This window comes from Epinephelus lanceolatus, chromosome 10 (genome assembly GCF_041903045.1).
Source record: "Epinephelus lanceolatus isolate andai-2023 chromosome 10, ASM4190304v1, whole genome shotgun sequence".
NCBI lineage: Eukaryota > Metazoa > Chordata > Actinopteri > Perciformes > Serranidae > Epinephelus > Epinephelus lanceolatus.
This window is the reverse complement of record NC_135743.1, coordinates 27,750,945-27,814,893: the sequence shown is the minus strand read 5'-3', so window position 1 is coordinate 27,814,893 and position 63,949 is coordinate 27,750,945. Positions and strand designations below refer to the sequence as shown.

General features: G+C 39.9%; 2 protein-coding genes across 3 annotated transcripts; both read right to left on the bottom strand.

The window, feature by feature from the left end:
* Nucleotides 1-12,460: 12,460 nt before the first annotated feature.
* Nucleotides 12,461-18,808, bottom strand: LOC117266161 (uncharacterized). Of its 2 annotated transcripts, none has more exons than XM_078171905.1 (9): nt 18,729-18,808; nt 16,047-16,114; nt 15,585-15,649; nt 15,124-15,406; nt 14,826-14,971; nt 14,386-14,668; nt 14,019-14,164; nt 13,595-13,877; nt 12,461-13,439 (listed from the first exon to the last, which is right to left on the bottom strand). In XM_078171905.1, the coding sequence occupies exons 2-9, from the start codon at nt 16,052-16,054 to the stop codon at nt 13,295-13,297; spliced, it is 1,359 nt and encodes a 452-aa protein (XP_078028031.1). In that variant the 5' UTR covers nt 16,055-16,114; nt 18,729-18,808; the 3' UTR covers nt 12,461-13,294. The 2 variants fall into 2 exon arrangements, with proteins under 2 accessions (XP_078028031.1, XP_078028030.1); XM_078171904.1 differs by having other exon boundaries at nt 16,047-16,117; nt 18,729-18,795.
* Nucleotides 18,809-21,114: 2,306 nt separating this feature from the next.
* On the bottom strand, nt 21,115-63,667 carry LOC144464523 (fucolectin-like). The gene is made up of 6 exons (XM_078171907.1): nt 63,401-63,667; nt 31,740-31,865; nt 24,876-24,893; nt 23,786-23,850; nt 23,383-23,665; nt 21,115-21,576 (listed from the first exon to the last, which is right to left on the bottom strand). The coding sequence occupies exons 1-6, from the start codon at nt 63,421-63,423 to the stop codon at nt 21,402-21,404; spliced, it is 690 nt and encodes a 229-aa protein (XP_078028033.1). The 5' UTR covers nt 63,424-63,667; the 3' UTR covers nt 21,115-21,401.
* Between the last annotated feature and the right edge of the window lie 282 nt (nt 63,668-63,949).

The following is a 63,949-nucleotide window of genomic DNA, read 5'->3' as shown; positions in this document are numbered from 1 at the left end:
CTATTTTGGATTACCTGTGTTAAACAAAAGGAAAACATATATTCACAGCTAATAACAATTACTCAAATAATTATGAATCTCTACTGCACCTGCACATTGCGAAACTCTTCAACCAGCAATCAGTCTGTATCCACCTATAAATGATGCCACCTCTGTGCTGCTATTGGCAAGCATGGATCAAAGAGGAAAAAGGGATGTAATGAGATGAAGAATAGAATAGAATAGAAAGAACTTTATTAATCCCCGAAGGGAAATTCAGCTGCCAGGCAGCGCACAGTAAAATAGACATAAAATAAAATACGTTAAAATAAATGCACAAATACACATTAAATTAATATAAAATTGTCCATTAAGAGAGCATTATTTTGCATTTCTGAGTTTGAAAAGTATGAAAACAAGACTTTGTCAAAACCTGTATGGCTGTAGTGGTCAAAGCAAAACAAGGAATACAATTTTTTTTTTCCAGATGTTTCTGAATATTTCTTAGTTTGGGTGACAGTCTTTACTGGTTATTTTGTGAAATAAGAATGCAGCACGAAAGCTTTGCCATAATGAATGATAACTGTCGTGCAACACGGGTCCTACTCTTGGTGCTTACAATAGGTCTCATATCATTTCAACGACAGTTGATGGGCACAGAAAAACACAAGAAGGAATGAATGAAGAAAACTAGAGTTTAGAATCTCTTGTAAAATCATCTTTGGAGAAGAGCTTACAGATTACCCTGTGATACGCTCACTTGCCATTTTTGGCACCTGCTATGACTATGCAAAGTATCCACAAATGGTGCAGGCATGTAGCATACATTTCTACAAGGTCAGCTGTATGTTTTATTTTATTGCACAGTGTGCAATGATTGACTGAAAGAATGTATTCAATAGACCACAAGTTGTGTCGATTGATGGAAACATTTGCTTTTGTTGTGTGTTTTAATGTTTTGTGAGTGTTCTGAACGGACAAATGTGTTTCAGCAAATGAGACAAACTCTAATGTTGGTATCTTTTTGTTTCTTTGTTAGGTTTTTCCAATAAGTATTTTTTAAGACTGTTAGTAATTCCTCTCTATCTCATTTCCTCTTCTTTCTCTCTTTATCTCCCTCCCACCGAGAGCATTTTCAACCAATTTATTTAACTGACACATATTTAGATTTAACTTGTCCTTGTAGACATCAAGATCTACACATCAAGGTTCTGAATATGAATTAAAAAACATCAAAAAGAAAGAAACAGACATGAGCACAAGAACAAAAACTGTACTAACATAAACACATGTAACATCAACATTACTATCACTTGATTTTCAGTATTTCTTGGTCCCACAGTATTTTTTATCACTATTTTAACAGTTACCAAGCTGTAATCTGCAATGTTTACCTGATTTAGTTTTGCTGACCAAAAAATTACATATGGCAGAGAATAAAACAATAATGGTCAGTAATTCTACCAATGACCTACCTGGAAGCTGCTGGGCTCTTGGAAGCAGCTGTGATCTGCACAGAGAGCAACAGGTTATATACTATTGTGCAGAGTGTGTCATATGACTGTTTGATAACTCATCCCATTGTTTAAACACGTGTTGTTTTTTAACATCTTTAAAAGTCAATTTGCTTGTCTCACCATTTGACAATGGCATTCATTCCATCCTTTATTTAGGATGCACACCCCGTGAAGTTTGTGCAAGGTAACAGAGAGAAAGCGTAACTTTATACATTGCCTGACTTCTGACTCACACTTCTGGCTTCTGGTCTGCATTTGAGAATCAAACTGCAGGCACTGAGTACTACTAAGGTTGTAGTTTATGGTGGTGTTGATTTGTATTACAAACCAAAAAGATTAGATTAATAAATGGTGAAAATGATTTGCAGATTAATCCATAATGAAATTCTCATCAATTAATAATTGAAAATGGGCTCCAACTCAAACAACTACAATTTCTGTTTTTACATTAATAATAAGTAATAATAAGCTGATCATATCTGTAATACCACTCCATAACAGTCAAATGGGACATTTTTTCTGAGTACATTACTTTAACTTTTAGTACTTTAAGTACATTTGCCTGATTATACTTACATATTTTTATTTAAGTAACATATGAGTGCACAGCTTTTACTTGTAATAAAATATTTTAACAGTGTGGTCGTTGTGTTTTAGCAGGGTAATGGATTTATGTACTTCCTGTCATGCTCCAAGCCCTGCTGAATGGTCAGAGTGAAAGACACTTAGCTCATGTAACACACCTGCAAGAGAAACAAGACGTGTTAGAGGAAAATATCACAATCTCATGCAGGTGCACACAGCAAGTGCAAATACATACACGCTCACACACAGTGAACTTATGTTGGGAGAGCAGGCAAACTTGTTACGCACTATGGTAGTATTCAAACCTCCTACAAACTAGATAGAAGAGAACCTGAGCATATGACAGCAGGCAGTGCATGTATCAGCTCTCTACAGTGGTGACTGTTTGTGCGTAACGAGCCCAGAGCTGACAGCGTGTTGCTGGTTGCTGAGCACGTTAAGGGGTTAATGAGTTACTGAAAACGTAACTCACATGTATAATGAAGAAAGAATGACATAAAAGGACACGGTGAAGCTTATGATGCAGCTGTACATACTGCCATTCTGTGAGGAGAGCTGTGCAGGAGGAGAGAGCTCTTGTTCAGAGGGCACCATTATCCTCACCCGCAATGACATATGTGCTGTCATATTTCAGAAACAAAATGGAACTTCTCAATATCTAGTCTCAAATCATTAATACCAAGTCAAAGTCGTGTCTTTCGGCGGTGTAAAGTAAGTTTCAAGTCTCCAAATTTGCGACTCGAGTCAAGTCATGTAACTCAAGTCCCCCACCTCTGGTTGTATTAGACTGCATTAGTTTTAGCTATAGCTGTAGCTAATAAACTGGTAATTTAGAACATGTGTCCTTTATTTACTGCATGTCTGTGTATTTGGTTAGGTTTTTTGTATTTGATTGGGTTGTCTGTGTTTGGTTGTATATTTTGTGTTTACTAAGTATTTTATTATTTTGCATATGTGCTGTCAAAGGGAATAAGATGGTTCTTTATTTGCATTTCTTTTGCCTATTTTCGTGTTTACTATGTAGTTTGTGAACTCTCACGGCCACACCATACTGGTGGCGGTTAGCCCCGAAGTTAGTGACAATGTCAGCCACTCCTAAACACATAGTGGGGAAATGTCTGCTGCTGAGTCTTTCCCAGTTTTGCTATTGACTCTCATTTTGTACTTTTTTTTTTTTAAATTCTCAAATATAGATTCAGGCACAGTTTAGGAATCCGTGTACCCTTTGTTCTTTCGCTTTTCTGTTTCGAAACCAAATCAGAAAAACAGGAAAACAATCTCATTTTTCTGTTTTTCCATTTTAAAATCGGAACAGAAAAACGGGAAAACAAAAGTGGACGGCCACAAGTCCTGTGCGGGCAAAGCTCAGATTTTACGACCGCGCGGACTATGCTCCGCGCACCAGTGTCACTCAAAAAACTGCTCGGCATGTATTTTTCACATCGCCATGACAGAAACGTGCAAGAATTGGGGGTAATGACATTTTTACAGGAAACTACAATGCGGAAGTGCGCTCGACTATGGAAGCCCGAATGACTGCGGACATTCCTCACGGAGTCCGCTCCGCTTATAGTGCGCCTGAGTCTGTGAGCACCTTAAATTAAAACCCTTGGCGCACATTGCAGCACAATCAAACAGATGCGCAACTCAGAGCATCAGAAGTGTCTCTGACACCAGACTCAGAGCGGCTCTGAGTGCGCTCGGGGTTAGTGTTGCTTTTAAGGCCTCCCCCCCAATAAATGAAAAAAAAAAAGCGCAGAAGCTTCGAATGTTTTTTTTTTCACAATCGAATCCCGTGCCATCGAACGAAGCTTCGAAGCTTTGAATTTTTTGGGTCAGCCCTAATATTTGCCCACCTGAGAAAATTGATATAGCCAGGCATGTATGGGAGCCCAGTGGTTTAGTGGTAATATTGGTGCATGGAGAGCTTTAAAGTATAAAGCGTACCGTCACGGCTCAGACTGGTTTAGTTTTGAAAGTTGCAATAGTTTTTCGTCAGGGCAGTAGAAGCCTAGCAGCCTTCAAATCGGTCTCTCTCCACCTCTACTACACTTAAATCCGAAGTTTGATGATTGACATGTGGCTTAAAAGTGGATAAACAAGTATGACAATTGCAAAGGAGCTTCTGACAAACAAACACAATGCTGACACGTGTTTCTCCTCTGGCTGAGGAACTAGATGACAACTTGTGACTGCGATGAGAAATTGAAAGGATAAGAGAATGTCATTTGAACAGAAAAAAAAGAAGAAAAAAAAGCACCATTGCATTGATGGCATTGCGCCTCATAGCCTTTGCAGGTTAACCATCATCACAAGGTGAATTTTGTTTGTCTATTCATGATACACCATTGATTTTATCATTTGACCTCAACTATTTCTGTGTCTAGCTCATTTCTGTTTTAGTACTCCATATATTTATGGAGCCGTAGAAGCCACTGCATTATCAGCAACATGGCGCTGTGAATATTTCACAATAAAAAGCCTTGTGTTAACAAAAGAAGGTATTTTGTCCACATAAACATTGTCAGGGGACCTTTATTTTGAAATGGAAACAGCAAGTGTTGAGTCAATATACCTATAGGTTTTTTCATGTCTGTGACTGATATAAACATTAAAACTGTAGTGAAGGGCAGTACAATGTCAATATGAGTATCAAAAGACTGTTTTCATTGCCAACTTGTTGCTGAAAACACGTGTGGCCGTATAAAAAAAAAAAAAAAAAATCGGAAAGTCACAAGACTCCTGTTGTCTAGAAGTTCCGCAGTTGAGCAGCAACCAAGCCTACCTGTGGTCCAGGTGTTAGCTGTCTATCTGTGAAGTCTAAGGCTAATGTTACCTTTTTCAAAGCACCTACTGGATATCTCATTACCACTGATTCCCAAGTAGTCTGCCATTATTATTGTTTCCAGCTAATTGTTTGGGAATTGCAGAAAGCATCAATAAGCATGCACCATCTGAGAAGATTACGTCATCAGTTTCCAAACACTCTGTTTTACATGTCTACAAAGATAAACTGTAAACAGACTTTTGAGAAATCTCCAAAGTTGAGATGAGAGGCCCAAATGTCGAAGAAAATACCTGTTTTAAAAAATATCTGGATATATAAAGACAGGGCCTTAGATACTGATGATGCTATTTTTGTAAGAATTACAGGTTTTTGTGAGGACATTATGTAGATTATGATGATGGTGACAGTGTCAGTTTTATGCTTCTTCAGGAGGTCCAGTCTCCACCATGGTTTTGTATGTCTGTTTGTGCAGATGCAAGATCCTTGTCCTCACCCAGATAGCACATATACATCTGGCTGACGTCGGCCTAAGGACGACACATCCCTTAATTTGTAACATTTGACAAGCATCGGCCGCATGGGCTGATATCTTTAAATTTAATACTCTTTTGTCCCAGCTCATCAAACGTCTCTGTTACGTCAGCTTTGGGTCGGCCCATACCTGCCCACATACGGAAGTCGCCACGGAAGGTGGAATTTCATATCCGAGGTCTTTGTTTGGAACTGAGCTTGCAGTTTGCAGCATCATCATCATCATCATCATCGCAGTTGGTTTCAGGTAAGCTAACTGGAATAAATTGGCAGAAAATAGGTATGTTGTTTATTCTGTGACCGTTAAAAGAGGTTCCTGGTAAGTGGTGATGCACGACTGGGTGTTTATAGCACAGGTCCCCACCAGCTAACGTTAGCTAGTTTAGCTCATGTTAGCTAACACGCTACAACTGTGGTGTTTTCATTTTATTTCCTCTAGTTGACGTCATCTGCTTATCTGGTTATCGTGAGCACTCGTTTTGGGTTAAAGTAGAAGTGCCTGGAGCTCCCACCCGTGGTCCCGGGCAGGGCTCGAGACTTGGGATCCACTCATCCAACCTGATCTCACAGAAATACGTGAAATGACCACGACCTCTTAACACCGCATTCTGTGGTGGCAGCACGTAATGGGTTGAAATTACGTGCTGCCACCACGAAAACAATGCCAATGTAAAGTCAATTAGGATCCTCTCCCGTGGTGGACACACGGATTCCCTGATTCAATCACGTCACGTCAACCTCGTTTTCCTCAATGATATCTTTAACATTCCTGTATACACACAAAAATGCGGAAGTGTTCTTGATATTAAAACGGCAAATATATTCCTCTGTTATAATTTCCCACCAATAATAATAATAATGATAATAATGTGATAGTTCGGCTGTTCTAGATATTTGTTATAGCCTATTCAAATATTCAATCCCAAAAACGCTGTTTCTAGAGAACTTGCTAAAATATCTGAAATGAACCATCATGCCTACTTTTTCTGAACATATTTCATCTAGGTGCAGTGTCATTACTAGTTCAGCTTTACTAGACATTTGATATACTCGTAGATGTATCTTTTTACGACCCTGTTTTACAACAAGCCGCAAAAAAACCTACCGTCCCAAAAACGCCGTTTTTAGAGTACTATCTAAAATAACTACGATTAGCCAACATCCTTGCTTTTTTTCTTAACATAGTTCATCTAGGTGCAGTGTAATAACTACTTCGGCTTTACTAGATATTAGATTTATTCAGTAGATCTATCTTTTTACGACCTATTTTACAGCAAGCTGCAAACGAACCTACTGTCCCAAAAACGCCGTTTCTAGTGTATTAGCTAGAATATCGAAAATTAGCCGACATCTTTACTTTTTCTTACCATAGTTCATCTAAGTGCAGTGTAATAACTTGTTCGGCTTTACTTGATATTAGATATATTCAGTAGATATATCTTTTTACAACCCTATTTAGAGCCCTACTTTGCAAATCAGAAGAACTACAACTATGTTGCTGATATGTATCAAACTGCATGGTGCGGTACCAGGAAATTGTAGTTTTTTAAAAATCTAAGTGTTTTTCCCAGATTTGGAAGTTGTAAATACTGAATTGAGAGTACACTGTGGACTTTAAGGGGATGGTAAACACATTTGTGAAATCAGATTTTAAATATCTAATTTCTAAATGGGTGAAAATTAATTTTATCCTTTTTTTTATCCATATCTGACAGCACCCTCAGTTGTTGACTACACTCACATGATAGCTGAGGTCAAGAGCTCTCTATAACAGTTGGTCCCATGTCTGTACCCCCTTTAGTTGCTGAGTTATAAGTCCTCAAACATGCACTGAGGTCAAGGTTCAAAGGTCAATGGCTGAAAGCAAGAGCCATGTAGAATCTTCATACTGACATATGTTACTCTCCAGGTTGAGACCTTTCCAATGATGTATTTGGTTTAGCTCTACGACAAAGTTTAGATTTTTTCATTTTTTGGACACAAGCCATGCCAGGTGTAGTTTCAGAGAGCACTTTGAAGGCCCCGTGTATAAAATGAGTTTTGTTTGTTTCTTTGCTTGTTTTTTTCTTTTTTACTATAGATAGTTACTAACATGAGTAATCCTCAGACAATACAATACTACTAAAAAGTAAAACCAATAATAACAATAATGAAATAAGCAAAAATAATATTAAAATTATATTGAAATTTTAAAATCTATTTACAGAGTGGAATGGTAGCCTAATAGATAACTTAGATAATATTTATTATTGTTTAGACACTTTGTTATTGCTTAGATACTATTTAGCCTATTATTGTATTTACTTTCAGCATGTTCTACTTTTGAGTAATTTTCAAGAAGTTATGATAAAAAAAAAAAAAATTACAGACTATAGGAGACAACCTCTTCAATGTCTCACGTCAATTAATTAACACTATTTGTCGGCTTTTTATAATGCCTTTTTTTTTTTTTTTTGTTTTGCTGCTGTCTCCAGTTGAGAGTGGTGATTTGCTAAATACATTCTACAATAATAATTAGATTAACATTTGGTCTATAATATTGTTGGCTATATTACGCATTTTAATTTAAAAAAAAACGGAAGAATAAAAGAAATAAACACCAAAATAATTACTTTTTTTTTTATTGATACTCCTCTCTGACACACACACACACACACACACACACACACACACTCATTGAACACTTGATTGAATGAATGAATGAATGAATGAACATTGGAAGTGGTTCAGCCACAGTCCCGCCCACTAACAAAATGTTTTATATTGACCGTATGAATGGTTTCGTTTTCAAATAAATATTTGGAAACGAAAATGGCTTGGGGTCCACTCTCCCCTGGTGGAGTGGAGGGTGGCCGGGTTGCCAGGGGCAGACAGTTTCCTCTCTGGTACTTCCGTGCTCAGCCTTATTTTTATCTTATTATTGATTAATTTATTAGTGGCGTTTGGATTCAGTTACGGCAGACGGATGGCAATCTGAAATGGAATGAAGCCCACAGATGGCAGACAGCAGCTATGAAACTGTAGTGGAACGCGCCCCATCCGCCCACAGCACAATGCTCTTAAAGCCCTACGCCCTCCTATCAAGGACGCTTCCGCGTTTTTGTGTGTATACAGGAATGTTAAAGATATCATTGAGGAAAACGAGGCGTCAATATAGACGTGACGTGATTGAATCAGGGAATCCGTGTGTCCACCACGGGAGAGGATCCTAACTGACTTTACATTGGCATTGTTTTCGTGGTGGCAGCACGTAATTTCAACCCATTACGTGCTGCCACCACCTCTTACGTGCTGTTAAGAGGTCGTGGTCATTTCACGTATTTCTTTGAGATCAGGTTGCACTCATTTATGGTCCCACCCGGCCTGACCTCCACAGCCCTCCCTGGACGGATGCACAAGCTTGGGGGAGAGGAGCGGAGAGGACCGCGGAGGGCAGGCCGGTCAGGCCGCGCGGGCCGACACTGTGTATCCCAGAACGGGTGTTTAGGTGTGTGTGAGAGGAGCGGAGAGGATTGGAAATGGTAATGTATAGTTACCTGGGCTTCATCAATCAAATCATGCATTACTGCCCAACACTGATTATAACTATAAAGATATAAGAAAGTAGTATTTGCGTATAGCAAAAAAATAAAAATAAAATTCAGGTTGCAGCCTCCGCTAGGAAAATTAAACGGTCCTAAAACTGTGGTCCTGAAACTGCAGCCTCCAGTACTACAGCTTTACCTTAATCGATTTTGCGGCTCCGTGTGAACAGAGATCGTTTCAATAACGTCGTCATATACAGTACAGGCCAAAAGTTTGGACACACCTTCTCATTCAATGCGTTTTCTTTATTTTCATGACTATTTACATTGTAGATTCTCACTGAAGGCATCAAAACTATGAACGAACACATGTGGAGTTATGTACTTAACAAAAAAAGGTGAAATAACTGAAAACATGTTTTATATTCTAGTTTCTTCAAAATAGCCACCCTTTGCTCTGATTACTGCTTTGCACACTCTTGGCATTCTCTCCATGAGCTTCAAGAGGTAGTCACCTGAAATGGTTTCCACTTCACAGGTGTGCCTTATCAGGGTTAATTAGTGGAATTTCTTGCTTTATCAATGGGGTTGGGACCATCAGTTGTGTTGTGCAGAAGTCAGGTTAATACACAGCCGACAGCCCTATTGGACAACTGTTAAAATTCATATTATGGCAAGAACCAATCAGCTAACTAAAGAAAAACGAGTGGCCATCATTACTTTAAGAAATGAAGGTCAGTCAGTCCGGAAAATTGCAAAAACTTTAAATGTGTCCCCAAGTGGAGTCGCAAAAACCATCAAGCGCTACAACCAAACTGGCACACATGAGGACCGACCCAGGAAAGGAAGACCAAGAGTCACCTCTGCTTCTGAGGATAAGTTCATCCGAGTCACCAGCCTCAGAAATCGCAAGTTAACAGCAGCTCAGATCAGAGACCAGATGAATGCCACACAGAGTTCTAGCAGCAGACCCATCTCTAGAACAACTGTTAAGAGGAGACTGCGCCAATCAGGCCTTCATGGTCAAATAGCTGCTAGGAAACCACTGCTAAGGAGAGGCAACAAGCAGAAGAGATTTGTTTGGGCCAAGAAACACAAGGAATGGACATTAGACCAGTGGAAATCTGTGCTTTGGTCTGATGAGTCCAAATTTGAGATCTTTGGTTCCAACCGCCGTGTCTTTGTGAGACGCAGAAAAGGTGAACGGATGGATTCCACATGCCTGGTTCCCACTGTGAAGCATGGAGGAGGAGGTGTGATGGTGTGGGGGTGTTTTGCTGGTGACACTGTTGGGGATTTATTCAAAATTGAAGGCACACTGAACCAGCATGGCTACCACAGCATCCTGCAGCGACATGCCATCCCATCCGGTTTGCGTTTAGTTGGACGATCATTTATTTTTCAACAGGACAATGACCCCAAACACACCTCCAGGCTGTGTAAGGGCTATTTGACCAAGAAGGAGAGTGATGGAGTGCTGCGGCAGATGACCTGGCCTCCACAGTCACCGGACCTGAACCCAATCCAGATGGTTTGGGGTGAGCTGGACCGCAGAGTGAAGGCAAAGGGGCCAACAAGTGCTAAACACCTCTGGGAACTCCTTCAAAACTGTTGGAAAACCATTTCAGGTGACTACCTCTTGAAGCTCATGGAGAGAATGCCAAGAGTGTGCAAAGCAGTAATCAGAGCAAAGGGTGGCTATTTTGAAGAAACTAGAATATAAAACATGTTTTCAGTTATTTCACCTTTTTTTGTTAAGTACATAACTCCACATGTGTTCATTCATAGTTTTGATGCCTTCAGTGAGAATCTACAATGTAAATAGTCATGAAAATAAAGAAAACGCATTGAATGAGAAGGTGTGTCCAAACTTTTGGCCTGTACTGTAAACGTGGAAGTTTTTTCATTGTGCACACTTACACACGGAACAGGGTAACAGTTAGCTATTTTTGAATGTTAGCATCGATTTCTCACATTGGATTGTGAAATATTTGTAGTTTGAAAGGTCCAACCTAAATGAATAAAGGTCGTAGTTAACGAAGCATAAATATTAATATAGAAGGAGCGCCCACTGAGTGCAGCTTCTTTTATTGATCGTTTGCACATTGTGTGGTGGTCATTTTAGATTAAAGGCCGACGTCTCAGTGATGTATTGGCAATGAGCAAACGCTCTCCCTGTGTCTTAACGATCTAAACTTGATACATCGGGCCGACGTCGGCCAGATGTATGTGTGCTATCTGGGCAGATGCTTGCACGATTTTAATCAACGGCCTTTTCAGGGATGCCATCAAATGTCAGGGAGGACTGTAAATTAAAAGTTAAACCTTTGTTTTAAAGGTAGTCAGAGGGAGATGCAGAAGTATTAGATCTTTTGATCTGACCAAAGCCACAAAAACAGGCAGTCAGCATACCAGATAGTTTATATGGTACAAATCACCAGTTGGAGAAGTGTTTCATGAAAGCTGACCAGCTACATGCAACAGTTTTGGTCTCTGTAGCTAATTCTCCCTTTATGACAACTGTACCAGTGGTCGATGTTTTCACATCCCACTCATTTACATTTTGTTAAAGCTTAATGTTATACATAATTAAAGGTGAGATGCTTTGAGTGACAGGCTGTCTGCTGATAGTGTCATCAGCTTTTCAGTCAGATCCACCCCTTGCTCCTCCCCAGTGCCACCCTCATGCCCAAATATGGTCACTTGTGCTTCCAAAAACCAAGATGGCTACTGCTGAAATGCCAAACTTGAGGCTTTGAAATGTGATTCTACAAACCAGTGGGTTGGAGGGGAGAAGGGAAATGAGGATAATTGAAAGTAAAGTATTACAGACTCTAAAGACTCAAGATTTGTTTTTGTCCTACTAACTTTTTCTTAACGCCCTTAGTATTGCCACAACTCTACTGTCACTCTTCTGTACTGTATCATGGCTGTATATTGATATGTCATTTTGCAGGTATGAATTGACAGAATAAAGCAACACTATTCGTGACCAAGATGAGCATGATATTATCAGGTTATCTTTTATTTTTTCCCTCCTGATAAGACCTTTTTTTCTGTTCCTCCCCACCGTCTCTCTCTCTCTGCTGCTCCACACACACAAGCCTGTTGGCAGCAATCAGTGATCCAAATCTGAAGCCTAAATTCCTCTGTTTAGATGGTACAATGATACAAGACAATACTATCAACACATCTCTGATTAAGTCTAGCAGATAATACTGTATGCTAAAAAAGACAGTTTCTTGCTTTTTCTTATTCTCGCACCTCTCTACACCTGGTCAGGATGCCTGAGTTGTTGCATGATTCCAACTGACTGCCCTGTAATAATAGAATAGGCACCCAGTAGTTAAAAAATAACAATGGTACAACCAAAAATGTATAAGCATTTGTAATCAGCTACTGTATATGCTGTTTTTTGTATCTGTTTGTATGTTGTGCTTTAAATACCCTACAATGATACCCATTTAAATAAAGAGCCAACCTGGGACACACACACACACACACACACACACAAAAAACCAAACAAAACAGATGAATGACTTTTAAAAAGTCATTTTTATTTTGCAAGTGCAGTACATAGTGAATCAAAATTATGAAACAAGTAAAAGATTAATGACAATACATGATGCCAGACAAGAGTGCTATTGTGCTCTCTATCCTCAAGAGGACAGTGGCACAGACTCAGGAAATGAATCATTTAAGACTGAGGAGTGCCTGTAAAGTCAACTGATTTCCCCATTGACATTGATTTTATGCAAAAATACAAAACTTTCATTAAAGTAAATGTGTCAAATTTTACAGAAATTGTCCAGAATCCTTTTTAAAATTATGTAGTTGTTTGAGCTGAAGAGTATGAAAACACTTTCTAAACGTTTTGAAACAGTCATTAAATTAATAATTATCCATGCCTCTGTGTAAATTCTGTAAATGTAATATACTAAGTTATTTCTTTCTTTATATTAACAAATATTTTGTCAATTACTTTCCATCATGTTGCTGTAGGGGAGTGTATACTACTCAGTAAACAAACAGTAAGATTGTATTCATTTGAACGGAGCCAGATTCACTATTTCCCTCTGTGTACAGTCTTCATGCTAAATTAGGATGAAGGTGACAGGTATAGCAATCACTGAACTACACAAACAGCAAACAGTGGAAGGTAAGAGTTGATGTCATATGAAAGGACCTTGCAGAACGGTCCAAACTACATTGACATCCATGTACATTTGCTATGATGGACAATCAAACATTGGCACAAATATTTATTGGAAAAGAAGCAGAAACAAGCATAGATTAGCATGAAAAATTAATGGATATGAAAATGAATGATCATTTCAGACTCAGGTGCAGACATATTCATTACAATCATCTCATTCTGTCCCGGTGACTTCCACCTCACACAGTGTCAAATACTTTCTTCTTCCAGGAATCACAATGTTCACATACTGGCCCTCCATTCCATTACACACAAAAGTTTGTGAGGCTCCAGCTGGGATAGACTGGATAACAGCACACCTGAAGAAAAGAAAAATGAAACAGTTACAGATGATGCCTTTGCGCTGAAAACTCTGTTTTCCTAATAAGAATATATGTAGATATACAGTGCACTGATTTCCTGTAACATACACACCAGTGTAAAATGTTCAAACCAAATAAGAAAGTGCTGTTACCTGGGATTAGCATTGCCATTGTCATTGAGGGAGTTTCCAATGTGGATCTCAGCACCATTAAGCCGATCATGGCAACAATCTCCTCTGTTGGTGATGGTGACAGTGTTAATCTTATATGTTCTCAGGAGGTCCAGTCTCCACCATGGTCTGCTTTCGCAGTTTGTGTGGGTGCAGGATCCGTGATTCCAGATGCTTGCCCGATCTCCATCAATGGCCCTTTCAGCGACCCCACCATGCAACACGGAGGACTGAGTCACTTGTCCAAATTGAGCAATATTAGAAGCTGGACAAAGTCAAAAAATGTTATTAAAGGCAATCTGGGGAAGTTGCAGGAGTATATGATCTGATGATCTGACCAAAGCCACCAAAAACAGGCAATCAGCATATTATTGTATAGTTATATCACCAGCTGGAGGAGGGTTACCTGCAACCTGACCAGTGACTTCCACCTCACACAGTGTCAGATATTCTGGTCTTCCAGGAATCACAATGTTAACATACTGGCCCTCCATTCCATTACACACAAAAGTTTTGGAGATCCCAGCTGGGATAGAATGGATAACAGCACACCTGAAGAAAAGGAAAATGAAACACAAGTATGAGTAAATGATGTTACCAGATCAAAACTATGCATCTTGCACATTAATTTTTGGATACAGATGATGCTTTTGCCCCTAAAACTCTGTCTTTCTATTAGGAATATATGTGGATATCTAGTGCACTGATTTCCTGTGACATACACAACCAGTGTAAAATGTTCAAACCAAATATAAGATAGAAAGTGCTGTTACCTGGGATTAGCATTGCCATTGTCATTGAGGGAGTTTCCAATGTGGATCTCAGCACCATTAAGCCGATCATGGCAACAATCTCCTCTGTTGGTGATGGTGACAGTGTTAATCTTGTATGTCCTCAGGAGGTCCAGTCTCCACCATGGTCTGCTTTCATGGTTTGTGTGGGTACAGGATCCTTGATTCCAGTCGCTTGCCTGATTTCCATCAATGGCCCTTTTAGGGACCCCACCAAACGCCACTGAGGACTGAGTCACTTGTCCAAATTGAGCAATATTAGAAACTGGACAACGTAAGAAAAAAAAAATGTTATTAAAGGTAATCTGGGGAAGTTGCAGGAGTATTAGGTCTGTTGACCTGACCAAAACTACCAAAAACAGGCAATCAGCATATTATTGTATAGTTAAGGTGGTACATATTACCAGTAGGAGGAGGGTTACCTGCAAGCTGACCAGTGACTTCCACCTTACACAGTGACAGATATTCTGGTCTTCCAGGAATCACAATGTTTACATACTGGCCCTCCATTCCATTACACACAAAAGTTGTGAAGGTCCCAGCTGGGATAGAATTGATAGATTGACACCTGAAAAAAATTAACATGAAACAGAAAAATTAGTAAATTATGTTAGTCGATGAAACTGTGAATATATGTAGATAACCAGTGCCCTAATTTCCTGTAACATACACACCAATGTAAAATGTTCAAACCAAATATAAGATAGAAAGTGCTGTTACCTGGGATTAACATTGCCATTGTCATTGAGGGAGTTTCCAATGCGGATCTCAGCACCATTAAGCCGATCATGGCAACAATCTCCTCTGTTGGTGATGGTGACAGTGTTAATTCTATATGTTCTCAGGAGGTCCAGTCTCCACCATGGTCTTCTTTCAAGGTTTGTGTGGGTACAGGATCCTTGTTCATAGATTCTTGCCTGATTTCCATCAATGGCCCTTTCAGGGACCCCACCAAACGCCACAGAGGACTGAGTCACTCGTCCACCTCGAGCAATATTAGAACCTGGACAAAGTCAAAAAATGTTATTAAAGGTAATCTGGGGAAGTTGCAGTTTTAGATCTGTTGATCTGACCAAAAGCAACCAAAATCAGAAAACTATTCATCATTAATAATTTCATTGAACCAGTTAAATAATATAGTATAGTATAGTATAGTATAGTATAGTATAGTATAATCTCACCAGAATGACCACTTGTCTGTCCTAAAACAGCCAACAAGACAAAGACCACAGCTGGAGTCATCATCCTGTGAAGCAAGTTGACACTCATACAATCATATCAAACCTCCATTTTAAAGCCTCTACATATATTTCTACACATGCATAAACATTCATATACATAATGTGCACATACATTCTTAACACAAACTAACCTGATCAGGAAAAAAGCCACACCTGACCACCACCTTTACATATAATTTCCATCTTTACACACTCATGTCCAAATCTACCTGTTGCAAATGTGTTCACACTTTTTTAATTGGTTTCACACATTTTCAATCCCCTCTTTAAAAAAAACCCCAAAACAGTTAACACAGATCTCCTAGACTCTAAACTATTTTGGATTACCTGTGTTAAACAAAAGGAAAACATATATTCACAGCTAATAACAATTACTCAAATAATTATGAATCTCTACTGCACCTGCACATTGCGAAACTCTTCAACCAGCAATCAGTCTGTATCCACCTATAAATGATGCCACCTCTGTGCTGCTATTGGCAAGCATGGATCAAAGAGGAAAAAGGGATGTAATGAGATGAAGAATAGAATAGAATAGAAAGAACTTTATTAATCCCCAAAGGGAAATTCAGCTGCCAGGCAGCGCACAGTAAAATAGACATAAAATAAAATACGTTAAAATAAATGCACAAATACACATTAAATTAATATAAAATTGTCCATTAAGAGAGCATTATTTTGCATTTCTGAGTTTGAAAAGTATGAAAACAAGACTTTGTCAAAACCTGTATGGCTGTAGTGGTCAAAGCAAAACACGGAATACAATTTTTTTTTTCCAGATGTTTCTGAATATTTCTTAGTTTGGGTGACAGTCTTTACTGGTTATTTTGTGAAATAAGAATGCAGCACAAAAGCTTTGCCATAATGAATGATAACTGTCGTGCAACACGGGTCCTACTCTTGGTGCTTACAATAGGTCTCATATCATTTCAACGACAGTTGATGGGCACAGAAAAACACAAGAAGGAATGAATGAAGAAAACTAGGGTTTAGTATCTCTTGTAAAATCATCTTTGGAGAAGAGCTTACAGATTACCCTGTGATATGCTTACTTGCCATTTTTGGCACCTGCTATGACTATGCAAAGTATCCACAAATGGTGCAGGCATGTAGCATACATTTCTACAAGGTCAGCTGTATGTTGCTTTTTTTGCGCATTGTGTAATGATTGACTGAAAGAATGTATTCAATTGACCACAAATTGTGTCGATTGATAGAAACATTTGCTTTTGTTGTGTGTTTTATTGTTTTGTGAGTGTTCTGAACGGACAAATATGTTTCAGCAAATGAGACAAACTCTAATGTTGGTATCTTTTTGTTTCTTTGTTAGGTTTTTCCAATAAGTATTTTTTAAGACTGTTAAAAATATGAATAGCAATTCCTCTCTGTCTCATTTCCTCTTCTTTCTCTCTTTATCTCCCTCCCACCTACAGCATTTTCAGACAAGACAAGTAACTGAAACATATTTACTAGGGTTGGGAACGATTAACCGATACGACCAGATATCCGTTTTAACAAGCGAGAGATACGGCTGCGTCGGTAGCAGCCTCCTCAATCGACATGAATCAGCCATGAATCCTTAGATGAATCGATTGTACAGTCATGGATCAGGTATCGCGAGACTAGCAATTGGTTGACTGGCTTTAACAGTTTGCATCGCTAAAACAACGTGAGAGCTGGCAGCATGCTCTGTAGCAGGCATTACTGACAACGATAATGGATGTAAACATCAGCGCCAGCTTGACCGGTGGAGATGAGGAACAGAAGCTAATGCTGGTTGGATAAACCAGGGAGCAGCCAAGCCGCAGCAGAAACTAAAGGCGAATCCTTCCGGTTGTGGGTTGAACGGGGCTCACAGACACAGACAGAAATATGTATTCCTGTCAAATACGGCAGCCATAGTGCCCACACATTTCCACAAACTTCACCGCACTTCAGGGACTGTTCTTTACTTGTCAGGGGAGGAGGGTGGCTGGTTGATTTTTATTTTAGTTATTTATTTTATTTTGATCCCCCCTATGTTAATCACTTATTCATGCTGTTTTTGAAGTATGAATAAGTCAATAAGTAATTTATTCCATTGAAATATCATTGATGTATTATAGAAAAGTGATTGATCTTTTCATAAATGACAAACAGAGTGTAGCAAACACAGAGAAATAGTCTGACATGCTGTCAGTGATAAGCTGCTAGTCATCACAGTCCATGATATCAACTAATAACAGGAGATGTCAGATTTTGCCCCTACATTGCATGTTATTATTTTATTCTGCTTTATGTTTATATTGTACAGCGTTATAATAAACTTTATTCCAGACTCAAGTCCATATAAGATACATACAAAAACACAGACAATACCATAAAAACAACACAACAAGTAGGTTTAAAACACTTAAATTTGACTTAAAGTTCACTTCACTTAAAGTTAAAAACTTCTTCTCATTTTTATATTGATCCCATCCAACAAAATGATGTTCATTCAGCAAGACTTTTTTTGGTCCATGTCTAAAAATAAATACATTTGACATGTGATTTTGTTGTTGTTTGACTTTTTATTTTATTTTTGCCAGTGCCATACAGCAACAATGCTTGGGGATGTGGTCTTTTACAAATTTGAAAATACTGTAAGAATGTCACTTTTATAGAATTGGCTTCTTTATTTTATAATGTATGATTAATGTCTACATCAACAAATGTTAACCATAAAATCGTATCGAATTGCATCGAATCGTATTGTTCCTACACTGTATCGAATCGTTCTGTATTAAAAATATATCGTTTTTGAATCGTATCGTAACCCGTGTATCTAGATACGTATCGAATTGTCTATCACAGAGAGATTCCCAACCCTAATATTTACACACATAACTTGTCCTTGTAGACATCAAGATCTACACATCAAGATTCCAAATAGGAATTAAAAAACATCAAAAAGAGAAAATGGGGCATGACCACAAAAACAAAAAACTGTTGTTTTTGCTGATTTAGCTTTTGATTTTTATTTATTTTTGACCAAAAATTCCATATGGTAGAAAAAACAACAACAAAAAAACAGAATGATCAGTAATTCTGCCAATGACCTACCTGGAAGCTGTTGGGCTCTTGGACACCCTGGAAGCAGCTGTGATCTGCACAGAGAGCAATGGTTTATATACTATTGTGCAGTGTGACATGCAACTGTTTAATTATCCAAATATTCAAACAAGTGTTGTTTTTGCTATTTAAATATCAATTTGCCTGCCTCACCATGTGATACAAGTGTTCATGTCATCTTTTTCTGACAGGGTACACCCTGTCTTTCTCAAATAATGATTTATGTTTGTGCCTGGTAGCAGAGACAACACACAACTTCATACAGTTTATTATTTATGGCTGACATTTGATACTAATGTTCATGTCATCCTTTTCTCACAGGGCACACCCTGTGTTACTCAAATAATGTCTGAAGTTTGTGCCAGGTAGTAGAGAACACACAACTTCATACAATGCAAGACACACAGGCCTCAAAACTTTACTCTAGTGAGAATCAAGCAAGGGAAGTCCTTGCCATTAGTCAAACATGTTGAGGCAAGTTATGGCTCAGGTCATGGCAAACTCAAAATAACATAAGCTGTGGTGGTATGTAGTGGTGGTATTTAACTAAATACATTTACTCGGATACTGTAAATACAGACGTGAGTCTTCACTTCTCATGCTACTTTTTTACTAAGCTGTAGTTATGAGTTAAATTACAAATTAAAACTTTGCACACAAAAAATATGAAAATTTACAATCACAGCTAGAACTATTAGTCAGTTTTTTTAGAAAAATAGACTTGGACTGTTGGTTGGACAAAGCAAACACTGTCAGTCATTTTGGGCTTTTGGTCATTGTGACTTCTTATTATTTCCAGAATTTTTACAAACCAAACAATCAATTAATGGAGAAATGAAGCTCTAGCAAAAGTTAAGTCAGGAAGACAATACTTTTCATGCTGTGTAAGTTTTCTTTCTTACCCTGCCATACACTCCTTGCACCCATGCTCACTTACTTTGTCTATATGTCACTATTGCCATAGTTCTTTCTTGCTGCCTAGTCTATACGGATTCATCAGCCTCATACGCCTCAGCAGTCAGCAGTCTCAGGGCCAGCAGCCACCACTTTTAACGTTAAGTGTTAATGTATTGTTTAATTTTACATTCAAATATGCCCTGGTGATAAAATGAAAAAAAAAAAAGCCAGTTTTGTCATTGACTCATTTTTTTAGACACAATTTAGGCAACTTTACAATTTCAAAAGTATTGTTTTGGCACTGGTATTGGCAAAAACCCAAGCTATAACCAACCCTTGTATTTGACCCTTCGCTAAGCTCTTCCCCTTTGGTCCTTAAAACTGTTGGAGCTAGCATGGAGCCCACACTGTCAATGACTGCACTCCCTGAATCACACATAAAGCAACAGTTTACTATTGTCATTACCTCTGATATGATCGTACTGATGGCAGTACTGTCTCAGCCTCTGTACTCGCTGCTCCTCCAAGTGGCTAGATGATGCATTGCAGCTGGTTTTCGCATGTGCTTAAGGGAAATTGTAATCACTTTGGTGATCTCCCTGTATTTTCATTTAGAGTCACCACTACACACACACGTAAAATTACCTTTTACTAATGCCATGCCCATCAACCTCAGATGCTGTTTTTTTCTTATACTAATTAGCAGATGCTAGCATGCTAATATGCTTAACTAAGATGCATATGTCAGCTAAGCATGCTAGCTGCCGACCAGTTAGTCGATAACTGTATCTGTCTGAGCTGCTGAGCAGATGGGTTTAGTGGGTCTGAAGAGCTTTTTCGCTGAAACAGCAGCCTGTTGTGGCCAAAAACGATGCTGTAAGAACAGTCAGAGAGAACAAACAGTAAAGCTGTGGGGTGTAAAGCAAACCATGAGTTGAAACTCATTATGATGCTCTGTAGGGGAGCTGCAGATTCTGGTGCTAATTCATTGAAGGTTCATATCACACATTACACATGTCATTTGATACATTGTTCATATAAATATTCAAAAAAGTTTTTACTTTTCAAACTGTTTTACAGAGTAGTGTTGCTTTCTAAAGCATACCTACCGATGCCACTTTGGGGAAATATGCTTAATTGCTGTCTTGCTAAGAGCTAGATGAGAAGATGCTAATTGTGAGAGTTCAGGCCACGCACAGGTCAAAGATTGAGATCTGAACTCAGCCTGCACCTGCACCTTTAAAAAGACCAGGCCCAACTGAACCTGCCTGGTGCTGCTGAATTTAAAACCCAGAGTTACGATTACATTGTTTGTAAATTCTTCTTCAAGGTTACATGTGCTTTGAATAGGCTTTCTCGCTATTAAAAACTTACTCTTCTGACAATGGCAACTGGCCAACACAAATAATACAAAACCGAGGCCAAAGTTTTACACAAAAAAGTGTTCCAACACACAATCCTGTTTGGTTGGGGTCAGGTTGTTTAATAAACACAGGACACTTGGATACAGAAGAGTTTATTATTATCATATTAAAGGACCTCAAACAACTGTTGTAAATTCGGTGCAAGTTATGTTAAATTCTTTGTACTGTAAAGCAATGAAATCTCTTGCAGAAAGTGTCTTAACATTGTGTGAAATTGACAATTAAACTTTGCTATAATGGTCATTGACCATAAATATAAATATTTAATTGAAGGAAAAGAAGCAGAAACATGGATAAACCCCCTTATCCAATCTATACATGACTATGAAGAATTAGTTCAGACTCAACCACAGGGATTTTCAATGGAATCATTTGATTCTATCCCAGTGACCTCCACCTCACACAATGTCAGGTACTTTTTGCTTCCAGGGATCACAATGTTCACATATTGGCCTTCCATGAGATCACACATAAAGGTTTTCGAGGTCCCAGCTGCGATGGAAGAAATGACAGCACATCTATGGAGGAAAAAAAACAAACAGAATTCTTAGTAAAACCATGTTATCTGACAAAAACTTTCCATAGAACCCACCCGTAGAACTATTTAGGCCCTGCCTCTACATATCCAGATATTTTTGTAAACCAATATTTTCCCCCTCCATTTTGAAAAAAAAAAAATTCTGTCCACTTGACCTCTTTTTACAAAATACATGCATCTATACTGGAACGCTAAAATGACTCCAAACGCTCTCGTGTGCGGTGTTTACATAGACAGTGGTGCTGCTGCAGAGCTGCCTGCTGCTGCTGTAACTACTGTATTTTTACAACTGAAAACCAGTACTCCACATATTTATGTAGCTTTGCAAGCCACTCCATTAACAACAACATGGTCTGCAAATATTTCACAATAAAAAGCCTTGTGTTAATGAATGATGGGATCCTGTCCACAGAAAAATTGTCGGGGGACTTTTATTTTGAAATGGAAGCAGAAATTGTTGAGTCAAACATAAATACTTAAAGATGTCTTCATTTCTGTGACTGATATAAAAATTATTACTGTAGTGAAAGGCAGTACAATGTCAATATGAGTATCAAAAGACCATTTTTATTGCCTATTTATTGCTGAAAAGGCACGTGCATGTGTCAAAAAATGGGCAAGCCACAAGACTTCTATTAGGCTCCTAGATAATTCGGCAGCCAAGCACTAACCAAGCCTGCCTGTGGTCCAGGTGTTAGCTGTCTATCTGTGAAGCGTACAGGCTAACATTAGCTTTTTCAAAACACCTACTGGAGATCTCATCTTACTATATAATGACGAAACTCTGTCTCTGGGTGTGTCTGTGTGTCTGTTCCACGTTTTTCTCCTCACTGACTTGGTCAATCCATGTGAAATTTGGCACAGTGGATCAGAATGAAGCAATATTACATCAATTGGCCAAAGGGGGGCGCTATAGCAACTGATTGAAATTGCAAACTTTGAATTTCAATGGGTATGGACCAGTGTTGTGTGTAACGCGTTACAAAGTAACGTAACTACTTTTATTGGGTAAAAAGTAGTGTAACGCGTTACTACTGAAAATATGGTAAAGGAACGTAGTTACTTTGTCAGTTGGGCACAACATTACTTTTCCCGGGGACAGATTTGACGGTGACACTGCCTGTCTGCCTCAGCTGCGCACTAGGCAGGAACTGTGACAGTTGCCATGTCAACAGTACAGACAGGAGCGCCAAAATCAAGAATCGTATGAGGAATATGGAAGATACAAACGCCTCCTTGGATTATTTTAACGGTTTGTCAACCGAAGACAGGTTAGCTTATTGTAATAAGCTAACAATTAGCAACGGAGTGAGGTTTCCGACCCAACGAAATGGCCGCAAAGCTACAGTGGCCGGACATTTTTTTATATCTTGTGGAGGAAGCCAGCATTTATACGCATGAAAAACTCAAGGCATATAAATCCCTTGATGTGTATAATTTTGTACTTTGCGGTCATGTCCAAGATATTGAATACCGGGATTTATCTGATGGTTTTTGTGCTCTACGGACCGAAGTACTGCCGAGCCAGCGACAAGGACACAAAACAGTAACGTTAACTAATGTACAAGACCTGGGCGATTCTGAACAAGTCGACCAACTATATACCAACTATATAAAATATCTGGATATGTATAGACAGGACCACAGATACTGATGATGCTCTTGTTGTTAAAAATACAGGTTTTTGTGAGGACATTATGTAGATATCCAGTGCACTGATTTCCTCTGACTTGCAAAGATTAATGTAAAACCTTCAAAACTAACATAGCACATAAGGTGCTGTTACCTGGGATTAGCATTGCCATTGTCATTGAGGGAGTTTCCGATGCGGATCTCGGCACCATTGATTCTTTTGTGGCAACAATCTTTTCTGTTGGTGATGGTGACCGTGTCGATTTTATACTTCTTCAGGAGGTCCAGTCTCCACCATGGTTTTGTTTGTCTGCTTGTGTGGGTACAGGATCTCTTTCCCCAGTTGCTTGCACGATTTCCATCAATGGCCCTTTCAGGAACACCTTGCCACCCCAGGGAGGACTGAGTCACTTTTCCATCTCTAGCAATATTAGGACCTGTACAAATTTATGAAATGTCATATTGATGCTGAGATTAAGAAAGGCATACATACTACGTGTCATTTAAAACTAAGGAAATCAATAATTTGATTGAACCAGTTATGAGAATAATCTCACCAAAATGGCCACTTGTCTGTCCCAGGACAGCTAACAAGACAAAGACCCCAGCTAGAGTCATCATCCTGTGGAGCAAGTTCACATCCATGTCATGCCATTTAACCATAATTTAACGACTTTTTCACACGCACATGCAAACACGCACACATGCACGCATGCGCGCACACACACACACACACACACACACACTCACACATAATACTAGAAGTGGGTGTGGTTTACATTAGAAGATGTTGGACATTTTGCAGTAAGCTATATTTTCTGAATTGCCATTTATACTCCTGATACAAATGTCTATATGTTGAGCTGCCAACAAAATTATGTTATATTTTAACCATGCCCCCAAATTAATCAAATAATAAAACATAATTTGTATTTGAACCCTACTGTCAATGAAGGAAATGTGAGTTTAGGGGTGAAGTCACTAGTGATAGTAGACTGGAAGGTTAGTTATGATTTTATTTAAAAAGTGTATGGGAGAGGGCCCCAATGATTTAAAATTGAAATGTCTATGATTGAAAAATAATATTATAATTATTATTAATGATTAATCAATTAATTAATAATTAAAGAAACACAAATAATAATAATAAAAAATAAGTGGTGGTGGGGTGGAATATTAACACAAAAATTTTAATATTTTTCATATCTGTTCAGAGCACATCATTTGTGCATGTATGTTGAATGTATTTGGTGACTCTACTAGTGGGGATTCTAAATGAATAACTAAGTCAGAGCCAAGTGGTTATCCCTACCGCGTTCCTTCTACATTCCCAATCCTAAAAACTTAAAGTTGTGCTTGTAAATAGTATATTGTTTTCAGTAGTTAGTGGTGGGGGCTTCATTGTACAAAATTGAAATGCGCATAGGCATAGCCTACCCTACATGGGGATGTGAACACATTCTGTCTCCTGCCAACAATTTATGTTGGTTCCTTTTTGTTTGTTAGTTTTGCAATACATTAAAGACAGTTAAAACTACTGAGAGCAATCCCCCCCATTCATCAAAGTTTTTACCCTCTGCAGTAATATCACTCCCACCAATAGTTCCAAACAAAACATTTAACCCACATTTATTAGATTGAACGTACCCTAATTCGATCCCTGTCCTGATTTAGACATCAAGGTCCCAAATATGAACACACAAACAAAGAAAAGAAAAGGACATGACCACAGCAACAAAGAAAAAGTAATTACATAAACATTAGTAATGTGAAAGTAAACCTCTATCACTTGATCATTGGTATCTTTTGATCACATTGTATTTATGTAACTGTTAACAAAAGTTGAAATTAAACTTGTTTTGTGCTGAGATGTGCAAAGCAGAATCTCCTGGAAACTTGAATGTAAAGTATCGTCTTATTAAACTCTGCCCGACCTCTGTTGCATATTAAGACCTTCAAATCTTTTATGATCATTACTTTGTCATAACCAAGCTGTAGTGTAAAGATAAACCTGATTTAGTTCACTTTTTTTCCTGACAACATTACTTATGGAAGATAAAATGAAGAATGTATTTGATCAATTATTCTAGCAGAGACCTACCTTAAAGCTCTCTCGTGTCTAGGAAGCAGCTGTGATCTCCATGTGTGCATAGAGAGAAATCATTTTTATACTTTCGTACAAAGCATGATTGACAACTGCTGGATTAATAAACACCCTGATCAAATAATGTGTTGTTTTTGTATCCCATTCAGAGGTCAATGTGACTGTCTGACCATGCAGTGTTGGTGTCTCAGAGGGCACACCCTGTGCTTGCTTAAATTAAGTTTGTGAAAAGTGGTAAAAAATAATGTACAATTACGTATAATACATGAATATTGTGTCCAATGTCTAACTTGCATTATGATTTATCCAGTGCCATAATATTATATCATCTGTGCCCTCAGTTCGGACTGGAGTGGGTTTACTCAAAAGCTTTGTGCTTTGTCTCGTCATGACGTTTCACATTGCTGCTTTTAATAATCCCCACATTTTGGAAATGGTACTGATTTGTACAGGGATATGTGTCTATTATTTACCCCACTTCCACTGATACGAATGGGGTGGACAAAATAATAAAAACACCCGTCAGTGTGACACGATACAATTCAATATCCAAGATGATCATTTGGTTGAATCAAAACCTCTCTAAAACTTCTTCACCATATACTGTACACAATATCCTTTGTATGTTACACAATACACACCTAGTGTTTATGGGTTGTAATTCATTTAAATGGATTTAGTTGCATAATGATAGCTTAACAGGCTGGCTACCCAACTTTTTTGTGTTATCTTCAGTTGTTAGTTCCCCCTTTTGTAACTAGCAGCATACTGCACTCTTCTGTTTACAGCGTGTTTATGTATTTCATTGTGTTGTCTCTATTTGGCTGTATTTTCCATATTTGCAGCATGTCTTATTACATTGCATATGTTATGTAAGCTGTCAGGGCCACACCGTACTGTAGTTTTTGTTACCCTAATCCTTTTTAACTCTACATTAACCCTAGTGTACAAGAACCATAATCTTTTTTCTAAACTTAACCACACCTATGTATGCACAGATATAATAATAAGGTTTTTTTTGTTGTTTTTTTTTAAAAAAGAACTGTAACAGGCCCTGAGTGTGATGCCTGTGTCAAATTCTAATTTTGTTTTGTGGAGATCAGGGAAATAATAAGACAGGTGAGAGGCAGTGTTCTTCTGCCAGACTTTCTTATACACCTGCTTTTAATGCATTTTTTAAACGCACATTCTTCTGTATAGACGTCACTGAGTTACACAATCTCAAAAACAGTATAAGTTCTCAATACATAGCTGCCTTTTGTTTTTGCTCCCATTTTTCACAAGTTTCAGTTAAAAATCTAAGACTTTTAATACACTCAATAGGTAGTTTCCATTAATTTGGTAGTAGATCCAGCCGGCCTCACAGCCGCAGAGCACATGTAGCCACACTAAGTCGGAACCTCCACATTTAGTGTCTTCACTTGGGAGACCAGCCAACAGAACAGTGGATGATGCTCATCAGTATGCTTGTCATCCCCACCAGGATCTTGACCTGACAGCAGCTCATCATTGTAACTGACTTTTGTGGTTGTGAGGCTGGTTGGATGTACTGCCAAATTAACATAAATGACATTTGAGACGTCTTATGGTAGTGAAATGGACATTCAGGTCACAGGCAACTGCTCTGAAAGGCATTCCTGCAGTCAGCATATCAATGGCACGCTCCAAACAGTGTGACATCTCTGGCATTGTGTTGTGAGATTAAAATGCTCATTTCAGGGGCTATCCACACCAACCCGGGTATTTATAAAACCGTGACTTTTTGCTCACGGTTTGGCCTTTCATCCACACGTAACCGCAGTTTTGGGCCCCTGTAACCGGAGTTATTTGTAACCGGAGTCCAGGGTGAACTTTTTGGAAAAGTCCGATGTCAGCAGTCATGTGTGGACAGGATAACTGGAGTTATTTTGTCTCGTCTCCATTGTATAACGTCACAGTGTGCGACGTAAACAGAAAACAGCTGTGTTATTACCCGATCCAGTGTGTGCGAGGATGGACCTCAACAAAATACTGCTGCTATTTAGCAGCATATCAGCACTTTGTGGCTGTAGCATCATGGACGTCGGAACTATTTTCTGAGGGGAAGCGGGATTTTTGTTGGGAGGGGTGGGGGAAGCACGCACACTTATCAGTGATTAAGGATTTGATTTGAAATTATTTTATAATAACATGCAGTTATAAGAGAACTAGAATGGATGAACACGGCATCTTTATTGTTAAGAAAATGAAACTTTGATAACTAAATCAAGCCATTTAAGGAACATAACAGCATTATTTGTAACCTTGGATGAAAAAAAAGAAGAGTCTGCGCTCCTGACTCAGGGCTTTCATGCATTTCCAAAAGTGGACCTTCTCTCATGTTGACCTCCTGCTGAAGATTTTAAGCTCTCTCTGCACAGAAGAGATACATTTATTTATAGTAAACACATTTTATAGTGAGCAGCATACATATGTCCCCTACAAATCCCAACCGTGTTTACAAAGTTTGAATGAACAAGACGGACGCAATCAGAAAGGAGGATTTCAGCACCACGGGCAGCGTGCGTAAAAATACTTGACAAGCGTCTCCTTTAAATGTGTGTAAAAACTTTTGTAGTACAACGAATTTCAGAATTGTGCGAGTGTGGACGGAGAGTGGGCAGCAGTGTTTGATGCAGAAATCTCGATATGGACTTGAAAATCAATTTCGGAGTGGGGGGGTTTCGGAATGGAGGGCTGTCCCCTGTTGGAACATTGTGCGCGCACAGCCCTTCACCACCTGGATCCTAAAATAAACACCTGTTTTATTACATAATCATGCTTCCGTGTTGCGCCATTCATTAAGATCCTATATTTCTGTCATTCAGATAACAAGAATTGTGGTTTAATACTCTTAATTATAACAGCCAGCGTATAGAAAAATGTCGGGTTTAAATTGGGCTCGGGCCCATAATTACAGTTAACTGGACAGGCCAGATGGGAGGGGGTCCGGTATTGACGTTTTACTACCTTCTGATTGGCTACAGTGGCCTTACAGTTAAGAGTTATATCGCCACCTAGTGCTTTGGATGTGTATTACATTGCTTGATAGTGGAATTTGCGGTGTCATGTGGACAGAGGTATTTTTATTACACCGCTCGTGTGGACGCAGATTTTTTTAAAACTGGAGGCCAAAAAAGTTCGGTTTTAAAAATACCCGTGCTCGTGTGGACTAGGCCTTAGAGTGCCCATTACCTGTGACCATCCCATGGCACACCAGTGTAGTAATCATGCTGTTAAATGATGCCACACCTCTCATGTGGATGGATTATCTTGGAAAAGGAGAAATGCTGACTTACATGGATTTCAACAAATTTGTGAGCAGATTTTTCTTTAAAGAAATATATCTGTTGAGCAACTGAAACCTGTGAAAAATAGGAGCAAAAATAAAAGTTGAGTAGAATGGGAAATCCCATTAGCAACATTGCACAGTTGGCAAGACATTTCACATGAACATACAAAACAGCATTTAAGAATACAAACTCTAAATTAAATCACATATTGTGATTGTCACATTTCCATGAACCTGTCAAATTATTGCATCATGCTGTCCTTTCAAGCTCAACGCTTTTGTATTTGATTGAAATTAAAAGCTCCTAATTGTTCCAGTAGAGAGAATACCTTTTTTTTTTTCAAAAAAGGCTTTTATTGTGAAACGTTTGCAATCGAACTTTAGGCCGTAAGGTGAATCAGAAAAAGTCTCACAGAAACTGATTTCCGCTCCGACATCTGGGGACTACACGATCTTTACTTCATAAAAAAGATCGATACATGTTCAGCTAATCTGCGGGAGTTCATAGCTCATAACCCCGCAAGAGGCCTGTGATCGGGGTCGTAATTCGGCACTTGTTCCGTCTGACCGCAATGATCTGTTTCGCCTGAGCGTAATGAGATTTGGTACGCAAGTGGTGGCACGGCCGTCACGTGATCGCGCTACACCAATAAGGTACCCGCATTTGGTGTCGCCATGGTTTCATTCAGCAGAGGAAAACAGACCCGGAAGTCCTCAAAAGTGAGCAGAAATGAGCTGAAACAGCGCTATTCACATAAGACATGGGTCTTATAAGAGTGGGCTACAATGAGTACCGGGCCATCAAATCACAGCATCCGCGGTGAGAGGACACGGAATTGTGTGCGCTTTTGCGCACGTGGATGTAGGTGATCACGGATATTTGATGTGGGAAAGATGTAGCCAGATGTATTACCTGTTTTAGATACGTGGTTGTCTGTCCATCCGTCCGTAGCACAAGTCATGTGCGCCACTTCACCACCGACCCGTACGTAAAAGCGCAAACAGTCCCTCAGCCCTGTCCCTCCTTGAGGCAATGAATGAGGAAATAATTGCCTCGGCGTTTAATACGCAAAATGGGGTCAAACCCCCTAATAACAGTAGAAGTGTGACTAATGATAACAGCAGGAGGCATCTGGCAGGACCACGGCAGCTCTTGTAGGCTGAAATCAAGACGATCACATTAAACAGTGCGCAATCATCAGACTTGACAATTATCACCGGAAAACAATCTTTGTTATATCGAGATAACGAGATAATTAATTCGTTATCACGAGAAAACAGTCTTTGTTATATCGAGATAGCGAAATAATAAGTCATTATCACGAGATAACAGTGCACAAAAAAAAAAAAAAACATGGCCGTTCTCGTATTCTGTACTGCACAGCTATGTTGTCTATGTAATAATACGTCGGTTATGCCCAGGTATTGAATCAAATGTGTTTTAAGACATTTTTGCTTAGTTCATCTTATTGTCTATTTGTCTCATCGTGTTTCATGGACACGGTGATGTGAATAGCGCTGTTTCAGCTCATTTCTGCTCACTTTTGAGGACTTCCGGGTCTGTTTCAAGACTATTCAAGAGAAGGCTGAGACACGGGGTCAAACATGGGGGGATTCCACATGCGCAGTGTAACTTGAGCTGCGATGCTGGAGGGTGACAGCAGGGGCGCTAGATAAAAAGCGCAGGATCCGCTCAGGCAATCAAGGAGTGCGGTCTGCTTGGACTTCTGGACGGCGGCTGCCTGAAGTTGTCGGAATTGCATCTCTGTCATTCTCACCCACAATACAGGCCACCAGTGACAGTCCAATAATAAGCTGTGAAAATGACATGCATGCACATCCCCCTTATTCCGCGGTTTCACCCCATCTACTGAGCCTTTGAGGAAGTGCACACCAGATTTTACTGCGCATGTGCAGTCCCCCCATGTTTGACCCCGTGTCTCAGCCTTCTATTGAATAGCCTTGGTCTGTTTACCCATAGACATATATACATAGACACCGCATCGAGTGCCTGAGCGCGTCCTCGCTGGCCGCCATCTTGGATGGGTCTCCCTTCACCTCCACAGTGCATTCACTTCTATTGAGGAAGGATCTGTATGCACAAGTAAAATAGAATAACTCACTGAATTTTCAACTGATTTTCACGGGGTTTGGTTTGTTACAAACGGCACACATGTAGTTATGATACAGGATGCTTTCGTACATTAAAAATATGGGATTTCATGCTTTAATACTTTCTGCAGATAGCAACAGCATGTTATTTAGGTCAGGCCTGCTTTCCTAATGATGCCATGGTCTACTGACCTGACTTGCCTACCCTACGTCTGATGTCTGATTTTGTGTGTGTGTTCATGTGTGTTGGAATGTGTGTGCCCATATGTGTGTGCATGTGCATGTGTGTGTGTTTTCATACTGGTGTTAGTCTGTGTAAATTTGTCTTGTTGTGTGTTGAGTCTCTAATGTCATGTTTGCCTGACAGTGTATCAAATATGATTCCTGTTCATTTTCTAAGTGTTTGCCCAGCTACACACTGTAATAATAAGGACCTCAATTTCCTGGTGACACATTGACATAGTACCTTGTTAGAGAGCAGTCAAATCAGCCGGACATTATTCCGGCCACAGACTGCCTGACAGTCTGCCATAAGGGACACACTCCAGAGTGACTGCTCTCTCTAAGTACTTAACCTCTTGTTACAAGAGGGGACAGTCATAAAACGGTGTGTGATATGGTTAATGTACGCACCATCTGGTCCCTGGTCAAAAGGTCCTTGATCATTTGGAGACAATATTAAACAGGAATTATTATGTGACATTGGAAATTGATGGCAATGTATGTATTTGGACATGTAACTTAAACTTCAGTTAGGGATAACTATGCTCACTAAAGTAGAATGCAGTAATTTTATTTGATGTGACAGGTTTGTTAGGAAAAGATACAAAATGCTTTATAGGGCTGTATGAAAAAAAGTCTTGATTTTTAACTGTGTAGTTAACAAGATAGACAGTTTGATGGTTCATATGGTAGCAGTTAATATGATGATAACAAGATGTCTTGCAATAAGATGGTGTATAAATTTGCAGAAATCAGGATTAACCCTGCATCCTCGGTATGAAGACAACTGGATTCTGTGCTCCAAGACTGCACTCCATTTATTTCAGTCCTGCTCACGGTTTCTCCAGACTTTAGCTTCGGCCAGTGTGTGACTGAGTTGGCCGAATTCCTGCACACAAAAAGTATATAAAAAACAAACAAACATTAAATTCTTAGTAGATTCAAAATGTAACAGTAATTCATTTCTGAATATGTAAGGATCTTTTTTTCTCTTTCTTGTGCAACTGTTGGTTTTGTAATGGCTATTTCATGGAATAAAGTAATTCAGAGGCTGAGCATATCATGTAACCTTCGAATTGGCACACAACAAGGTGCTGTTCCTGAGAAATTGGGAGTATCTTGTGGCATGCAGGTACCTTAGAAGCAAAACAGGAGCAAGTGCCAAAATAAACCTTGCTTATCGTGTCCGCCTTTGCTGCTGTGTAAGCACTCACATGGCTTTGTGCTGGCACGAAATGTAAGGGTCCAATGGAAACTTCTCGTGTAGTTACACTTTGGGGTAAATACCATCTATAAGCAAGGATCAAGTACTGCTGAGCAACGAAGTACTGCTCTGTTGCAGAACCCTCAGGAATATTTTTTTTATTTTCAAACTCATCACACTGTATTATTTGTCAACCAAAAGATTAAAGTATTATTTTGGATTAGTCGGTATTTTACTCTATTCAGAACAATTAGACAGTCATGGTCGCATTCAATGACATATAATGATGAAAAAAATGACTACATACAGTATGCTATAGCATAAGCATGTATGGTGTCCCATCATTATATACTGCAAGTGTTTATTCCACACATTTGATAATTTAGCACTTTTAATCTTACAGGAGTGCAATCAACATAATCTTCTCCCCAGCAAAAGAGCCTCAGTTTAGAAAAGGTAGTTTTGCAGTATGAATTAAAGGTCCATCATGAATGATGCTGTGGCATCTAGCAGTGAGGTTGCAGTACTGAAACTTCTCGTGCACAGAACGTGTAGGAGAACTACGTTGGCCTAAGCAAAAACACCTATCTAGAGCCAGAGTTTGGTTTGGCTGTTCTGGGCTACCGTAGAAACAACATGGAGAACTCTGTAGAGGAGGACCCGCTCCGTGTGTAGATATAAACAGCTCATTCTAAGATTAAAAAAAAAAAAAAGAAACACGACTCTTATTTTTTGATGAAGATAAACAAATGAAAACATAACTATGAATATACCATTTCTGCCAATAGATGCCCCGGAATCCTACACACTGGACTGCTAAAATGTATTTGTTAATATTTGTGAAGACATCATGTATTTGACATGAGCGAGCAAGGAATAAAAAAAAGAATAAAGAGGGGTGTTAAGAGGGAATCTCAGTGAAAGAACAGACTCTACACCGGCTCTCCAGGGAAGCACTCTCTGCTCAATCGCTTGCTCTTAGGTCCCATCTAATGACATCTCTAGCACCAGATTGCCTCCCCGGCTTGAGTACTTGTTTCAGTCTATTGTCCCAGAGAGATGTTCCTAACATGGGGTGTTGAGCATGTGGAGGTGGGGGGGAGGCAGTCTATCAGACAATCAAATGATAGGATTTTCTCTTCCAATCATTTTTGATAGCGTGTCTCTTTCCTCTCCTCTGGCTTTTCGTGCTATAAATACAAGGAAAGGATTGCGATTAAAAAAAGAAAAAACTGTAGTCGTCCTTTTGTCCTTTGCCATCAGGTCCACGAACATCATTTGTCCCGTGTTTTTTTTCTTGGATAATAATTTTCAAGTTGCTTGTCTTTCATTTCTCCTTTCCACAGATCCGAACCACAATGCTCTCTGATTCCTCGTATCCACAACCAGCAAAGCCTGGTGACTCAGCTGACTGTAGCATTAGTGCTATTTTAAGTACAAGGTTGCTCCTCCAGCTTTCCTGTAATTCCTTTAAAAGAACTTTTAAAAATGAAACATAAAAAAGTCTGTGTATCTACCTTCGGGTGAGAAGAATTTTCTCATATCTGATGTTTCTTAATGCGTTCAGGATGCAACAGCAGAAAACGGTAAGAGAGCGTTCCCAATCCTGAAGCTTAGTCGCTCCTCCCTCCACTCTAAGAGTGCTGTAAAAGTGATGCTGCCTCGAAAACGTGGCAGAATGCCGCAGTGCCTGTTAATATATCACTGACTACCACTTTTGCCTGCTGTTTCAGCTGACGCTATTGCACACAAGAAACTCTGAATATAGTCTGAACTGAATGGCAGCGACTTCTCTAGTATCTGTGTGGCAGGGGTTGTCTGTTCCCATTGGTGGCATCGGAGCCACGACAAAATGAATGGACAAGAGAGGACAGTAGGGGAATTGAGGTAAACTGAACTGTGCATCTTGAGTATTTTTGTGCCAAGTTTCCACAGCATAACCTCAGGTACTCTGAAGACTCAAGATTTTTAATGACTTTTTTTAATTCCCTTGGTATATATTCATGAAAGCCAACAAAACACTACTCTTATTGTTCTGCACTGTATCATGGATTTACACTGATATGTCATTCTGAGGTTATGAATTGACAGAATGAAGCAACATTATCTGTGACAAAGATGAGATTTATACTATCAGGTTATTGTTTCTCGTTTCCCTCCTGTTCCTCCCCATCCTCTGTCTCCCTCTCTCTGCTTCCACACACACAAGCCTGGTGGCAGCAATCAGTGATCCAAATCAGAAGCCTAAATTCCTCTGTTTTGATACAGGACAATAATATTACACGTCTCTGATTAAGTCTAGCAGATAATATTCTATGCTAAAAAAGACAGCTTCCTGCATTTTTAATGAAGCAAATTAATCCTTATCCTCGCACTTCTCTACACCTGGTCAGAATGCCTGAGCTGTTGCCAGGTTACAATTAGCACCAATCTGACTCCAGTTGAGACAAATTCAACTTGTAACTAAACCAAATCAATGTACTGTTGTGCTATGGGTACCGTGGGAGGTCCTATTACTCCCAAAACACAGCTTACCAGTGTGATCACAACTCAGGATCAGCTGATTTTACTCATCTTAATAGGCCAGTGAGGTGTGAACTACCCAGTGTTATCTGACCATGAGTACACAGCTTGTTCCACTGAGGACTGGGTAGGAAATGTGGGGGGAAAGTATGTAGTTGTATGTGGTTGATGAAGTCTTATCTACCACCCTTGAAAATGCTCTTTCCCTAATCAAGTCTGTTTGTACATAATCACACCTTAACACACATCATGAAATGCATTTATTTATTGTTCCAAAGGTAATTTGTAGACAAATGACATTGTACTGCAGATAGGCGTGTGAGATCAGAAAACATCTCTACAGTAGGTGTCTTTCTGGAGGGTTTGGACAAACATTTTAGGAGACTGTTGTACTAGTTAGCCTTGACTAAGTACTATATGTACTATATGTAGGTCTAAATCCTCACCATGTGTTGGTGTTGGACAGTGGGTGGCTGCTGCTGCTCCCTGGATGTGTGCATGTCACACACACACACACACACACACACACTCACTGACTGAAAAATTGGCACTGGGTATTAAAATTATTGTGGCATATTTACCATGAATATGGTTCATCTGAACTTGTTGTATTTGTTTTCACCATTTCATTCCTACTAGAAATGCAGCTCTAGCAAATATCTCACTATCATTATCCTCATTCATATTTTAAGAAGATTATATACAGCTACAAAATAAGCCTGAAAAGCTTGAAGTTAGAACGGAAGTACAGAGAGTTGTTGCTATGGAGGTGGTACAGCATCTTGTCCATTCACATGGTGTAAACTGTTAAGTGCAACACACACCGCCGCCGGTGCGGCGCTGTGGCCGGCAAGTGCCGCCCCCCAACACACACTGGCAGCGGCAGTGTTGGGCACAGGGACACAGAGATCTGTGTGGGTACATGAGACCCTATAAAAGAGGGTGGATCAAGGGGAGTGCCACCAGTTGGTCCAGGAGCTTCTCCTCAATGATGGCTATTTCCAGCCATATTTTAGAAAGACTTGGAGGCAATTCGACAACCTGCTGTCTACCGTCAGGCCGTATAGCTCTAAGTATCCAGCAACCGCTACCACCAGTTTCTCCTTGGTTGTTAACCAACTGTAAACTTGTTGTCGTGACCACCACAGAAAGCCTACCTCTCGAATCATCCGATTGGACGATAGAAAAAAGAAAGATGACAAAAAGAGATGTCGTTTGGCGTTTTTACGCTCTGAGTTGAAGTTTTTTCAACTTGAAGAGTTCAGTGCACTCCGACAAAAACGCCAGGTGCCTAGAGTGCAGAAACATCACAACCATGAGCAATAAAAACAATTACAAAAAAGCGCCTCCAGTTGATAAAATGCTTTCTGTGTGATCAGGGCATTAGTGTGTATTTTCATGGCTCAAAATTGTCAACCCTCCACAGGCAGCTCAGGAGGTTAACTGATATTGTTCTTTGCCTGAACATGACAGACTAATTGTAAATAGCACTAGGAGATGTTCTGCTTTTCAAAAAAGTAGCATCCGCCTCTGCGTTTCATGTGAAATACCTGGTGTGTTTTTTGTTGCATCAAGACCAAAGAGCAAATATTTGCTGCCCCAATAGCTTTTGAAGAGTTGCAAGATTGTGTTTCAGAAAAGTGTTTAAACTGCTGGGTCATGTCTTGGTTCAAATGTCATCCTCCCACTATACCTGTAGCAACATGGTCACGCCAATAAATGCTTTCCTTTTAATTAGCCTGGCCTCCATCCCCTTTTACAAACAGTGCAGTATAAACTACAGCACATTGCCAGTTAGTTTCAGTACATTAAAAACAAGTCATTTGGGAGTAGTATATTTACTCTTTTTAAAACAACCTGAGGAGTCCACACCCTCTGTCCAAGGGCTAGCTGAGTTTTGGAAGTGCAGGTGCCTCTTGGGGAAGACTGCCCACTTTCGAACAGCCAGAAAATAACATCATGATCAAACTCCAAGGTTTTACTTGGTATTAAAATAAATCAAAAATTATGGCTTTTTCAACTTTTCAGAATCATTTTGCCACGTGCAGTTGTTTTGCAAGTATCTTGTCTTAATAAGACATCCCATTGAGAGACACTAGAGGAACTGTAAGTGTGCCAAATGCCAAACCAAGCTTACACATCTTAGAACAAAATAAAAAAGGGAGTGCAAAAAAAACCCCTTTGTACAGAGACCTTCCCTAACTCCTGTCACAAGTTGCACCTGATTTCCTCATTTATTGCTGTCCTTCTCTCCCCCACTCTCTGTCTCACTCCATTCCTTCTTTCCTTTCTGTGTATCTCTTCCTCCTTGCTCATATTTTCTGTTTTCTCCCCCTCTTCCTCACCTTCTTTCACCCCCCCTTCACCACACTGCCTCTTTTTTACTACCCCCTTCATTTATTTGTCTCCCCCTTCCATCGTTCTCTTCTAGCCCCCTTGATCCTCTTACTCCTTCTTCAATTTTTCACCCCCCCCTCCTCCTCCCATTGCCTACACCCATCCCTCTCTTCTCTCAGCTCACAGGAGGGTCAAGTGCACAGGCTTTTGTCTCAAAACATGTGGAGGGAATTAATTGGCTCCAGCGTTTGGCTCTTTCCACCCGACTGCTTCTGTGTGGCTGTCACCTGGCTCTCACTCCTGCTTCCATCTCGCTCTCTCTCTCTTCCCTTTACCCCTCCTTCCTCTGTCTCCCCATCTCTCCTTTTCACTCATGCTCACTCCTCCTTATGTTCCCCTTTTCTTCTCCTTCCACTGTCTCTTTCTCTCTCTCTTTCTGCTCTCTCTGTGTCATGGCCCCCTTGTAAGATCAAGCCCTCTGCTGCAGCTGAAGGACTCTCACGTTGTGTCTAATGAGGGAAGGTAATGTGTGCTGTTGTAATTGACAGATATATAAAAGCAGACAGAGGACTTGTCAGAGGTTGACAGAAAATGGAAATACTTACATATGTAGACGCATACTGTACATACAAAAATAATTCCAAGGTTTCGTTTCCCATATGCCCTGGGTCAATTTCAACCATACCTCAGCAAAGATGCACATTTTCTCTCTCTGTATTCTTGAAAAACTAGACTAAATATTTTCGTCCTCTTCAATTTGCATGTATCCATTTTTTTCTGCGGTTATGCATTTCAATTTTTAAGCTACGGATAAAAAGTCACATTTTGTAGAAGCTGTACAGATGGATGACAACAGATCATTCCTCTCACAGTCTGTCCTTTTGCCATCCTTACACCCATCCATCGACCCGCCCATCCTTACATTATCACAACTGTCACAATTCCAAAATGAAAGGGGAAAAAACTGTTACGCAGCGAGCTAAAGATTGATTTTAAATCATCTCATTCTACTTCCTTATCCTTTTTTATCCCCATCCATCAGTCCCTCCATCCACCCATCCTCTGACCATCCTCACACCCTGAAATCCAAATGCATTTTAAATAAAAAAAAAAACCTTGCTAATTTCATTTCCCCTATCCCTATCTGTTTTTTCTTACCCCAATTACCAGACCCCCCCTCCCACCGCCACCCGCCCTTCTACCCCTCCCTGCACCCCCTTCCTAAGAAAGAGGGATAAATCAGGCTGCATATTAATTGTATTCAAAGGGGGGACCATGTGCCTGGCGTACTCCTTGTTTCCATGACAACCGCCTCAGGATCCATAAAGATTTCAGGGGCAAATGGGGCTGGGAGAGTGGGGGTCACCCCAAAAGAGGATAAGCATAATTACAGTGAGATAGACAGGCAGTCAGGGAATGGTGAGGTCTGTAAGCAAGTGTCCCAGCCAGACAGATACTGTTAACAGTCTGTCGAGCTCAAGCATATTTTGTAGTCATTGAATTTTTTTTCTCCTGTCTAGTATGTTATGAACTAAATACTATACTGTATCTGAGATTTATTTTTTAATAACAATATTTGATTTTCCAGTGTTAATTGTTAATAGACACATTTCTGTTGAAATCAGCATCTTTTGTCCATCCCATCTGTTTGATTTGGAATCTGTTTGCAGTAGAAAGATACTCTGTCTCTTTAAATAGTATTTGGACAGAGTAATAAATGATGATACACAGTGGGACCTTTTTCTAACCTTGCTAACAAAAGAAAGTGTTATCAGAATACTGGGATACTTACTACGTATTAATAAATCTACCTAATCAGAACCATGAAATACATAAAATCACCTCTCTGGGATTTTTATTTTATTCTATTTCATTTTATTGGATCTAACCAAGCTGTCTTTGTATCTGTTTGCAGGCAGAAAATGGAAGTGTGCATTCCAATCTTCACCCAGAATCACCTAAATTGCCAGTTGCCACCCTCCCTGCTGCTATTTCATCCAATAAACTCATGAGGACAACCTCTCCTCTTTCCAGACCTGCCGTTCCACACCTGTCCACCAGACGTCACTGGTGAGTCATCCATCTCAACTCATCACCCACCCTCCTCGTCAACACCGAGCTCCTCCTGATTTGCAGTCAGCACCGAGCAGTCTCATTGTCTCAGATTGTCCATGTTGACAAGCATATGCCTGCCTTTTGACCAAGTGAAGACTGTTTTCACTGCACCTGTTCTGCCTCCTGAATCAGCTTTTGGATATCATATCTGGTATAGTGTTACAGACTGTGGTTGTGTGAACAGGGTACTGGCCATCTGTGCTTTTGAGTTTAATAAAAACAGTCAAATCCTGCTTGGCAATCCTGTTAGAGCAGCTAACTACCAACTTTTATTTCTTTGTGTCTCCACACTCTAAGCTCACAAAGGCTGACAGCTTGTATTGTGCTTAAAGTTATTTATTATACTATGGCAGTCACTCCAAATATAAAACCTCACAGTGATTTACATAGGCTTTATGGTACACATGAAAAAAATATGACCCTTTGATAATAGGGAGCATAAGGAGCTCCTGATGAGTTCAGATTTATAACACTTTATAACAGTTCTTCTTTGGATGCACATAAAGGTAGGTTTATGACACATGCATAGAAAAAAGAGGGCAATACATAGCAAGAAAAAAGGGTAGTGGACAGTGTGAGATTTATCACTGAAAACAAAATAGTAAACAAGATAATACAACAACCTTGTTAGTGAATCATTTTTGCAGAGGGACCATGTCCAGTTCTTTGACAATTTCCACTAATGTTTGTGATATTTTACTACTGAAGAGGGCCATGGGAAATATCTAACTTTACCTTGATGTTAATTCAACCCCCTCTGGTGTTTGCAAGTGGTAACCTCCAGGGCTGAAAAATGAAGCCAAGATGCAAAACTGCAGTTCCTCTAATGGCCACTTGAGGCGGGCTTCAATAGCCAGTCAATCTCCATACACACCCATGTTAAAATGTCCAACTTCACAGCAGAAATAAAAATCCTTACAGCTGGGTATAAGCAGAAAACGGTTTTGGTCTCTGTAGATTATTTTCCTGTTCATGACGTCTGTATGGAAAGTGAATTTTTCATGTAACTCATTTGTTTAAATTTTATTAAGGCTTACAGTTACGCATGCTTAAAGGCATGGCTGCTTTGAGTGACAGGCTGTTTGCAGATAATGTCCACAGGTTCTCAGGTTGCTTTCACGCCTGGCCTGTTTGGTTTGGTTCAGTCAAACTCAAGTTTGTTTGCCCCCTAAGTGTGATTCGTTTGAGCAGACATGAACACAGAAACTGCACTCAGGTGTGCACCAAAACAACCAGGCTAAGACCTTCTTGAAGAGGTGGTCTCGGTCCAGTTACAAAAGAACTCTAGCGTGGTTTGTTTGTGGTGAGAATGTGTTCCGACCGATATCTGAGCAACTGCAGTCACATGACACATTGTTTGGGTTAAACATGAGCATGTTACAGTCCTGGAGGATTATTAATGTGCACCTCCTCCTGTACTGCCTTAATATGTGCATTCGGAGCATCTAATGCATCAAAACATTGTTTTCTAGTTGGATCTGCGTCTCATTTTCAAACTGACTTGCCTAAAATGGACAATGCATGCAACCCTTGTAGCTGTCCCTCCATTGTGACATTAGAAAGTGTCACATTTATCTTCAACGTTTTGTTTACTTCCTGGATTTTTCCAACATTGAAATTCTGACCAATCCAGAGCAGCTTTCTCGCGCAACGCATTTGATCTGGTCCGCTTGTAAATGCCAATGTCAGAACACAAAACAACTCTAGGCAATTATGCAATTGTGTAACAACATTAGTCCCTGATTCAGACCAAAGCAAGCGAACTCCAGATCTGAAAGCATCCTCAGTCAGATCCAGTCTCCACTCCTCCACAGCTCCACCCTCTTATCCAAATATGGTCACTTCTGGCTCCAATAAACCAGGATGGCGATGCTGAAATGCCGAATTTAAGGTTTAGAAAGGAGGGTCCACAAGCCAATGGGTAACATCGCAACGGGTTAAGAAATGTTATCAAAGTAAGAGTGTCAGTCCTATGTGCTGCTGACATTATTATGATTATGATTACTCATTACTGTTGCTTTTATGTTTTTAATTGATACAAAATTCTTTCAAAACCAGCGATGAAGAAATAATTATACTGTAAAGGTACGTAAACACATTGCAAATCATTTGGGATGTTAATGAATGTTGGATTCATACTTTGTGGTTAAGAATTTAGACAAATGTATTAAATGGATGAACTGATCGAAATGATTGCTACAGTAAATACTTTGATGGTAGAATACCCCCATTGTATCTGCCGAACTATAAAGTGGAACAGCAAACACAGCTGTCCCTTTTGCTTCAAATGGGAAATCTCAGAGATGAATTCTGCTTTATTTACAGAGGATAACTTCTGGTGGAGGGCTTGAACGCTTTCTGCTAAGATAAATAATGCTGAAAAATTAGAGAACACAATGAACTACCTCTGTACTGTATACTGTATGTTGTTCAGGACAGGTCTGCAAACGATTTGTCTAACATGTCAATACCACAGATGGGTGAAGTGGTCACACCCCTTTTTGTCCCAAGGATACACAACTACAGGCAGGCAGGCAGTCTCTCTCTCTCACACACACACACACACACACACACACGCAGAGACCAGTGCAGGGATTTATCTATTATGCATGAATTTGGTTTAATTGCGGGGATCCCATTTGCATAACCTCTCCTAGTTTGATCAAATATGCTCATCTATATTGCAGTCCTCTGACCTTGGCTGTGGGCAGGTTAGCGCTTGTGCATGTGTGTGTGCATGGGTATACAAGATGTTCAAGTGTACATGTTTTATTGCAGGCACATATACTCACTGACTGTGTACATATTCCATGTGTGCCAAATACATTTGTGTGTGTGTGTGTGTGTGTATGTGTGTGTGTGTGGGCCATGGCTGAACCTCTCTGATTCTTAATAGCTCCTGTCATCACTGCTAATGCTGGTCTGTCTATGAATGGTGTAGGCACCACAGGCATAGTTAATATCAATATAAATAGAGTCTTTCAAAGTGTCAACATGCTGCAGTCTGAATTGGGGAGGTCACATTCAAAATATAATTGGTTACAAACAGGCTATTACATTCAAAAACTGTAATCAATAACACGCAACACACAAAAACATCAAAGTTGCTTTCGGTTACCATGGAGAATGACTGCAGCAGCCCTATGTACTGTTAAACAAACAGGCTTCTCCAGCTCAAGACTGTAATTTGACTTTTAGTCTGTATCAGCCCTCATTTCAAGATGTGTAGCAGCATGTTAGACTGTAAACCCAAGACTTTATATTGCTAATCTATTCCTTATTAAATGTTGTGCATGTAACAATAAATGATGTGTAATCTAAATCTGAATTTTAACAGTAAAAGTAAATGAAGCTGGGGTGTGTGACCATTCTCTATAGTCACCAGCCTTTAAAGCCCCGTTTTCACCAAACATTTTTGGTATGGTACCTTTAGAACCAAAAGTTCAGACATGGTACCTGGACTCTAGCGTTTCCACCGCATACAGTACTCTTAAATGTGGGTGGGGTTGCTGTCACTCACTGCTCAATCCAGCACTCACTGTATTTCCTCCTATGTCAGTCTGCACCTAGTTTTCGTCCACAGAACGAGGCTGCACGCCGACATTTTCAGACCAATGGGATCTCTTTCAATGGGATATTTAGAAATAGCGGGTTTGTGCATTCAGTCCTTCTCAGGCAAGCTCAGGGGTTAAGTGTTGCCAGAGCCCACAGGAACGATGCTTTTTTTTCTCCATGTGAGGATTGGAAAATATGCAGTTTGCATAATCCAGTTGAGATTAATATACATTTTTTAACACTTAAAGATTCACTCATTACTAAAATTGTATGTCACCCAAGAGAGATATTAAAAGCTACAGTAATGGTCGAAGTTTAAATTTAAGATGTGCTGATGGATTCACGTCGTCACCTCATGCATTGAGTAACATTACAAGTAAACGTTCTACCTTAAAGGTTGCTGGCAGTCGGCCCAGTGAAATACGTTTTTCTCAGACTCCAGCTGCTGCAAGAGGCAGCAAATCATCATTTTATTTTATAGTTACAGTCTACTTATATATGTAAAACTCTACACGCTATGAACAGTGGTAACACCAGCCACAACTGCATACTGAAATGAACTGAACCAAACCGTGCTGCTTTAGAATATGACTGAATAAAAAGATGTGGAATTGGCTGTTTAGCTAACCCTGACACATGACTTTTTTATGTCAGTGGTTCATATTGATGGTAGATATATATTTAATGTCAGGTCTCAGCTCCCTACTAGTACTTGGGTGCTTATTTGTAGGTGTTGGGCTCAATCCACATGCAGGTGCTTGCTATTTTGGAGACCTGGCAAGGGTGATAATGTCTGATCCTTGCATACTGTTGTACTGGTTTGCTGTTTTTAGTTTGGGGCTGTTACACAGGCGAGGGCATTTCAGTGTGATTAAATCAAAACTCAGCTCACAGTTTTATTCCCAAATGAAATAAAACAATACTAAATACACAAGTCCACTATGTCTGGTAAACTAAATTGCCTTCCTAATGAAGTGAGTTGGAACTAAATAAATTATCAAAATATTTTTCCAGATAAGAATGTCTGATGTAGGGAGGCCTGTTGCAAAGATATTATCATTTTCAGTGGAGATGAATGGGGGAAGAAAGGCCTGTTGTCATGAATGGAATAGCTCAAATTTCCTAGTCAGTATTAGAGAGGACATTGCTTTCGTCCTCACTGTGGTCTGACACGAATGGGCTTTTACAAATGTTTTTTTTTTTTGGTTTGTGTCAAATTCTCAAGTGATTTCACTGGCTAGAGGCCAAAATCAGTTCTTTCAGATGCAAAGAGAGGAAAGCAAACACTAGGTAGCATGAACTGAGATGAAAATGTGTCCTCTTGAGTTGAAAATGTTTTTGGTTGAGCAAAACAATGTGGTGACCTTAAGTTGTGAGACAGTAAATTTGAGGAAAATCAGAGATAGGGGAGTTCCTGGTCTTTTTTTTAATCAGTCTGTTGCATACAGTCAGTGTATGTTATTACATAAAACTAGTCCATACCCACTGAGTGCACAGTTGCCCACGTACAGTTTCACATGGTGTGTGTTTGGGATACAGGTCATAGGAAATTGCAGATTAAATAGTCAACTGAACCCATTAAGAAGAGCAATGTATTCAGACAGAGTTTTTGTGAATTTGATAGTACGATTGCTTTATTGAAAGTACAGTAGTACCATTGCCAATAGTGGGATAGTTAGTGGACTAAAACTGTACATTAGTAGTTGAGGTAGCACGCTGAAAGGCAGATAGTTTATATGTTGTATTGACTTAAAAGTGGGGCGCACTGGTAGTTCACATGGGAAAGTTGCGGCTAGCCCTTGTTGCAGCAGCCATACCATACCATGACTTAGTCATACCAAAAATTAGAAAAAAAAACCAAAACATTTGTCCACAGGGGGAGCCACAGCGATCGGTCACATTTTAGCCATGTTTAAGCATTTTTCTGTTGTTATTGCGCCACCCAGTTGCCAATTAGAGTTAAATTTCTCCAGTCACCTTGAGGCGTCCTGTTTTACATATCTACCAAGCTTAGTAAAATTCTATATGGCGGTTAGGCCTAGATAAGAAATTAGCTCTCTAGCGCCCCCATTTTGTTTGCTTGGGTCAATAATGGAGGGGTCCCCTCAGATTATGTGTGGTCATATGCCTACAAAGTTGCGTGGTCCCTAGATTATGTTCACCGAGTTTCATGCAGATTGGTCAAACTTCCTAGGAAGAGATCGATTTTAAATGTTTTTCAAAAAAATTCAAAATGGCGGAAAATCTATATAATCGGAAGTTATGGGTTATTGGGGCAATTTTGTTCCTCCTGAGGAGAGGCATCTCTGTGCAAGGTTTCATGTCTCTACGACATACGGGGCATGAGATATGCCAATTCAAAGTTTGCAATTTCAGTCGGTTGCTATAGTGCCCCCCTTTGGCCAATTGATGTAATATTGCTTCATTCACATCCTCCCATGACCCTCTACCTACCATCGGTCCAGTTTTCTTGAGGTTTTCAGATGGGTTACTATGCCTCTTAACCTTGTACAAAAAAGAACTTGGCTTCAGCCCAAATGGTAAATATTTGTTTGTATTCTCCTTCCCTTTCCTTCCTCTCTCCTTGACTTCACCGATAGTAATTCAGCTCATATAACATCTGAACCATCTGATGCTAACAATGTGAAATTAACATAGCAAGACAGAGGCATTTAGTAGTAGTGTAATTAAGACATCGGTCTACTTGTAAATTGTCAACACCTTTACTTTGTTCACATCTCTTAAATCATTTCAAGAACCCTCCGTATCATCCTGGCCTCTAGGTCGAAGCTACTGCCTCAGACCTTAATTCTAAACCACGTTTGATGGATGGATGAGCAGACAGATGGATGGGGGGATCGATGGACCGATAAACGAATTGGCAGACAGATGGACGGATGAACAAATGGATGGTTGGATAAGTGGATGGGTGAATGGATGGATGGATAGGCATTTTTACACATGGCTGTCTGTCTGCATTCCTGTCATGTCCAAAGCTGATTTTTTTTCACCCAGCTCCCGTGTGTGTGTGTGTGTGTGTGTGTGCGTGCGTATATAGGGAACAACTTTTGTTTTTTTGTGTGTGCACGGGTGTATGTGTGTCAAGCAGCTGTGTTCAGCAGACAGGTTATCTTGGAGGGATGTGCCTCAGACGGCAAGATGATATTTATTCAGAGGGGCAGATTTGATTTCTGCTTGGACCATTTCCTACTGTAGGCTCCGTGTTGTTTAATCCTGTGAGATTCTGCGAATATGTGAGACGGCGCTGACTTTTGGCCCAGGCCTGATACACATACTTAAAGCATAGGAGGTGTTTTTGGCATACATACATTCTGTTTTTTACCAATATGCCAAGCAAACTGTGGGTGTGCACTACCTAGACCTGTGCTACATGTACGATTTTATGTTTGTGATGTCAAATTACACTGATGAAAAGTACTTGATGTTTTCTTCATTTAAAGCCAGGGTTGTTATGTGCATGTGTTAATGTGTTTATATGAATACAAAGCAATGCAGACATACTGTAGCTACCATAATGGCTACATGTCAATAGCAATCTAAGCTGTCCCCTGAGGCTTAAAACCACATAAACCGCAGATGGTATAATTCAATTTGCTTGGATGCATCATTTCATAAACTGCTAATTCACTTGCGTTGAATGAGTGCTGTGTTTATTACACAGCCTTGTTCATTATGTGCAGATGATAAGTGACATTATAACATACTAATTGCTATAACAATCTGTACATTTGTATGTTACTTTTATTATCATTATTATTATGTAACATTTGTGTGTTTAAAAGTTTTGAATTCCTTATCGAATGTTTTACTGATCTTGTAAATCAACTTCGTGTTTGCTCCTCGCTGCCCCTCCGAGGTTTAAGCTGTAAATAGCAATAACGCCACTGGAGATAAAAAATGGGAATGAGTCATTAATTATAGGACAATGGTTTGGCGACGGGGCCATTGAGTGCAATCTATGAATTAGGAGCTGGCCAACAGTCAACCATTTGCATGATACTGGGGGACTAAATTGCGATTCCAGAGATCTATTGAGAAACAGTTGTGGGGCAAAGCTCATGCATCTAAGTCAAAGGAAGCTAGGCACACATTCATAATAAATTATCCCTCATCTATGCAATCACTTGAAGAAATGATTGCTCTCTTCTCTCTCATTAGCATTTCCTCTCTATTTCTGTACCGTGTCTTTCTCTCTCCCCTTTTATTTCCCTCTGTACTTCATTCTTTCTCTGTCCTTATCCACATCTGTATTTGACTCAAAGGCACAAATGCATACCATTATCCAAGTGCACTCCATTGTGTCGTCCCACCTTCCCCGAGCCAAACTGTTCCTCACTGCCATTTAGGTGAATCTCTGTCCCTGTGCATTTACCGAGGCAATGACAGGTGATGCATGGTAATGACATCAATTACTGAAAGCTTTTTCTTAGAACATCCCAAAGACGTTAAAGCACAACTAATGTTTGTATGAATGAGGGGAGAGGGGGCTTTCAGGAGCATGAATGCAAGGTTTTGTATTAGTACAGTTGGAGGGAAAAAACACACTGGAGAATATAAAGAAAATCCACCTATGTTATGTCTTGTGCTTATCGGGTGGAGTAGTGATGGCTGGAGAAATACTAAGGTAAAAACCAAGATTGTGGTCATGGATAAATATGAACAACAAATCTGGGATGCAAAATCACAATGCCAGTGTAAAAGCAAAGCCAAGCCACCTTAGATTAGGATATGAACATCACACTATGTCCTAAGATTGCTAATGCAGGTGGCACAAGACGACGTGCACCATACAGTCGGAAATTACTTAGAGTGATATCAGGTGTAAAATACAAAATGCATTAAAAAAGATCATATGATCACTTTAAAATGAGAAATTGAGATTGTGAATGTCATATAATCAAGCTCGCATAGTGCCAGTTTAGTGAAGGGCAAATACAGAATAAGAGTGACTGCAAAATAAACAGAGGTGAAAGGATAGTGGGAGAGAGAGAGAGAGAGAGAGAGAAAAAAGACACACACAGGAAAATAAAGAGATAGAGTCACAGAGGATGTGTACAATCCTGTGTCTTTAATCCCTCCTCAGATGGACCATCTGCAACCCTGTCAATGTAGCTATAATTAAAGGTTACGACAGCCGAGGCCACCCGGCAGGGGGTCTGCCTGTCTCGACCCATGATGCACGTCAAACGCACCCCTTCACCCTCCAATGTCCCTCTGCATTGCCCCTAATCTGGTGCGACGTTTGCCAGGAAATAATGCAGAAAAGGGGTTTTCCTTAGGAAACTATGTGCCAACAACACTCCAATCCAATGACCAGCACTGCAAAACATAGCAAGCACTTAGACTGGAGGTTTTTAGACTCTTTAAATGACAGTGATACTGGATTTTATTTTATTCCATCCTTGCTAACAGCCTTATTCCGATCACACATAAGCTTTTTTGTGACTGAGGCTCAGCAAACTTGGCATAATGATATATCTTTGCTAACTTCACTATTTTTGCAATGCTTCCTCCCTGTGATTTCTCTTTTTTTTCTCTCTCTCTCTCTCTGTCCTGTCTGTGCCAAGATTTGCAGTTAGGGAAAAAAAAAGAAAGGTTAACTGGGGTGGACTGTGTGTAGCGGCAAATCTTGGGAATTCTCAGTCGCCGAGATGTAATTGTAAGTGAAGAGGGACTTGTGTGTCTCTCCTTGGGCAATGCATATAGGCTACACTGGTCTCCATAGATAGAGGCTACTCAGCTTAGGCTGTGCAGTTCTGGAGGATGCGAGACATCTATTTGATCTGACTTAGTGGTCCTGCATACATAACTATCTCCCCACCACACAAACACACAAATCACCCTCCACTGCACACGCGCATATATTCTGTATACACACACACACACACACACACACACACACACAAACTACTGTATGTAACATTTATTAGTTATCTGGGCTCACACTAGCAGGAAAAAATATTGCCCCCCTGCTGAGCTGCCACAACAGTGAAAACACTGTTTGCAATATTTCTCTCTATCTACTTGCATCTATCTATCTCCCTCTTTCCATGTGATTCTATTCTGTTATGGCGGCTGTAGTTTGTGGCACTCTATACTGAACTGTATTTTTAATGTTTGTCCAACTTACTTTGTGTTCATGTGGAAGCACAGAATATATATATATATATATGTATATATATATATATATATATATATATATATATATATATATATATTTTTTTTTTTTTTTTTTTGAAAGCAGAATATGGCTTCATATCAGTTTGCTATGTTGTGATGTTAAATTCCATGGCATGTAGCCAGTTGTGCCCAATAAATGAGCAGCTTCAAGTATTTGCCTGTTAAACAGAAGGTTTCATTTACAACAAAAATGGTCCTGTTAGATACACTATATCGTTTGGTTTTAGTGATTTTTTTTTTTTTAAAGGTCCAGTATGTGGGATTTAGTGGCATCTAGTGGTGAGGTTGCAGAACTGTAACTTCTCCTGTGTGCCAAACGTGAGTTACGATGGCCCATGCAAAAACGCGACTGGCCCTATCTCAAAAGAGTGTTTGATTTATCTGTTCAAGGCTACTGTAGAAACGCAGCAGACTCTGTGGAAGAGGACCCACTCCATATGTAGATATAAACAGGTAATTTTAAGGTAACAAAAACACAATGAGTATTATTTTCAGGTGATTATGCACAGATTAAAAAATAGTTTTGAATATTATATACATTTTCCCCCAAAATATGCTCCTAACTCTTCCACATTGAGAAAGTGAGTGGTGAGAAAGATGAGTGAAGAAAAAAAGCAGAGAAAAAGAAAAAGTCCGAGAATATATGGTGGTGTTAAAAGAAAGAAACAATGAATGCAGCACAGTGTTATTCAACTGTATGCTGCAATGTCTGTGCCAGATTCTCTTATTAGAGTGGCAACAAGTGCAGGTATTAGTACTCCTCTTGGACCACGTCCAACTGTACGCACACACCACACCTACACACAAACACACACACACACACTGACAGAGCGTCTGCCCTTGCAGGTGTTTGGCTTGCTAACAAGCGTCCGCTCATTATTCTTTTAGCAGGCCGATTAACCACTGGGATCGTAACAATCATGATCACTAATCAGCTGATGAAAGCCACAACATCATAATTCAGAAACTTGCAAGCCTTGTTTTTCTTGATGGCATTTAAATAGTAAACCTGTAACTGTTCATGTAATACCTGCTTTGGGCCATAAAGCTTCTCTATATCTGCGTCTCAGAAAGAGAAAAAAAACATGAAAATTGTTTCCTAACTAGTTTTATCCTGATAACTTTGTGATTTTAACGGATTGCAAGCAAAGATAAAGTTGAATGATAGTGTCTTGAGTCTTATGACGGCTGGGACAATGTTTCAAAGTTGCTTAGTGTAACATGGATTTTACATCACAGGATAAAAATAAGACCAAAACACTGCATTAGTGAATTGCAGGCTCCTGTCAGGAACTGTGTGGTACCCTGGGATTTACCCTTGGCTTATTGCTATGAACTAAGTAGGCGAGAGGAAATCAATATCTGGTGACAGCTAGTCAATCTCAGACTCAATGCTGAAACTCCAGTCTGCTTATAAGGAAGGATCTTCCCCACACACATTCAATCTCAACAAGAAAGCCGCGTAGCTCAAGACGGAGAAAGCCCCATGTAAATTGGACCAAGTAGGAATAAATCGGCTGACAGCATCACTAAATAACTTTAAGTCCAGCTGTCCCTGAGTGGAAATGGGTTTACGTCGACTTGTACTGGGAGCATTTACATGTGGGTGAGCCTGTGGTGGTTTTACATGCCTGGACGCCAAATGAATAGAAATCCTGACACATCGAAAAAAAAAATGGTTGAAGCTCCTAGGTCTTAAAAGAAGCCCTTCAGCATGGAGCAGGAGTGTTGTCAAACAGCAAAAAAGCAATTTCAGTCCTTCACGGTGGTTGGATAAATCAGATGATGCATTTCTGTGTGCATGCAGGAGTTGATTTATCAGGCAATATCAGTAGTGTTGCAAAAAATCCCCTATTAAGCTTAGGTGTTTGTTATCCTTTGGTCGGCTGCCTTGAAAAAGTGTCTCCCTCTTTTTTTTTTTAGTTACACATAACAACTTATATACGTTGCAACTTTTATTTGTGAAGTTTGGCAAAAATAATAATATATTTATAGCAAAGGCATTATTATACTCTCATTTGTTGGCTAAATACAGTTTGTTTATCAGACTTTAGTGAGACTAACCTTGACATCTATGCATACATTTTTTACACAGCTTATCCTGTTCTTACATACTCCGTGGGCAGGTCCCAGTCTATTAAAGGGCTGACACTTGAAGACAGGAAGGGCAGTGGTACCTTGTGAAACTAGACAAGCTAACTATACGTTCATACCAGAGGCTTCCAAAGAGGCAAAGTCTCTCGCGGAGGCCAAGAAGCACGACTGTCAAAAATATTTCGCTCATCACGTGAATCATTGAACGTTCAATCGTGCTTGTCAATTTAAAGGAGCCGCAAAGCGGACTACTGGCTTGAAAGCAGCGTAGTGCTTGCTGTTGTCCGGTCGAAAAGCTCATAGTTGGCCTACAGAAAGTTATGTTTGGTCGGTGAAAACAGAAAACATATGTCATGCCATTCAAATCAAGCAAGGAAGACTTGCATGCTACGTCGTAACATTAGCCTGCAATTCTTTCCTCTATTACTAACATTACACACTTTAAAACTCACCAGACCAACCAAGTACCTCCGTGACGTGGTCCCATGCATCGTTTCTATTTTGATCTCTGTAACCAAACAGCGACACTTTATAAAGGACTGAGTGGGCGCGAACGCAAGTAATAAACTCTCATTGAAAGTGAATGACTCCCGCCATTTTGGAAGCTCTGGTCACTGTTGGTTTGAACGTACAGTAAGGCATCCATTGGTACCAACCACGTTAGCATAGCTTACTGGGAAAGGGGCTAAATAATGCTTCAAAGTAAGGCAAAATTTGGGCAACAGAACAACTGGCATGGCCTTTTTCAAAGGGGTCCCTTGAACTCTCACCTTAAAATATCTTACTGAAAATGGGTTCTATGAGTGCCCACAAGTCTTCCCTAAACTTGAGGCTTGTTCCCCAGTAAATGTTTTGTCCTTTACAATCAATATAATCCTTCAAAATAAAGCTGTATATTTGTCTTCATAAAGAAAAGGACAATCAGCCTATTTAAAGCACAATGAATCACCCAACATGTAGATACAAAACATAATACCACAGGATTGTTGTGGAACTCAAAATGTTAACTGTACCGGTGTGAGTCTATGCACATCCGATATTTAGTAATATTTAACTATTAAAAAAAGAAAAGAAAAGAAACCAAAGTATATCATTATGTGATTCCTTAACTCTCCATATTGACATAAGCCCTGTTTCCACCAAGCAGTAGGGTACAGTATAGTTCAGTTTGGAACCCTTTTTTTCGTTTCCACCCTGAAAAGTTGTGGATGGTACCAATGGAACTGTTCCATAATGTCCCCATTTTTGGTCCCCCCTCTGTTGGGGTACCTAGCACACAGATCTGGTACTAAAAGATGGAGCTGTGAACACTGCAGTCTGTTGATTGGTCTATAGCAGATGGTCACTCTGCTCAGGGCTGAGCTGGGGCTGGTTTTAGGCTCATGTAACCACTGTTCATACCATGGAGAGCTTTATTAGTAGACTGTAACTATAAAATGAAAGGATATTTTGCTGCCTCATGCAGCAGCTGGAGTCAGAGAAAAAAATAACTCAATTCGCTGTACCTACTGCCGGTGACTTTTAAGGTGGAACATTAACTTGTATGATACTCAATTTATGAACTGACAACATGAATCCATCAGCACACCTTCGATTTCAATGTGACAACTTTGACCATTATTTAAGATTTTATATGACATATACTTTTAGTAATGAGTGGATCTTTAATTTTGAGCGGGACAGCATATAGCTCAATCCTCACTCAAGAAAAAAAAGTGTCACAAAGCCTCGTTCCTGTCGGCTCCAACAACACCAAACCCCTGAGCTTGCCTTAGAAGGACTAAATGCACAAACCTGCTATTTTTAAACATCCCATGAAGGGAGACTCTCACTGCAGCCTGTTTTATATTGTTCTGGAAATGTTGCCATGCAACCTCGTTCTGTGGACGATAAATGAAGTGCAGACTTCCATCTGTGTGTGGAAATACAGTGAATGCTGGACAGAGCAGTGAGTGACAACAGCTCCGCCCACATTTAAGAGTACTGTTTGCAGTGGAATCGCTAGGGTCTAGGTACCACGTCTGAAGGGTTACTTTTGGTTCCAGAGGTACCATACCAAAAGTGTTTGGTGGAAATGGGGCTACAGTTGTTAGCTAGTCTAAATAGACTATTAAATCAGCATAATTGTATTTATGTAATCCAGTTATGACTTTTGATTTTGGTGCGTCACCCCAAAAATTCCAATGGACCCAACTAGCAACTCCTTTGAAAAAAATCTGAGGGCACCACTGGTCCCCCAGCCAGATTTGAACCAGGAACTTGGTGAATGCATCATAGACCGTTGGGCCACAAAAATGGTAAAGGTACGAACAAGATGCCAATAAGTGTTGAAAGTGACAGCATGGTATTTTTTTTTTTTTACAAACAGAAACTATGCTTACATGTCTTAAGAAACCATAAAACCACTTCATGTAGCTTAACTTTATTGCAACCATTAATACAGTAATTGGTTTCACTGGTAGTGGGTGGAATTAGTTGCTGTGGTTTGTGGTTGAGATGAAAACATGCAGCTCTTGTGCACCCATGGCACAGGGTTGCATCCACTGCAATACTGCTGCATTCACCACAAGCAACAGAAGCCTTATTTTTGCTTTGTCCCATAGTGTTAAAAATACATTATACATGTCACATATTGTATGTGTTCAGTCAAGTCAGTAGTCAGTCAAGTCTTTTCCCTGTAGGAAGCCTAGTTGAAAAATCGGTGACCTTGAGAGAACAGTCTTAAGAACATTCAGCTTCATTCCATGCCTCTAACTGCTGTTTTGACAAGTGCAGCCCAATCAGACATGTTGGTTCAGGCTCCATTTTCTCACTCTCTGGTGACTGTAGGGGGTCACAGGGTGTGTGTGAGAAAGAGAGATACAGACACTGAAATAGAGAGAGAGGTAACTGTGTGTGGGGGGGAATGTGTATCATCCTGTGCTGGTATTATGCTTATGGGGGACATTCATTTTCAATTATGTGTGTGGGGGGTGTATGTGGGCTTGTTTGGGGGCAATTTGTGGTGTGTCTCAGTGCCTGAATGAGTATCTGTGTGTTGGGGGCATCCATTCACAACCGGTGATAGCAGCATGATGAGAGACAGCCAGGGGCCTCAGGACCCGAGGATACAGAGACCCCTGACACATCTACCTCCCGGTGTATGTGACAGAGAGAGACACCAGCATTTATATGTGTCTAGCATCCCTGTGTGGTATGTGTGTGGGCATGTGCGTATGGTATGGTGTCAACAGGCTGCAATAATAACCAGCACCAGAGGGAGACATTGGGCACCTTTTTTTCAGAGCCTGTCCTGACTTTCCTGACCCATACTAATATACTGAAAGAAGGAAAAAAGAAAGAAAGAACACATATTCAGATAGATGGAGAGAGAAAGAACGAGAGGCTAGTTGAGCTGACAGATTGCAGGAGCCTTGGAGCAGGGCCTAGTTGTCCTCTGTGTATGGTTGGCTGGGGGGTAGGTGATGTCAACCCCTGACAGGTAATTTGGTCTGAGTCGGACTCCCTGGGGCCAACAGCACACATACACTAACCCAACGCGCACACACACACACACACACAATCACACTCTTGTGCACACTCACATGCACATGCACTGTCTCGAACCTGGCCCAAATCCCCTTAGCTACTCTATATTTGGCCATGCTCTTCAAAAGGACATTAAGACGAAACACATGCAACAGTGTCAAGTGTTCTTGCAACAGGGCAAGGGGGTATCTAAAACAAAAAACAAAAAAAAAACATTTGAACAGTTTGAATGGATTCACTATATATTTTAATATTATATATATATATATATATATATATATATATATATTTTTTTTTTTTTTTTTTTTGAGTAGTTTAACTGATAAATGTTAGCTGAATAACAAAACTCAGAGTACAGCACTGCTAGGCCTCTATGAGGCTGTTCCTAGGCACATTTCAAATGTTAGCATTCAGATGTTTAGCAGTTGCAATGTTCACCATCTTAATTCAGCATGTTATAATGGTAAAAATGGATGATGATGTGAATGTCATTACAGGCAGTATCGCACAAGTATAAATTTAGACATGAAGATAGCACTAAATGGAAAGTTAATGGATTACTAAAGTCGTAAGGATTCATCCTCTTGCATGGCAATCCATTTCATATCTGTTGAGATATTTTGTGTGGACCAAAGCAGTGGACTAATGGATGAACAGATCAACAGCCCAACCACATAACAAAAAGATAATAAACTCAAAGTGTAAGCATTTGGCTGAAAAAAAAATAGTATTGAAAAAAAAAATTAGTTAGTTTTTGTTGCCACAAACATTTGTCTGTGCAGGATTTCCAGTGTGGGTATGAAGCAAGGGTGTAAGTAACACATTACATTTACTCTCTCATTACTGTAACAAAGTTGTTATTTTGTTTTTTTTAATCAGCAGTTTCACTTTTAGGCTACATAAGTAGTTTTACAATTATCACAAGTATTTACTTCACTACATTTGAGCTGCATCTGTTAACAGAGTAAAAGCAAAAAGATGAAAAAGTCCTGAACTACGTGAGAATGGAAATAAAAGAATCTAGATACTGTATATCAGCTGCAGCAGAGACGAACCTGCTGGTCCATCTATAGCCACACTCTGGCAAATGATTTATTATAGATCTCTGCATCAGTTTGCATTCACTGACTGGCCTAGTTCACAGAGTGTGGTTATAATTGGTAGTATTGTATCTCCGCATTGTTATATGAAGAAGCAACATTTCTTTCAATAAATGACTGATTTAATGTACCACCTGGTGATGACGCTAACACACCCATAAAGTTTGTGACTGGATACACTGTCTGGGTAACATGTTATCTTAAAGGAGAAGTCAGGTATTTTGCACTTTGAGCCCCATTTCTGGGTTGTTTATGATGAAACAGAGTGGCTAAGACCAAAATAGTGGCGATTGCTCATTTTCGGAGAATTTGGCTTTCCCCTGCCTGGCTTGAAGCTATAGTGCGTAACTTCTACAGGTCCGTAAATGTCTGTTTCACCCGGGCCACTACTAGAGGAGATGACACAATGCTGATTAAGCTGATCGGCTCCTAACATCTCGCGGTATTTTTCAATATATATCATTTTTAGTTTGCGTGTCGACTGGCAACATTCCTGCGCTGGCGCACAGGAATTGCTTCCTCACAACAAGAAGGGAGGGGGAGGAAGAGCGGAGAGTGTCACAGCAAGAGGTAGAGCAGGTAGAAAGTGAAAGTAACATGGCGGAGAAGCGGCCGAGACACGGTTCAGAAGTGGTCCTACCACAAAGAAAAAAGCCTGGACGTTTGGCTGAAGGTCTGTTAGCAAAGAAGGAAAGTGATCGACGGAGAAGGCAAACAAGGATTTGCAGTGGCGTCGCTTTTCCTCGGTGGAGAGCCCTGAAGGAAGAAATTGGGCTGAGGGCAGACACGGGTGTTGCCTTGCTGCTGTTGGATAAGTAAGTGACTTGGTTTATAATTATATTATGAGTAGTATGTGCTGCTGTTACATGTACTGGACCTAGTACTTTATTATTTTCTTGGAAATGGTGCTATGAACGTAATGTAATGTTAGCAGCCTGGTGTTCGCCACGTTGTGTAGCGTTGTGTACACGGTGTGAAGCAAGTGTTTCTCTGTGTACACCATGTGTGGTGACTGGCGAGTGTTACTCTGTGTATGGTGTGTGGCAAGTGTTACTCTGTGTACGGTGTGTGGCGACTGGCGAGTGTTACTCTGTGTACATGCTGTGTGGCGACTGGTGAGTGTTACTCTGTGTACAGTGTGTGGCGACTGGCGAGTGTTACTCTGTGTACATGGTGTGTGGCGACTGGCGAGTGTTACTCTGTGTACATGCTGTGTGGCGACTGGCGAGTGTTACTCTGTGTACACGGTGTGTGGCGACTGGCGAGTGTTACTCTGTGTACGGTGTGCGGCGACTGGCGAGTGTTACTCTGTGTACACGGTGTGTGGCGAGTGTTACTCTGTGTACATGAAGTGCCGCCGGCTTATTCGTTGTAATAACGCATTATCTGCTGGGAGGCGACAGAAGTTACGCACTATAGCTTTAACACTGCTGCCTATGGCCATGTGTGAACCTGTCCGTAAAGCCACCTTAAACATTCGTTTTCAAAGCCATGAAACTCACCGAGTGGTGAGCGGTGTTCGTTGATGTTCTGACATAAACATCGTAGCAAACTGTGGTTTCCATCCGTGTTTTCGCTGTTCATCTCGATTGTGGAACTATTTTTTCAGCTGCCTCACACCCGTGTGTAAACTTCCACTTGATCGTTCGTTTGACCCTGAAGCGTTATACACTCCATCCCACTTGATGGTGATAATGCTCCTTTACGTGGGTGTCGCCAACTAGCAGGAAACCATTGCAATGTAATGGGACACAGAGAAGAAGCAGAAGAAGAAGGTTGGTGTTGTGTCCAAAGGCATCGCACTGCGAATGTTGTTTACAAGCGAGTAATCCATTGTGCAGTTGTTTTACAAAACTTCTTCATTCGTTCTCGTTCTTCCTCCAGGAGTGCACACAGCACTGTCGAGCCGGCACTTTCGCTGAGCTAAAAGACTACAATGACTACAACCTTGTCGTAAACAACCCCCTTTCCGTTTCCGGTGGCGGATAACTACCAACAGACAATGAGGCTTCTATAGAAAACCAATGGGGTAGACACAATGTCAAATAAATCATCATGGAAACCACAGTTTGCTACGATGTTTATGTCAGAACATCAACGAACACCACAGACCACTCGGTGAGTTTCATGGCTTTGAAAACGAACATTTAGGGTGGTTTTAGGACAGGTTCACACATGGCCATAGGCAGCAGGGGAAAGCCAAATTCTCAGAAAATGAGCAGTCGTCACTATTTTGGTCTTAGCCACTCTTCCTTTAACGCTAAAATGTTCATAGTGGATCCTTCAGTGAGGTGTGAGGCCTGTCTGATGTGACTGTTAAGCCCTGATGTTACTGCATTCAGCTCATTCAACTCAAAATGTTTTGGATGAGAGGCCAAAAGGACTGGTTATATTTTCCTTTGAGAATGAATGAGCAGAGAAGTTGAACCTGGAGCAGACTGATGTATACCTTTTTTTAATTAATACAGGTAGGTACACCACAACAAAGTCATTGTCACACTAGATGAGAATGCCAATGTTAGGTTTTACCTTAATTAAACAGAAGTATCATATAACATTGTAACCCCCTTCCCTTTAAAAATGTAACACAGTAGTTTCCTCAGAATACATTTTAATCGACTTGCTTTTTACTTCTGTTTGAGTACACAAGTCCTTTTACCTTTACTTAAATAAAATTTCTTTAAAGTATCGGTACCTGAGGTGCAATATTCTAGTACTCTTTCCACCTCTGCTGTGAGGTATAACACTGGACAGATGCAGTGCTATAGATGTGTGATGAGGGACTTCCTCAGCTGTAACAGTACCCGAGTTGAAACTGTGTTGGGCAGGTTATGCAGTCAGTCTCTGTCTGTTGGCCAATTACTGTATCTCTCTCAGCACTGAGAACTGAGGCTCTCACCTTGTCTGCCCCAGCTGTCCCCATAGATCCCCAGTGTGTTGTGAATGTGAAGGCATGGTGAGGGCATGTCATCTGGCAGGCTGGCTTGGTCAGTTACTGCTGTTTTGGCCGAGGTGCATGCACATTGGCTTTAGACCACAGAATCTAAATAAAGACGCTCTTAATGACTTCCATTAATCCTCTATACTGTATATAAAATGCTGGCTGACTATATTTTCCTTTTTGTGCTGGTTGAAAAAGAAATATTTGATGACCTTAAGACTTGATGTATTGGCAAAGCATCAACTGCCTGAAAATTCAGTTTAAAACTGTGTTAAACATTTCAATTTTACAAGGTTTCTTAAGCTATTCATAAATGCAGCCGCACATATTTTCATGAAAACACTGTCGGTTTGACTTCTGGCCATTGCTTGATTGTCTCTGCTGAAAACTCCTCACAACTGACCTTATGCTAAGCCCCGCCCCTTTGTGATGGTCCAACAAGCTGTCAGAGTAAGCATGGAGCCCACACTGTAACTAACTGCACTCCCTGAAGAAATGTTATCATATTTTTGGAAGAATGAAACAGTGATTCCAGAGAGAAGCAGACAGAGGGGTCTACAGTCTGTGTTTGAAGGATATATCCAAGATGTCAAACTGACTCAGCAGCAACAACAGGTTAAAAAGACAAAGATAGTTAGAAGCTAAAGCCGAACTATAGGTTACAGATCACAGTGTAAAAGTGAACCACCACATTACTGCTGATCGCCACAGATGACAATGAATATAAAGGGAAACTTCACCGATATTGAACCAGCTGTGTGGCATCGCAGTGTGTGCAGATGAAAATAAAATTTTTGGGTGTGACTGTAGACCACAAAATCTCCTGGAAATCACATATTAAACATGTCAAAGCAAAAATAGCAAAGACCATTGCAATTTTGGGGAAATCAAGACACATTCTTGACTATAAATCACTACATACTTTGTATAATGCACTCATTTTACCATATCTGAGCTACTGCGTAGAAATATGGGGTAATAACTACAAATCCAACCTACAGCCGTTATGCACATTACAAAAAAGAGCAATAAGAATCATCAATAAAACTGGATATCTTGAGCATACAAATTCATTATTCATAAAGACACACACTGAAATTCACCGATATAGTTAAACATAAGACTGCACAAATCATATACAAAGCAATACAGCCTACCTCCTGGTGAAATGCAAAAGATATTTAGGAAAAGGCAGGGTGGGTTTAACTTGAGAGAGGAATTTAATTTTAAGAGAATTAAAGTCAGGACAACTCTGAAAAGTATGTGCATAACAGTCTGTGGGGTGAAATTGTGGAATGGTCTGGAGAAGGAGCTCAAAAACAGCACAAACATAAAACTGTTTAAAAAATTATACAAAAACATGTTTCTAAAAAACTATGAGGATGAGGAAAAGTAGGGTGGAGAGTGGAATACTATTTTGATTACATAGGGATAGGTGATTATAAACCTAAGAGAGAGTCTGTTGATTTTGTTGTTTTGTATTTGTTTTTTTTTTTGTTGTTTTCTTTTTTTGTTGTTTGTTTGATTGTTTTGTTTGGTTTTGTTTTGTTTTTAGAATTATAAAACTAAGAGTGAGTCTGTTGACTTTGTTGTTTTGTATTTGGTTTTCGTTTTTGCTTTGTTTTGAATATGGAATTTTAAAACTAAAAGGGAGTTTGTTGACTTTGTTTGTATTTGGGTTTTTTGTTTTGTTTAAATATGTAATGATGGAGCGGTGAATAAGGGGTGGGAAATGAAAAGCTTGGCTTCCTCCTGCTCCTTTTCGAGCATACGTTGTTTATTGATTTGAACATTGGTTTTGTTTTTTGAGAAACTATAACACGTATGATTTATTTTATGTTTTTTCTTTTACTTTCTTTTTTTAAATATGTTCGAAATGAAGAATCAATCAATCAGTCAATCAATCATCAACTATAATAATTATGTTTTTTAATTCATTTGTTTCATTAAAGCTTCATTTTGTAACACTATATTTAGAGGTTGGGAAAGGAAGTGGCAAAGGCCAAAGATTGAAAGACCAGCCCTCCTCAGAGCAGTTCCACATCTCTATCTCACAGCAGACCCCATATATCCCCTGGTGCCTTCTGGGTGTGAAAACATGTCAACATACTGGTTGGCCTGGTCAGTGCTACTCTGGCCTCTCTGGACTCACTAACTGTCTAGTTTATGTCTGTCTGTCTGTCTTCTGTTTGGATAAATTTGGCCTGGCTTGACTATGGCCTGTCTGTCTGCTACCCAATTATTTTCCCCGAGCCAAGACCCCTGAACTCTCTTCTTCTAGGACAGACGTGCAGATCCCATGTGTGCTGTAGTTGTGTCACTGAAGGTTGGCCCGGTCAGTGCTGCTTCAATGAGGCATGAGATATCTGCCTGCTTGTGGCTGGGTTGGGCTGTTCAGAAGAGTTGTATGAACAGCCATCTACAACAGAAATATTATTGTAGGCCTATAGTTGAGTTGTTCCGCTGGATAAGGGTTATCTTTGAATATTGTAGGAGCTATTTTAACCCTCTTGGAAGAGAGAAAACGAGTCACTGCAATGTTCATTATATCTGATATTTCTTTGTACATTTTTGATGATGTGAACTGACCGAAAATTAATATAATCCGTGCTTTTGCTTTTTTCTGTTTTTTTGGATTTGCTGTGAATGTGTTATATAGCCCTTGTAAGCCTTGATAAACTATAACTAACTGCCTTGGCATTTTTATCTTTGCCGGTCTGTGTTATGGCTCCCAATTATCTTCCCCAGGCCAAGACCCCAAGACCCTCCTGAGAAGAGAGATGGAGGAGTGGTCCTGAGGAGGGTCATGGTCTTTGCAAGATGTACCAGCACTAGCAAAATAAATTTACTGCAAACACACACACACACACACACACACACACACACACACACACACACACACACACAGCCCATCACCATTCCCCTCAAATATCGCTCGGCAGAGTTATGTCCATATACATGCACACACACACACATGCAAATTCATTTGCGAATACAAGCGCACTGTACAGGCATTTGCAAACTAATGAGTTCACAAGGGGTTTAACATCAAACCTCTGGGGGCCGGAGAATGTCAGGGGAGTTAAGCAGAGGTGAAATGTTGGGTATGAGTGTGTGTGAACTCATGTATGCATGTTATGTGCCTTGGATACAGCGGTCTGATCTGAAAAGAAACGCTTACTGTTATTCATCACAACTACTGCAAAGAGCTCTTTTTAGCCTTTATTCTATAAGCACAAGCTCTTTGACAGCTTTGGGTTTTCTGATATAACATATCGGCCCCTGAATCCCTCAAAAGACAAGCATGAGAGGAACGGAGCACTTGGAGTATCTGCTGTGTCAGTGAGTAAAGAAGGTCGTCAAGAATAAAGACAGAAACAGAAACAAATCACCAAAGAGGCGATGGATCAAAAAGACCTCCTGTATAGAAACAAACCTGATATTCGATACAGTAGCAATATCAACAGAGGACAGTTTAATGGATACAATATATCATCCTCTTGCTCACTTTATGAACTGAGCACCGAGCAGCAGCACTGAGGCTTCAAAACCAGAGGAAGGGCTGATAATAATTAGACTAGAGGGCCAAAGGGCCAGTGACAGGATCATTTGTGACTTGACTCTAAGTGGCTTGGAGTGCTTGGAAAACACCTAGAAACTGTTGATTTGAATAGTGCCCTGCAGAAATCATATATCTTCAAAGGAGCGCACTTGATGGAAATTCAGGCAAAAAACAGCTTTAGTTTCCCATCTTTGCATTCAGAGGATGTGTGGTTTGTCTTTGTTAGTCCAGTCAATCTGTGGTTTGACCCAGGGAAAATTGCAACAGTAATCATTCAAAGTTTTTCGTGATATCTTGAGACAACCAAATAAAATTGAAAATATACCGTTATATACAAGGTAAATGCAGGGCTTGGAATTTGGGGCCATTATGTCAGAGCATCACACAAGAAAGTGCATATCTCTGCTTCTGAACATGATATTTTCATATATTTAATGTCTAAACGTTATTTTTTTAGGATGTTCTTTCACATGTAACCATCAGATATGTCCTGTTCTGAATGTGCAATTGACCTATGGCTAAGCCACACCCCCCTCCACTCCTTTCCTTGGAAAAACTATCAACATTCAGTGACCAGCACTATGGCAGGTGTCACAGTACAAGGCATTTCGCAGGAGGCAATTGATGATTTTTGAGGACATAACGATCAGATGTCATTGCGAAGTAACCAAAAGGGCCCAAACTACGCATTTGAGGGATATATTAATCATTTTATTGTTGAGTAGGTCGATGAAAAGCTTAAATTAGCCTACAAGCCAAAATTTACAGGTCACAGTGTACGCTTGTGAACCGCATGTCGTTGCTGTCACCATCAAAGACAACAAGTTAAAGTGCCACTGAAGTTAAGGTTTTTGGCTCAGAATATGAGAAAAGGATAACAGACTTTTCACCATCTTTACCAAGAGTGTCTCTCCGTTAGTTTGGTGCTACAGTATTTACACTGACTCATTCAGTATAACGTGTGCCAACCTTTGTTATCTCTGCGATTACAGATAAATTAATGAAGCTAAGCTCCAGAAGTTAAGGTTAGCTTAACTAGAGCCCTTTGGACAACAGCTAACAGTGATGTACGATCACCAAAGTACAAAACTAGAACAAAATAGGCTAATGAACTCCCAGCAAACAAGGTGACATGATGAACAGCGCAGCTAGGAGCTAACGTTAGGCTAACTTTAGCTAACGTTAGCTAGAGATGTTAAAGATAACTTTATATTTCTTTCCAGCAAAGTGACAATATGTTGCCTCAAACACAATGTTGACTTACCTTAGAACAGATGTAGACATCATTGTTAATCTTATTCACGTTGAGTTGATGTTGTGGTCTAACGTTACCGCACGACTTTATCCAAAGGAGACACTTTTCTCAGTTGAGATGTGGTTTAGGAAAGGGTAAAAAATACACCTCGTCGCCCAGCCTCTCAGGATACCTTGTGTCAGAGTTGTACCCCATGCACACCGTTTGACCATTTACTTCAAATCTCCGAAAAAGCTCATAAAACCGAACGAAACTGACTTTCTGTGATGCATTTCAATGAACATCAAGGCGGAGAACGTCCGAGTGTATGGGAATGTCTATACACCCTGTGACTGGCTCATTGCGTTTGAGGGCAGGGCTTAGCCATAGGTCAATTAGGGAGTACCCTTACCCCAAAATTACCTTTTTTTAAACCCCAAAAAAGTCAGTAAAATTAGGTTATAAAGCATATTTTCATTCAATTTTCTGCGCATATAGATTTGTCTGGCCATGAAAACCATGATGCATATCAGCACTCATGCCTTGGCTTTTTTTTGGTTTAACTGATGTTGCCAATGA

Excerpts from the sequence above, each read along its gene's own strand:
- LOC117266161 (XM_078171905.1), bottom strand. Across the intron at positions 15,407-15,584 it reads ACAGACAAGTGGTCATTCTG|GTTCTAATATTGCTCGAGGT; the intron begins GTGAGATTATAC and ends GACTTTGTCCAG. Across the intron at positions 13,878-14,018 it reads AGTCACTGGTCAGGTTGCAG|CTTCTAATATTGCTCAATTT; the intron begins GTAACCCTCCTC and ends GACTTTGTCCAG.
- LOC144464523 (XM_078171907.1), bottom strand. The coding sequence starts at position 63,423 with ATGATGTCTACATCTGTTCTAAG. Across the intron at positions 31,866-63,400 it reads ATGTCTACATCTGTTCTAAG|GAATTCGGCCAACTCAGTCA; the intron begins GTAAGTCAACAT and ends TTTTGTGTGCAG. Across the intron at positions 21,577-23,382 it reads AATGGCAATGCTAATCCCAG|ATGTGCTGTCATTTCTTCCA; the intron begins GTAACAGCACCT and ends TTTCCTCCATAG.